Raw genomic sequence first — 72,089 nt, forward strand, 5'->3', positions numbered from 1 at the left:
AAATCTAAATCCTTTGCCTTTAAAGATATAATAAGGATTAATTAGCTTTCTAATAAAGGTTTTATAGGAATATAATATACTTTATTTCTAAGAAATCCTTTAATAAGGACCTTAGCCTTATTATCTAATAAAAGGACTTTATTTCCTCCTATTAAGGCATAGGTATTATTAAAATAAGATTAAGATAGTATATTTACCCTTAATTTAGGTATATAAAAGTAGTCTTAAAGGATATACCTTTTACTATTATATAGGAACTTAAATACTAAGTCCCCCTTTCCTTTTACTAATATAAAGGAAGCTTTTCCCTAGTAAACTTTAGACTTAATTTCTTTATAGTTAATAAGGAAATTTTATTCGATATTATATACTTAGTAGCTCTAGTATTATAAATAAAATTAAAGATCCTTTTATTCTTATAACTAATAAATCCTCCTTCTCTTACCTTTAAAACTAATTCCTTTATTCTAAGAATTAAGGCTTTTAAAGGTCCTAAAAGAGAGTCTTTATTAGCTTCTACTATAGGGGTATTTATAGAGATTAAAATTACCTCTAAATCCTTAGACGTTTATATAGGGGTCGGAGCCCTAGAAAGGTCTATAAGGTCGATATCTAGGTCTATATTTTCTTACGAAGCTATATTTAAGACCTTATTACTATCGTTAGAATCGGACTCTAGCTTTATAATTCGAGCCTTCCTTCTTTTATTAATAGTAGAAATACTACTAGAAGGGGATTTCTTCTTAAAAGAAGAAGATAAAGAAGATTTTCTCTTCTTAGAAATTTAAGTCCTATCGTCCTTTTTTCCTTTATTTAAAACCTAATAAGTAGGAGCCTTATTTAGGTATAAATTATAGTAATTTACTATAAAATGCCCTGGTTTTTTATATTCCTTATAATAAGGAGTATCCATAGAATTTCTATAGGATTTCTAAGGCTTCCTTTATATTAAGAAGGCTTTCTCTAAAGATTTATCTATATCCTTTATTCTTCTAGCTTCGTTTAAAAGACTAGCTATTAGGGATTCGAGGGTAAACGCCGTAGAATTATACCTAAGGCTCTATATAATATTTATAATATAGCTTCTAAATTCCTTATTAAGGCAATTAAGAATCCATGCTATAAGGATAACTTTTAGAGTCTCTATATTATAGGATTTTAAATCCTCGTAGATTTCCTTTACCTTATAAAGGTAATTCTTTAAATTAAAGCCCGAGGCACTAAGATTAAAGAGCTGCTTTATAAGCAAATAATTCGACGAGAAATTCAACGGATTATATAGCTTTATAAGCTTATCCTAAGCAGCTTTAGCATTTATTAAATACTCAATTTATATTAAAGGGCTATCTTTAACTCGAAGGAAAATCTAGGATAAAGCTTCTATAGTCTTTATATAATTTTCTTACTTAAAGGTAGCGATAAGCTTTTCCTTAGTAAGGATAGCTCTTATCCTTATAGTCTAAAGAGTATAATTTAAATTTCCCTTAAGTCTAGAGAATTTATATTCTTTTTATCTACCTATTTTATATAAATTCGATATTATTTCGTTTATAAAGATCGAGAAGTCTAAACGAGAGTTTAAGAGCGTAGGAAGGTAGAAGAAGTCGTTAGGGGGACTTTCGAAAGGAATTTTAATCGGGTATTTTAACAAGGAATTTTAAAAGTATAAGTTAATTTCCTAGCTTAAAAGGAGTAAGCTAGGCTTATAACCTCTTCTAGTATATAAGTAAAAGCGGAATTTTAGGATATTAAGGAATTATATAAGACTACGTAATAGAGGGGAAGAAGGAGTATAAGGTAGGATTTTCAATAGAATTTATTAGTAATATATTAGTATATAGAAGAGGTGTTAAAGTTAATAATTCTTTTATCTACTAGCGGACATACTATCTTATATAGATAATTATAGCTGAACGGAAGAACCTTTCGAGACTAGATTTAGGCTGCCGTATAGCCTTAAGACTAAGGGATTTAGTAATACCTTAAGTATATTAGGAAGTGTCTTAGTTCTACTAATATTCGTGTTTAAAGGAGGTTAGTCGTGCCGGTGTTCTTAATAGGTTTTAGCTAGTATTCTAAGCTAGCTCTATTTCTTCGATTCCTAATTATACGATAGCCGGCTACCCGTTTAATATATAATAACATATAAAATAACGAGCGATTCTTACTCTATAATATAGGATCTTATCTATAATTAATATACTACTTATTAGCTTATATAATCGGGAGAGTATATTATAGCTGCTTTATTTATATTAAGAACACCGTTCCTTATAGTAATAAAGGATATATTATAGTTATAGCGAAGCCCTATAGTAATCGCCTTATTCTACCGATTTACTATACTATATAACCTCTAAATCTATAGTACGCTATCTCTTATAAAGGCTATCTTATTAACTAGTCCCTATAGCGCCTTAAAATAATATAAATTACTCTTACGCCCTCCTTTACCTAGCGAGTACTTAATATAGGTCGGGCTATAGGTATAGATCTATATCGCGCTAGTATAAAAGTTTGCTTCCTTATTAAATAAGGCTAAAAATTACTATTTATCGCTTAGTAACTACGATATATTTAATATTACTAATTGCTCTACCTAGATTGTATAGAAACCTTCCTAGTCTAGATCCTATCTTATTTATTAGCTTTCTTAGGTTTAACTAAACGGAGGATATAGGCTAATACGCCGCCCCCTATACTATACCTTAGAAAAGACGCTATTAACGTATCTAATAATACGCTCTTAGTATACTACTTAATCCTTACTATAGATATCGATAAGTATTAAGCTTAGATACGCGTTTCCCTATAGCTAGAGCAGTCTATAAATATAAAGCGCCCCTTACTTATTAGTCTTTATAGCGCCGTAATAGTAGCTAATATACCCGAATACTAACTCCTCGCTTACTTTAATATAATTTTCGAAGAATAACGTTATATCTTAGTAAAAGAATTCGGCCGAGCTTAATAGGTCTAAGATAGCTAGCCGCGTACGTTTAAACGCTATATCGAGGCTTCTTAGAAATACCTCGGCCGCTTTAGGATTATATATATAGTACGCCGCTAGTCTTAGCTTTACTAGGTTTATAATATTATTTAGGTTAAGCGTAAACTAGATTATAAGCACGCTATAATATAAGATAAGTAACTAGATCTTATATTATATACTTAGACGGAGTTCCCTTAATATAAGCTACTAGTAGCTATATAGCGGATAGTATCTTAAAAGCTCCTTTATACTATTATTAGTAGTTATACCTAAGCTCTCTCACTCTACCTTAGCTGCCGCTAACCTATCTATAGTAAGCGACTATATAATACGCTCTACCTTAGGGAAATTCTTCCGCGTTACGCTAAGTATACTAATATAACGATTCCTTAACTATATATCTATATTAAAAACGAGAAACGAGAAGATAGTATACGTCGCGAATCGGCTACTATAGTATTATAGTACGATACTAGCCTACGTCCGAAGGCTTATATTCTAAGATAATAAGAGATCTCGCGTAGCCGTCTCTTCTTTAGTAGCTATACTACGCGGATTAACCGACCCCTCCGGCCCTAGGATAAATTCCTCCGCTAGCTATAGTCCTTTAAATCTAAACGGTAATAGGGTAGGAAAGGTCTTAGCAAAGAACGAGGCGTCTAGCGAGTCGGCGAATTCCTCTCTACGACTAACGTAAATATATAGCTTATAGATATCTATACTACCTCGACCCGCCCCCGCCGACCTTATCTATGCCCTTAGCCCTAGCTAGCTATCTTTAGCCCCGTCGCCGCTTATAGTATTATAAGTAAAGCGGAGCTTCTCTACGTCCGATACGTCTAGCGGTCCGTCTAATATAAATATACTAGAAGAGGTTATCTCGTTAATTATTTTAGCCCTATCTTTAGGCTCGGTATTATTAGTCCTATCCGCTCTATCTTTATTAGATTCTCGACTCGGCCTATTTAATACGTCTTATCCCTAGTAGAGCTAAGTAAGGACTTCCTTAATCTCCGCCGAACTATCGCTATTTATAGCCCGCTTTATAGGTAGCACGACCTATACTATTCGCGTCTTCTCCTACGTAAATAGCTCGTTCTACTTTATACGTCCGTATACTATCGATAGTATACTATATAATAGGGTTCCCTAACTATCTATTTCCGCCTTATTAATTTTAATATTAGCGTAATAAGGATTATTTTTCTTTAACTAAATAAGCGCTCTCTTAATAACTTAACGCTATACTAATAAGAGACCTAATAAGTCGTTTAGTACTAGCTTTTCTACGCCCTACTATAAGATATATATCTTATTTATTATTTATAAGAGTAGGTATAAGAGTACCTTTCTCGCTAGCTCCTATATATTATTTAGGAATACTATAATATAGCCTTTAACGTATCTTAGATACCTTATAGCCTTCCGCTACCCGCCTAGAATACTATACCTCGTTATAAAGCTATAATATAAGTTTAGCGAGATAAGCTTATCCTTAACTAGCGTTAGGCCCTTAAGCTCGTTAGGGAATATATACTTATAGCTAAGGCGACTATAAAGGTAGATAGCCGGTAATAGGTTCCTACGCCTTAAGTATTAAGTATACTTTATATAAATCGAGACGGACTTATCTTAGGGAAAGTAGCTCTAGTACGTAAATAGCGACTAGCTGCTTTTTAAAACGCTGCTTAACCTTTATTAGTCTTATATACTCTCCCTTAACTCCCTCCTTATATACTTACGATAGTATATTATATAGGTTATTATTAGTAAGGTACTTATATTATAAAACGCTTAATAGAACCTTTATACTATCTATACCTTCCTCTTATATAGTACTAGTATATACTAAGTTTACTTATTAGATAGTCTCTCTTTTATAGTAAATTCCTCCTTAAAGTAATATAAGATACTAGCTAATTCCTTTACTTATAACTCTTTCTTCCTTTACCTTAGATAGCCCCCTTAAATACGTTTTATTAAGGGCCGATTATAGTTAAGGTAGTACGTCCTCTTTCGCTGCTCTATAAGCCGCGAAGGTCTCGCTGCCTTATCTTATCTCGGTCGATCTTATTCTTTACCTATAGTCTACTAGGGTAGCCGCGCTATTAACTATCTAGGTAGCTACCTACCCCCTTTTATATCTCCCCTCTCTTTAGGTTAAATTAGCCGAACTAAGGGCTCCCTAACGTTCTTAGACGGACGCCCGCCGGTCGTTACTAGTCGGCCTTTTCTTCCTAGGTTACTTAGGTATACCTTAGGCCCCTTTAGCCTCGTCTACGTACTATTATTTTACTTTCTAGACGTGCCGTTCTATATACCCTCTTTAATCCTAATAAGTAATCCGGCCTTATCTAAGGGCGGTCCGGCCGCGGTCTCTATCTCTTTAGGTCGGATAGGCCTTAGTAAATACTAGCTCCTGTTTCCTAGCCGAAATCTTATTATCGTTATCTATCTTCCTTCTTAGCGTTTTCTCCTTATACTAACTATTTACTTAATAAGGCCTTTTAGCCTTATCTATATACTACTACTAGGTTACTTAGGCCTAACGGTCTTAGGGCTACTTATACCTATAACGGACCAGCTCTTACTATCTAAGCTATTATCTCGCTTAACTAAGGCTTTTAAGGGACTTAGTACTTATAAACTAATAGTAGCCGCTATACTCTTCTTATTACCTTTAATCCTCCTCTTCTTAAGTAAAATATACTAGTATAAGATTAAGTTATTACCCTCGTACTATAATATACTACTAATAAGTAGCTCTAGGCTCCTTTTATATAGCTTTATACTTAGCCCTAGTATTATAGCGTTTATATCTATACTTATAGGCTCGTTATATACGTTTATTAGTACTAAACGCCGTGCTAGCTTTACCTTTATAATACTATCCTATAGATTTAATATTCCCCCGTTACTACCGACTACCTCGCTAACTTCCTTTAAGCGACGCTCCTTTAAGTGCTTCTACTTATTCTCCCTAAGAGACCTCCTCGACTAGCGCCTACTTAGCCTCGATAAGCTAAAACCTAGATATAGCGTTTACCTATCTTTTATATTCTAGTACTTACTTTAGCCCTTTATATATTATACTTAATCTTACCTCTATAATACCGCTCGTTATAGTAACGGCCGCTACTGCTATTACTATCTCGCCTTCTCTTTTTATTAATCGAACCTTATAACTAGGATTCTCCCTTATAATAATACTATCTTAACGCTAAAGATCTTTAAATAAATAATAAATTACTAAGCCTTTACTAGGAAGATTCTCTTAGGTAGTCTTACTTCTTAGTAATAGTACGCTCTACTATATTTAGTATTCTTCTTACTAGCGATTTCCTAAAACCCTATAGTCTTTATTTTACTAAGGTAACGTAGTAATACTTATCTATAAGGGGCCCCTCCCCCCTTTCCCCCCCCTTTTTAGACGGCCTTAACTAGCTTATATATAGGAACTAATACTATAACCCTATCTTAAGTAACCTTTAACCGCTTTACCCCCGCTTCCTCTAAATCTATTATTATAGTTACGCGTTTAAATAAACGTTATATTAGACTTTCTTTTTCTTTACTACCTATACTATAGTAAGGAAAGGGGTAACCTTACTATTTAGCTTAGCTTACTTAAACGATAGCTTTTAATACCGTTTTTCCTAGCTTTCCCCTTAATCTTAATAGTAACGTTTCCTAGACCGCCTCTTTATATTACTTATTTATAGCGTTTAGTACTATATATACTATTCTTCTCCTTATACTTCTTATAGTAAGGTTACTCGCCCTTCCTATCGTTTTTATAATCCCTTTAAAATATAATAAGCTTATTTACTCTCCGCGTCTTACTTTCCTACTCTATAGTTATAATAGTCGTTTACGTATAAGATAAAATACTAATTAACCCTACGTAGATATAGTAATATACTATATCTTCCTCTTTACCTTTACCCCTACTATACCTTTAAAGGCCGCTCGATAGCTAAAGAGGCGCTAGCGGTAAAATGTCTATAATATTCTTTGTTTAGCCGGATTGCCCTTTTAGATTCGCCTACTAAGACGAGTATTATATTAAAGGCCTTAACGCCGAGACTATAGCCCGCGTCTTCCTACCTCCTCCGTCGTAGTTACTTACTATAGAATATACGCCTCTTCGATCGGATACTAACGACTCCGCGATATCTATCTTCTTTAGCCTTAAGCTCTTAATTTATAATTAGCTAGTTATCGCCTTTAAATAAACTAAAGAGTAGTTTTTTATAAATAGCTATATTTATCCCTACGCCCTTATATAAGAGGTCGATTAACGAGATAGTCTTAAGTTTAACGCTAAAGGCATCCTTCTCTATACTATACCCGCCCTTATTATCCGCGACTAAGGCTATTAGCTATAAGGACTACTTAATTCCTCTATATATACCTCGAGCACTAAATCTAGCTAAAATAGGCCTTAAGCGTTCTTCCTAGCCTCTTTACTTTTATAGATAGCTTCTATTATATCCCCCTTATCGTTTCCTTTACTAGCCTTATTATTAGCCCTAGCTACTCCTTACTATAATAGGACCTTTTACTAGGTCTAGATACTACCTAGCTAAGGTACTATAGCTTCCTTTAGCTTTTAACTTATATTATTCCTAGGATCTTAAATAAGATCCCTTTTAAAGGCTTTTACTTATTTTAAGTTTTCGTTATTCTTACGGGACACCCTATAGTCGATAATCTAAGTACCTAGAACGATATTTACTTCCCTTAAGGAAGTTACCCCTAACTCCCTAAGGCTCCCCGCGGAAGAAGGAACCTAGAAGCTACCGGGCAAACTCTAGGAAATCACCCGGAATTCTTAGAAATAATAACTAAGCGGATTATATAGACATTTTACGGAGATTTCCCTTAAGGATATATTGCACTAGGAATATACTATAATTTCCTAAGTAATAATAGTTCCTTAGGGACTATACTAATATTTCCCTAAGAAGTTACTATAAGAATATAGTAGGGAAATTATAGAGAAATACCTATGCCTACCTAGGGAAAATACTAGGAAATGCCGCTAATATACCGCACTACTATCGCACGATTATAAGTTTAAGATATTACTTAGTTAAAGCCCTAAGTAAGGTCTTACGCTCGCTATAGTATATATAGAGGATAGAGAACCCGCTAGATCTTAGGTAGGTAGAGAAGAATATAGATAGTTATTACTACTCTTACTTTAACTTATAAGACCGGTAGCTAGTCTATATTTAACGCGCGTAATAACGTATAGTAGCTAGTCTATATAATACGTTTAATTATATATAGTAGCTAGTCTATTTAATTACCTATTAGACCTATACCGGATCTAGGTAGACGGTAAGGTTAACGTACTAGCCCTATACTAAGGGACTAGTATATAATAAATAGTAGTAATTCTAATTCCCCTAAATATCTATTCCCCTAAAGTTTATATCTAGTAGAACGAAAGATAAAGAATAAGGAAAGGGATAAGTTAACCTTAACCTATAAACCCTAATATCTTCTTAGAAAGAAAGCTCCTACTTACGTACTTACGGATACTAGCTTCTTAATCTCTTTTTATAGAAGAACTACTTAGGGAACTCTAGATAAAGGTAGAACTTCGACGTATTAAAGCCTAAGTATTATAGAGCTTCTATTAGCGGTTAGAAAGATACCTATTCCTAGGATATTTCCCGTTAAGTGCCTATAGAAATAGAAGATAGCTAGATCGCCTACCCTAGCGGTAGGAACGACGCCTAAAGGAATTAAGAGCAGAACTTCTACGATACGACTTACTAGCTTACCTAGCCGATCGTTAAAGCCTATAGGAATAAATTAATAACCTAGAATACGTTCTAGCGATAAAGTAATATTAGCTATAAGTAATAGAGCCGCACGGAAATCGGTATAATATAGCTTCCCCTGCCCCGCTTTAACTACCTCTATTAAAAGGATAAAGCCCTAGAAGTTCGCTAAGAAGTTCGCTAAACTACGACGAATAAAATAGGGAAGAACCTCTAAATAATACTACCCCTAGCGGCACGTTCGCGATAATAACCCCGGCGAACTAGCTAGTAAGTTTAATTATAGAGGAAGCTCTTATAAGACTACTAGTAAAAGCTATAGTAAGAGAAACTAGGGATAACACTACTATAAACCCTCCTCGAGCACCTATAGTACGTATTAAACTAAAAGATATAGGGAAGTTTAACCTTGCTAGCCCCTTTAATATAACGTTCGACGTCCTTAAAGAAACTAAGAAAACGATTATATATAAAAGCGTCGATCGATTTATCGATTCCCTAAAATAGGTAGCTATCCGCGGACCGGAATATACTAATAAACTAGTAATACTAATCCCTAGCTTACTCCGCGAAACCGCTATTAAATAGTATTCCGGCGATCTTAGCGAGTCCGACTAAGCTATACTTTATACCCTAGACTAGGGATATACCGCCTAGTGCACTAAACTATAAAAACGCTTCGCTATCTAGCCGGAAGTAGCTTTAAGATCGTTATAAATAGAATAATTTACTACCTTAAATATTATAAATAGAGCCGACTTCCGTAGATAGATATTAAAGCTCCGCTAAAAAGTAAAAGTAGCACTATACTTAAAAGAGCACCTTACTATACTAGTTTATTAACGACTAAACGTATTACTATAAGAATTATTCCGCCGACCTATTAGTCTAGAACTATTTAATACCTAGATTAATAACTATAAGTAACTTATCCTATAGTTAGAAACTAAGCTAACGGTCGGGTTATAGGGGAAGATAAGCAACGTAGTAAAAGGACGCGTATAAGGCGGGTTACGCGAAACTAAGAACGAGACTATAGTAAACTCTACCCTATCTATAGCTAAACTAACCGGCTAAAAACCCTAGGAATAAGGATAATTCTAATAGAAAGGAAATATAACGACTATATCGGGATAGAATAATCTACGCCGGATAGATAAGGGCCTAGCACTAAACTAGTTAACTAGTCCTTAAACCGGACTATAGCCTTAGGATTCGAAACTAAAGGAGGGCTCTTAGGAAAACCTAATTGTTATTAACCTCGCCCGTTAGCTTTAAGCGGCACTAACCAACGACTAAGGCGGGATTTATCTTTCCTAGGAAATATAATACTAGATCCTATTTACCTAGGATAAAGGGCTAGAAGATAGTAATACTACCGCTAATATAAGAGAAGAAACTAAAGAAGTAAAAGATAAGATTCTATTTATTCCTAATATAATAGAACTAGAACCTATAAGACTAAGCTATTCGCCTAGAATACTAAGGAACTAGCTAACTATAAGAGCGGCGCTATAAACCGAAATATTAAATCTATCGAAGCTGTCCCGGTTTACGTATACCTAGATATCTATCTTTAGAACTAAAAGCCTAGACTAGCTATTAAACGTATATATAGACTCTAGTATAGCCCGCTCTATAATTAAGGAAGACTAGCTTAACTACTTTAACGACGTAACCCTTAATATAACCTAGTAGGTCCTACTATCTAGTATAAGGAAAAGCTAAACTAAGGGTTAAGCGACCTTAATAATAAATATCCTAGGGAAATAAGGAATAGGATTTAAGGTTAGATAGTTTACTATCGGCGCCTAAGTAGTCTAGACCCTATCTATAGGATTATTACTTAGATAAGATTTCTCGGTACTAAACGAAGTTAATATCCTAAATTCTAAGGGAATAATATCTATTAGCTTATACGGTAACCTAATAGTCGTAGCTCGGTTAACCTAATAGGGCTACGCGATCCGTTATTAGGTTATATACTAAGCTAACGTTAACGTCCTTATATATAGGATAGAACGCTTACTAGCATAGATTAAGGATATACTAAGGGATCGTAACCTAGTATTCTTTCTAAGAGACCTATTATTAGCCTATAACTTAATCTAAGGTATAACTTTAGTTACGGCGGTTAATACTACTACTTACCGCGTTAAATTTAAAAAAGGATAGCACTTAAGGACGCTAGTAGACCTTAGTAATAAAATATAGTTCTTATAGATCGACCTACCTAAGGAAACCCTAGCTAGGGTAACTCTAACTAAAGAGCTAGCTATATATAAAACCATAGAATATAGTAACCTATACTAGGTTACTAACCTATTAGTAGAAACCCTAGAGGAAGGGAGCCCTAAGTCCGCTAAAGGGGAACTCCCTCTATAGACGTATAGATAGACTCCGAACTATAAGATCGGGATTTTATAAGACTATAGCCTCCTAGAAATAACTACTCTAAAGGACGTTAAAATCTATAATTAGAACCCCTCGTTTATAGAAAAGATCTAATATACGGTCGCTTCCTTCCTAACCCTATAAAAGGACTAAGGTACTATTAAGGTCTACTTAGACTACTATATACGTATTCCGCTAATAGAAAATTAGCACCTATATAAACTAGCGTCTAGGGCTTACCCGCTTAGCTAGAAGGATAAGGCATTAATCGACTAGACCTACGAGGACTTATACTAAAAGGGGCGTATAAAATAGGCTATAAAGGTAACCCCGTTCGCTTACCCTATATTCGTAGTCTAGAGAACCGTATATAGTAACGAAAAGGGCCGAATAGTAATAGACCTACGCGCTCTTAATAGCGTAGCTATCCTAGACGCCTACCTAATACCGCTCTAAGGAGATATAATTTAGAAGCTATAAGGGAAACGCTTTATTTCCGCTATAGACGCTTAGTCTTTCTTTTATTAGTTCCTCGTCTATAAGGAGTATTAGGAAAGGTTTACGGTAATTAGCTATAGAGGATTAGAACGACTAACGGTGGCCCTAATAAGATATAAGAACTTACCTATATATATCTAAAGATTTATAGACTAAATCCTCTAAGAATATATAGAATATTCCTCTAAGTATATTAATAATATCGTAATATACTTAGATATAGAAGATAACTACGTTCGTTACCTCTAAGCTATCTTTTAACTCTTCGTAGACTATAACCTAGCCCTAGCTAAATCGAAATTATTCCTAGGTTACCTATTTATAGAACTATTAGGATTTTAAGTTAATAGTATTGGCCCAATAAATACTAAAGAATAAGTATAGGTATTATAGGATATAGAGTTTCTAAATACCCTATAAGTACTAGAAAAGTAGCTTAGCTTAGTTAACTAGCTATAGTACCTAGTAGCCTACTTCTCTTAAAGGGTAAAGGCGCTCTAGGTTTAGAAAACAGCAATACTTAAGGAAGTATAAGATAGTTAAGCGCTGCTTAAAGGACTAGTAAGGAATAGATATACCTCTAAGATAACGTACTAACCTTCCTTAGTAGAAGAATAAGCTTTCTAAGATATTACGAACGCTCTTATAGAACTAACGCGGCTATACTATTTTAACCTACGACGGCTATTATTCCTATAAATCGATGCTAGCCGCGAGCTAGGCTTTACGGTAGTAGCCTTCTACCTTATACTAAGGGTAGACTAGAACCTAAGAAGGACCCCGCCTTAGATAAGTATCTAGCTAATCCTTTACCTTAGTAAACGCCTAACTAGTAAAGAACCTAAATACTAGCCTACTAAACTTAAAGTCGCTTATCTTTCCTAGGTATATCGGAAGCTCTAGTTATATATTATCTCTACCTTACTATTAAAGGTCGTTATACTAACTAACTACGCCGCTATAAGTATAATCCTAAAGTAAATATCGCTATTTACTATTAGTATAAAGACTAATAATCGGCTTATACTTACTTTATAGTACCTTAGCTAGTTTCCCTTAAAGGTCTACTATATTCCCGGAACTATAAATATCCTTACTAATATACTATCTCGACTACTATCTATAATACCTAGGAAATATAAACCTAGGTAATTAGACCGCGTTTAAGAAGATAAAGCGCTAGTTAAATACGCGTATATAGTTACGGAATCCTTTATCTAACCTAACCTACGCCGGAAGATCTAGGGAGTATACGCGGAAGAGCCTAAGTAGGCCGGCATACTAAAGTAGCTTAGAAACAATAAGTCCTAGGTCGGTCTCTTATTCGTTTAGCGGGATAGGTTACTCTACTTAGTTAAGTCTAAAGGTCGTTATCGGCTTTATATCCCTACTATCTACGCTAAGGAAATTATCGCTAACGACTATATATATAAATTTTACCTTAAACGGCGAAGGATATAGGAGGAATTATCCTCTACGTTCGCTATTACTAGCCTTAAGAAACTTATCGATAGCTTTATTAATAAGTACGACGCCTATTATAAGAACTAAACCGACCGGTTAAAGGCCCTTAGCGAGTTAGTCCTAATTATATCCCTAGCCTTACCTTTCTATATAATTACTATAGATTTCGTTATAGGACTCTTAAACGTCCCCGCGGACTAAACTCTATAGATACTACCTATTAGGGTCTACTATAATATACTACTAATAGTAACCGATAAGTTCTTAAAAATAAGGCTCCTTATCCTAGGCTACGATTAGTTTACTATAAAAGACTAAGCTAAGGCACTATTTACTAAGTTAATACGCTATAACTAAGGGATTCTCGCTTAGATTATCTCCGACTAGGACCCTAAGTTCCTTTTAGCGTTCTAGAAAGGACTATAGATAGCGTATAGGTCTAAGTTACTAGTATCTACGGCTTAGTATCCCTAGACTAACGGCTTATCGGAACGACGTAACTAGGTAGTTAAAACCGCGCTCTAGTTCTTTATAACCGACTTCCTATCCTATTAATAGGTTAACGCGTTACTACTACTTTAATTTACCCTTAATAACTCTTACTCCTTAGTAATTAGTACCTCTCTAAGCGAGCTACTAACTAGGATATAGATAGATAATAATAGGCGATACCTTAGAGAAGGCCCCCTATAGATAGATAGGGAGATACTCTAGGACTAAGCTAGGATCTCGATCGCTCTAGCTTAGGTAGGAATAAAAAAGTAGTATAACGCGAAATACTAAGTACTAGAGTTTAAGCCTAGAGACTAAGTATAGCTCTAGCTAGGGAAAGGATATAGCGTAGCTAATAGATAGGTAGTAAAGTTAAAGGAATGCTATATAGGACCGTTTAAAGTCCTTAAGTAGATCGGCTATCTAGCCTACCGCCTCGACCTAGCTAGATCCCTAAATATCTATAATATTATTTCCGTCGCGTAGCTATAGCTAGCCGAACGACTAAACGCCTAACCCGGCCCGGAACCTAATACTAACTACTAGGAAGTCGAAAGAATCCTTAACGCTAGAACTTATAGATATAGCTAAGGGACCGCTCGCACGGAATACCTTATTAGCTAGAAAGGCTAGCTAAGTAGCTATAATTCCTAGGTAGCCGCTAAGGATATTATCGCTAAAGACCTTATCGAAGAATTTACTATATAGGAAGGAGCATTATAAGGTCGTATTACCTATACCTAGAAGCTCCGCGCGCGCGCCGTATAATAGTATAAGCTACTATAGCTAAGGGAGAAATAATAGTACGTAGTATACGCTATTACCGTTCGTTCGCTTAAAAGTCTAGGGATAGGTTAACTAGCTAATAAGTATTAATAAGCTGCCCGCGGCGAACGGTAACCTAATTCTATATTTTAGTACCTATATTTATTTTTATTTTAGAAACCTAATTTCTATATCCTTTTACGCTCCCTTTTCTATACTAAATAGCTCCTTTCTTATACCTACTTTTAAGGTTCCCGCTATCTAAGGCTATAAGTATTATAGTAAGGACTTAGTATTTCGCTAATATTTCTCTAACTAAATCTACCGCTAACCGCCGCGCTTAAGCCTCGAGGGATTCCGCTAAGTAGTCTAATTATATAGGAACGAGGCGGAGCTCCTCTATAACCTTAAGTCTAACACGGCTATATTTACCGAGTAGAAATAGGATAATTATAGCACGTATACTAACTACTACGACCTCCTTACTAAAGAAGGGTACGATCTTAACGTAGGCTTAGTAGAAAATAGTATATACTACGCCCCTCTATCTCTTCCCCCGGCTAAAGCCCGTAATCTACGCGAACGTAACTAGCTATACTTCTCTACGCCTCGTAGTATCGCCGCCTATTATATTACTACTACGACTCCTATAACTACCCGAACTAGTAGAAACGCGACGTTAACTATCCGACTATAGTAGGTCGGCGCTTCCCGTCGCCTTATTCCTAGCACTCTATTATACGTTCGCTTCGATAACTATGCCCTATCGCTATTAAGCTTTAGTAATTCGTCTAGTAACTCGCTGCCCTTAGTTTTAAGTATTATAGGAAAAACCCCTAGTACCCCCCGAAACGCCCGCGGGTAGTTTGCCCTATCGTTTAATAAGGATAAGCTTCTTCCCCTATCGCTACGCGACCTAGATAGAGCTATCTTCCCCGATAAAACTAAGATAATAACTAGCGCCCTCGGTACTACGTAGATCGCTACTATCTTAGCTAACGTTATTAATAAGCTCCTATTTAAATAGGTAGCCTTTATAGACGCCGAGATACTTAAGATCGTCGCTACCGTTACTAGTATAAAGTGCCTCCCTACCTATCTAAAGATATTCGAGACCGCCGCCGTAAAGGAGCGCGAGGCCTCTAGTATACTAAGAACTTATAAGTTCGGAGAGACCCTTAAGCGCACCCCGGCTAGGACCGGAGGATCTAGTATAGTAGACCTTATATTCGATAAGCTATTAAGGAACCCGTTCGCTAGGCGCCTATTCGCCGCCGCCGCGGCCCCGCCCTCTACTCCCTTTAAGCGGGCCAACCTATTCGCCGAGGACTAAGCCCTAATACCGGTCTAATAGAAGCTTAACCCCTTCTAAGTTCTAAGCCGTAGAAAGCCTAGACTATTCCCTATTATACCGTTTATAGTATACTATAATAACCTAGGCGATATAGACGGCTATATAAGTATTATCTACTCTAGGTTAGAAGCGCTAGTTTACAGAGCCCTAGATATAGCTATAATCTAGGTAAATCTATTTACCGCTATCCGTAAGGAGGCCGACGCTGACCTCTTACTCGGCTAATACGCTACCCTCACCGGAGTGCCCGCTAGCTTTATCTATCGGTTCGCTTTCGCCGCCTACCTCCTAGACGACTTACCCGAGCTCGCTATAGTATACTAAAGAGCCGCCTACGTTAGCCCCCTATATACGCTAGCCGCGGCCCGCCCCTATACGGCTAACGTAATAGCTTATTTTAACTCGTTAGACTAGAAGTTTACTAACGTATACCTAGGCGGATTCTAGAACCTAGGCCTAACTATATAGGCACTAGTAGTAGTAATCTATAACTAAATTCTAGCCTCTCGCGATAGACTAGCTATAATACTCCCGGTAGAACCGGCCCTAAATAACGCCTACGGCGTGCCTATCTATAGAGCCTCCGATATATAGGATGCCCCGGCCGATATACTAGTAGGCCCTAAGGAACTAATAAAAAAGGAAGCTAAGGAAGAGATCCCTTGCCTTACCCTTACCCCCGCGGCGTAAGATAGTCGGTTACTAGGTTAGCCTTATAGCGTCCCTAGTACTATTCGTTTTATTACCGGCTTAGCTATAGAGCGCCCCCGGTTATAATTAGTTTTCCCTAGCTTAGCTATACTATACCCCTAGCCCTACTCGTTTATTGCCCTAGTTTAGCTACCTAGTGCCCCCGGTCTTAGTAGTATTTTACTCCTAGCTTAGCCGCCTCGCGCCCTTAGTATTAGTCGCACTAAGTTACGTTCTAGATAAGAAATAAGTTATTCCCTATACTAACCTTAGAAATCTATATAACTTTACTATAATCCCCGCGACTCCCGCTTAAATACTATAGGAAACTAGCGGGGACATTAGTTAATTCTTTCGCCCTAGGTATTTATTACGGGACACCCTATAGTCGATAATCTAGGTACCTAGAACGATATCTACTTCCCCTAAGGAAGTTACCCTTAACTCCCTAAGGCTCCCCGCGGAAGAAGGAACCTAGAAGCTACTAGGTAAACTCTAGGAAATTACCTAGAATTCCTAGAAATAATAACTAAGCGGATTATATAGACATTTTATAGAGATTTACCTTAGGGATATATTATATAGGGAATATACTATAATTTCCTAAGTAATAATAGTTCCTTAGGGACTATACCGATATTTCCCTAAGAAGTTACTATAAGAATATAGTAGGGAAATTATAGAGAAACACCTATACCTACCTAAGGAAAATACTAGGAAATACCGCTAATATACCGTACTACTATCGCACGATTATAAGGTTAAGATATTACTTAGTTAAAGCCCTAAGTAAGGTCTTACGCTTACTATAGTATATATAGAGGATAGAGAACCCGCTAGATCTTAGGCGGGTAGAGAAGAATATAGATAGTTATTACTACTCTTACTTTAACTTATAAGACCGGTAGCTAGTTTATATTTAACGCGCGTAATAACGTATAGTAGCTAGTCCGTATAATACGTTTAATTATATATAGTAGCTAGTCCGTTTAATTACCTATTAAACCTATACTAGATCTAGGTAGGTAGTAAGGTTAACGTACTAGCCCTATACTAAGGGACTAGTATATAATAGTTATCTTCCTTATCTACGCTAACTTATAGGCTATCCTTTATAAGAAGATAGCTAAGAAGTAAGACTCTTAATTTTAGACTAATATCTCCTTTACTTATATAGGTAAGGCTACTAGCCTCCTCGATTACCGCGTTATAGTTTACTAGCCGAGCTTTAATAAAGACTATATCTTTATTATTATCTTAGATTCTTAGACTTTTCTCGATAAGGCCGCTACTACTATAGCCGCGTTAGCCTTAGCCCTTATATCGCTACTAAAGCGATAACCGTCCGCCGCTTTAGCGGCTTTCTAGGATGCCCGCGCTGCCTCTTTCTTTATCGCTATACCTAGCGCCCTCCCGCTAAGTCCTCCGCCTTTAGCTTTAACTTTAGCTTCGACCGATCCTATTATACTACTATAAAAGCATCCTTATCCCGAGCCCGCTAATATACTAACGAAGAAACCGCGCTTATTATAGTTAACCTTAAAACCTTCTTTATTAGCCGCTACTAAAAGCTCTACTACTTAATCGTTCTTAGTTTCCGCTGCCTCTTTTTCCTTTAAGCTAGAGATAATAAGATAGAGTCCTACCTTAGGAACTATCTTAAGACCCGCCGTTAATTTAATCGTTACTTATATATTAAACTTATTAGCCCGGCCGCTTAGAAACCGCTACCTAAGTAAAAGGATAATAGAAATAGAGTAACTACTTAATATAATAGTCTATTAATATAAGTTATAATATTTATAGAAAAGTAATTTAGTTCTATACTTTATCTTACTTCTTAGTAAATATCTATACTAAGCTATAATCTTATAATACTTTATTTATAACTTTAGATTTTATTATTATTCCCTTTTAGACCTTCCTTCTTTAGTAATCTTCTCTTAGTATATATACCTTTTTATAAACCTTTTAGTCTGCCTTTTAATATTCTTTCTTATAATATACTACTCTATAATATCTACTATAGCGACTTACGCCCGCGGTCGTCCTATATACTTTATATAACGTAACCTTTATATAACTAATATATCCTAAGAACTTATTATATATTTCGTGCTCTTACTATATTTCCCTTATTATTAGTTATATTTCCTATCTTATTTCTACCTTATATTACCCGGTTTTATATAAAGATATAACCTAAACTATAATATTAGCTTTATTTATATATAGTAAAGATATTAAACTTTATAAAATATCTATCGTAAACCGCTTATAGTATTTATAAAAAGCCCTTAACGCGCTACGATATACTAATTTATACTCTTTTATAAGAGGCATTATAGCTTATATAAGTTATTCCTTATATTTAGCATCCTCTCTAGCGCGGTTTACGCTAGTAATAAGGCTCTAGGTAATATTATAGCTATATATAAATTACTTAGCACCGATTTAATATATAGATTTAATTCGAACTATAAACGTTATTATAACTAACTTAGCTATAATTTAGATACTAAAGGTAATAATATATAAGTAAGTATATATAATAAGAAAGATAAGGAAAAGCGTATAGCTTTAAATCGGATTCTACTTATCCGATCTATTATATTAGCTCTTTTACCTATCCCTTCTTACCTTTACCTTACTTTTCTTAATACGTTATACTATATAATATATTAGCGCGCGCTTTTAAGGCCTTTATATTTCGCCCTTAACTAGCCGTCGCGTAATATAAGCTATTATAGGAAGGAATTACTAGTTACTTAGTACTATAACTACTATAAAACCCTTTAAATAAATAACTCCTTCTTTAATATTATCTTATCTATTATTATTTTTATATATTAACTTAATCCTTTAACTTTTATTTTAAAAGGCTCTTTATATAACCCCTATTAAGTTACCTCTCTTATTTATTTTTATTCGCTAGTATACTTAATTCGTTAGTTTTCCTACTTTTAATTCGTTAATTAATTATTAATAGTATATACTTCTATTAGTCGCCTCCCCCTCCTTATTCTTTTTAGCCCTCTTTACCCTCTCTTTTATACTACCCTTCTTTTTATTTCCCTTTCCGATCTATTTAGTTATTACTTAAAGGGCCCTCCTTATATAAATAATATAAATATAAGCGCGGACCGCCTATACTAGCTTAGTAGCCCTATCTATTATTAAGCTAGTAGCGTCGCTATAATAGCTACTTATATACGCTACCTTTTATAACTATATATATATATATATAGTGCTTATATAACTATATACGCCTAACTACTAATATTAAGATATAATACCGCGGTAATAGCTAGTTATCTTTATAGCCTATTCGATAGTACTTTAAGCGAGCCTTCTTATACTATAGGCGGCGTAGGCGTTACCCGCGGAGCTAGTCCGCCGCCTCCTACGCCGTCCGCCCGCTTAGCTCCTCTAGCTAGGCCTAGGCCGCCGTTATCTCCCTAAGGACCCGGTTCCTTACTAGGTCCTACTCTTATACCTTTAATATAAGTATAATACTATTAAGCGTCGGGCACTATAATAGCTATATATATAGGCTATATAGGTTATATAGTAATAGTACCGCCTACCCCTTAACTATTATTATCCTTGCCCTTTACAGCTCTAGCGTTATACGCTCTAGCGTCCCGCCCTATACCTTATAGTTAGTATAAGTAAAGGCTACCGCGTATAGTAGGCCCCTATAACTAATATTACTTTACTATTATAGCCGCTTTTACTATATATTAATCTTAACGCTAATAAGCGTTAATAGGATTATCTTAGTAAGTATCTTAATAAAGTAGAAGTCTATAATCGTCTTTAAGGCTAGTATAATACTTATTAGCGGCTTAAAGTATATTATTAGCTCTGCTAATACCTAGTAGCTAGGGAAGGCTTAGTTAAGGATAACTTCTACCGCTATATACCTAGCCTTATTTACTAGCTTTAGCCCTTAATATATATTTTAGTTTACGATAACTAGTATACTTAGTATAAAGATAAAGATAGTATATACTAGCGTCGCGCTATCGTTACTATAGCTTAGTATTAGCGCCGCCTCTTTTTTTTTTAGCACGCCCTCTTTTTACTTATACTTAGATAGAAAGACACGCGCTACTATCTATCGCTATACCTAGAACGCGAGCGCCGCCTCTAAGTTAAGGTTCTAGTAGTTTTAGTTAAGCAGCGTTACTACTATTAAGCCTATCTCCTATAAGATCCGCTTACCCGGCCGGTAGCACCTTAAGTTAAGTAGCTCTAGGTCTAACCGGTCTTACTTACCTTACTAGATCTACTTAAGTAGCTGCTAAAGCTCTAAGTCGCCGGCGGCCTATATTTACTTATTTAGTATAATAACTATTATAAACCGCCGCTATAGCGCGTATACCTTATTATACTACCGCCGCTACTTAGCTATAAACGCCCTATCCTTATCTTATACTACCGCCGCGCTTAGTAGTAAGATCGACCGCTCTTATACTAGCTAAAACTAATAAAAGTTACTATAAAAGATTACTATTAAGATACTACTAAAGTCTCGCGCTAACCCCTATAGCTAGTAGAGCTACTTATTAGCGGCGTATAATATCCTTACCTTAAGTATACTAACCTCGTCGAATACTAGTACCTCCTTTTCTTATTAGTCTATCCGCGACTAGCTATCGACGAAGCGCTTACCTTAGCTTAGTAGCTATACCCCGTCTACCTCCCTTATTGCCCTTCCTGCCTAGCCGCTCTAGCCTATCGCGAGGCTATAGGCTAAGTATAGTATAGTACCGTTAATCCGCGCCGCTACTATCCTTAACGTCGCTATAATTAGTAGCTAGCTTAATAGGTCCCTCTAAGCGAGTAGCTCGGCGAGCGCCTTAATAACGTATAACTTACCGGTGCCGCCCTTACTATTAATAAATAGGTAGAGCTAGCCGCTACTATCGCTACCTACCCTATTACTTAGCCGGATCTAGTTAAGCTACTAGTATATAATTAAGAGGGTAACTAATTACTTCTCGTTAAGCGTTAGCTACCCTACTAGCTCCTTACTAACGGTAATAAACGAGCTCGATAGGCCGAGCTATATATATATCCCCGCCGCTATACCTATATCTATATTACCGTCGGCCGCCGTTATATTTATATCGTCCTCGCTAAAGCCCCTTATTACCCTATAAAGGGCTACGCCGCGGTCGGCCCCTATACCCGCTACCGCCCTACTGCCTTAGATACCCTAGATAACTTACTCTTACTCCCGCGCCGCGCTCCTCTACTATAACTTAATGCCTTATACCTCCTCCTACTATAGTAATGCCGCCTTTAATAGCGCTAAGCTTAGTAGGTTTACCCTCCTACCTACCCTTTTATTTATTACTACTATCGCCGCGAGCTTAGCCGCTAACCTAAGCGCCGACTACTAGAACTAATAGAGCTACTACGTTATCGCGAGTAGCTCTATTAACTATACTATTACCTATCTTATACTAGCGGCGTTCTATATAACGTTAATAAGCTACGCTATATCGCCCGCCCCGCTAGTATAGTACGCCCCTTTACCGCCCTCGGCCTATATAGCCGCTATCTTACCTTCTTTTAATATAGCGGCCTACTATTTAGCGTCGCGCTTTATATCCTCTACTAACTACCGGAGGAGCTATACGTTATTTATAAGCCGCGTAACCCTTAGCGCTAGCAACCCCTACGCCCGCGCTTAGATATCGTTAATATCGCCTACCTCCTTACTAAGGAAAGATTCCTATAGCACGAATAAGGCTAGGTATTATACCGCCGCCTTAGGCGCTATTAGCTAATACCCTTAGCTATACTACCTTCCCTTTAAGCGCTTCCTATCTTATAGTATATACCTTTAGTAGTATAACTTATTATCTCCCTTACTAAACTCCTTACTAAGGTATCTATTAAGGTATATAGTCGCCCCGCTACCTAGCCGCTTAAGTACTTATACTTAGCCCTTTCTTAATACTTAGCTCTCCGCGAAAGGTACCTTACCCTAGCCTATCTTACTATCGGCGCTACTATTATTTCGCTTTAGCCTTATAAGTAATATATAGTTATAAAGGTAGAGGCCTTATAAGAGCTCGCCCTTATACTAGTAGGCCTTAATAAGAGGGATCCTTAAGCTAGCCTTCTTAATAACGATTATTTTATCTAGCGCGTCGCTTATTACCTTTACGCCGCTTACTTATAAGAGGTACTATTACTAGTAAAAGACGGCTTAGTAGAGCTAGTTTACGTTTATATACGCCTACGCTAAGCTACTACTAAGCTCCGCTAGGTACCTTAGGAGGTACGCGATTACCTCGACTTATAATAGCGGCCGCTTTATAAATACTTAGTTCGCTACCTTAAGTAAGAACGTTCTTATCTTATTCTTCTTTATAAGGTCTATTACTATTAATACCCCTTTAGCCCCGCCCCTTTAGCTAGCGTTATAGTTAGCGCTACTTTTATTACCTTCTTTTATTAACTTTAATATAAAAAGAAACTTAGCTATAGCGGCTACCTACTTTTATATAAGGTCCTCTACCTTTATTATATAGTTAGTAATATAGTAGATTAAGGCTATAGTCTTACGCTATATTATAATAAACGAGATATTATAATTATACTATAGCCTTACTACTATCGCCCTATTTTACTAGTTTACTATACTATATATCCGCCGGATCTTAAGCACCCCGTTTACTATTAGCGCCGTCCTCTTTACTAGCCTTTATAGCGCTTTAAACTAATAGAGGTCCCCCTTATACGCCCTTATACTAAGCGAGTATTTTATATAGGTCGCGCTATATATATAGATCTATATTACGCCGGCGTAGAAGTTAGCCTCCTCGTTAAAGGTATCTATAAAGCGCGCGACGTTATTAAGCTATAATAATATATCCGCTATAGCCGACCGCCCTACCTATATAGCGTAGTTACCTTCTATATATAGCTCCTATAGCCTTAAGTTAGTTTAGGACCCCTTTTACCTTTAATATATAAGGGCTTTATAAAGAGGGGGGGGGGTAGTTATCTTAAGGCGGCCGCCTTACCTTAAAGAAGACGCTATCTATATAGTAGATAATACGCTCTTAGTACGCTACCTACTTATTTATATTAGGGCTAGCTAGCGCCTCGCTAAGACCTATATTGCCCTTAAGCTAAAGGAGCCTATAAATATAAAGAGCGCCTCGCTTATTAGTCTCGACCGCCCTATAATATACGCCGACGTGCTTAAATACCGACTCCTCCTTAATATTAATATAGTACTTATAGAAGAGCGTTATCTCTTAGTAGAAAAAGACGGCCGAGCTTATTAAGTCTAATATAGCTAGCCGCGTCCGCTTATACGCGGTCCCTAGGTCTCTTAAAAAAGCCTTAGCCTTATTAAGGTCGCGGGTATAGTATACTACTAGCTATAACTTTACTAGGTTTATAATATCGTTTAGGTTTAGCATAAACTATATAGCTAGTACCTTATACTTTACGATAAAGTATAGTATCTTCTTTTATATATTACGGCGGCTCTTACTTAATATTAGCTATTAGTAGCTAAATATAGAGAGAGACTAAAAGAGCTCCTTTACCTTATTATTATTAGTCTTACTTATAGCCTTAAGCTTAACCCTTACCGCCTTAACCCTCGCCGCTATTAATAACTTAAGTAGGCCCTTAACCTTTATAAAGTTCTTCCTTATAACGCTAAGTATACTAGCCTAGCGGTTCCTAGACCGTACGCCTATATTAAAGATAAGGAAGGTAAAGATAAGATATATCTCGAACCGGCCGCTATAGCGCTATAGTATAACGTTAGCCTACGCTTAGAAGGTTAAGTTCCGCGTTAATATAAGGGCCTTTATTACCTACTTTACCTCGGCGCCTTAGTTCCTAACGCTAGGCGCTGCGTTCTTTACTATAGCGCCCTTATCGGCGAGCCTTAGCCCCTTTACGCTAAAAGGGAATAAGGTTAAGAAGGCCTTAGCGAAGAAGGAGGCGTCTACTAAGTTAGTAAAGTTATCGCCGCGCTATACCTCTATATATAGCTCGCTATTACTGCTATCCCTTTAGCTACTATCCTTACTTATATCCTTAGGCTAGCGCGCGCTCCCTTAGGCTTAATAGTACTATAAGTAAAGAGAATCTTCTTAGTATCGGCTACCTTTAGCGCCTTATTTAATAGGAATATATTAAAAGATATTACCTTATTAATTATATCCTTATTCTCTTTAAGCTTAGTAGCGTCCTTATTATTATCCTTATATATAAGCTTAATATCGCGGCCCCCCTTAATAGGGTCCTACCCTTACCTTAGTATTATAATAATCTCCTTAATCTTAGCCGCGCCTTTATTATTTATAGCCTACTTTAATAGCGGTACTACCTATACTATCTATATCCTCTCTTACGCTAACGGCTTATTTTACTTTAGCTACTTATATACTACCGGCGGTACCTTATATAGCGGCGTCCCTTAGCTAGCTATTTCTGCTACGTCGATCTTAACCTCGCTATAGAGCGGGTTATTCTCCTTAAGCTAGGATAGCGCCTTCTTAACCGCCGACCGCCTTACTAATAGTAAGCTTAATAGGTCCCGCGGCCTAGGCCTCTCGGCGCCTTACTATAAAACGTAGATCTTATCTATAACCCTAACTAATAAGTATAAGAGCACCTTAGCGGCTAGGCCCTATATATTATTTAGGAATACTATAATATAGCCCTTAATATACCTTAGGTACCTTACGCTTTATTAATAGCTACTAAGGATACTATACTTAGTTATAAGGCTATAGTATAAGTTAAGCGAGATAAGCTTCTCCTTAAGTAGCGTAAGGTCCTTTACCTTATTAAGGTATATAAACTTATAGCTAAGCCGCTTATAAAGGTATATAGCTAGCAACGCCCCCTCGCGCCTAGTATATTATATATACTCCGTGTAAACTAAAACCGGCCTACCTTTTAAAAAGTAGCTTTAGTACTTAAATAGGGACCGCCCGCCCTTTATAGCGTCGCTTTACGACTACCCCTCTTACGCTATCTCCCTTAGCTCCCCCTTATCCCGCTTTTAATAGTAGAGCGTATAGGTTATAATTAGTAGCGTATTAGCGTTATAAAACGCTTAATAGAACCTCCGTACTATCCTTACTTACCTCTTACGCGGTACTAGCGCGTACTACGTTTACTTATTAGCTAGCTTCTCGCTTACCTTAAACTCCTCGTAGAGGTACTATAGCGCGCTAGCTAGGTCCTTAGCCTATAGCTCTCTTTATCTCGGTATCCTTTCGCTAACCTAAGCGCGTTTTTACTTAGCCTACCTATTACTAAGATAGCGTTTTCTCTTTTACTCTTTTCTCGCTTACTATCTTATCGCTGCTCTACTTATAGCTAGTTAGCTATCGCGGGTATATACCTTTACCTTACTCTATAGCTATACTTACTAGTACGCTATCTCTACCGCTAATAAGCGGCCTAGCTATAGTAAGAGTTATAGTAGGAGCCTTTATTTTACTAGCTAGCTAGGACTAAATAGCTCTCGGTAAGTACTAGCTTTTAGCTAAGACTATAGCTAGGCTAGTCTTACTTAATAGTAGTAAAGGGCTAGCGGCCCTTTATATTAGTTAGGGCTAGATATCTTATAAAGCCCCTTAGCTTTTAATAAAAGCTAAAGCTAAACCTATCTTATTTAATAGTAGTAAAGGACTAGCGGCCCTTTTTATTAGCTATAGCTAAATATCCTATAAAACGTTTAAACTTCTTATCGCTAGTAGTAAAGGCCTAGTAGCCTTTTTTAGCGCTTAGGGCTAGATATCTTAGAAAGCCCCCTAGCTTCTAGCTAATACTAAAATAAGCGGCCTAGCTATAGCGGGAGTTATAGCTAGAGCCTTAGCCTTATTAGCTAGCTAGGACTAAATAGCTTATAGCGGTAATTAGCTAGCGGCCTTTTACTAGGGCCGGGTATCTTAAGCCCCCCGCTTTCTAGCTAAGGCTAAAGCTAAACCTATTACGTTTAATAGCGGCGAGGGCCTAGCGGCCCTTTATATCGGCTAAGGCTAAATATCCTATAAAGCGTCCGAACTCTATATTACTAGCGGCGGAGGCTTAGTAGTCTCTATTATTAATAGAGGCCGAATTTCTCTTAGTATATATCGGATTTTCCCTAAGGCCGAGACGGCACTTAGCCTACTTAGCGGTAGCTACTACCCCGCTATACTTAGTATCGGCTAAGGCTAGATATCCCGCGGCGTAACTCGGCCTACGCTAATCTTTTATTTCCTTAATCTTAGTAGTCTTACCCGCCCTTACCTTAAAGGCGCCTCCCTTAATACCTCTTCTTACTCTCTTTAAGAAGTACTATAACTAAATACTAGCGCTACTATAATTAGCTAGAACTCTAGTCTTATATATAGCGCTACTTAGGCTTTTAGCGCTAGGCTTACCTTATTACTTACTCTAGACTAGACCCTCTTATTAGCTAGCTTTATTATAATACCGGTCTACTAAAGCTCTTATAGACCTTTTATCTTTCTCGCTTATACTACCCTTTTTAGCCTTACTTACTTATAGTACTACTAAGCTCTTAGCGTAAATCCTTATAAGTATAATAATAGTATATAAGTCCTTACCTTAACTATTTATCTTATACTTATCTTACTAACTAATACCCTTCTTATAAGTATAAGATCCTTTAAGGAAGTCTATATATCTTATATCTTACTTATAGCTTATTAGTATATTTATAGGTATACCGCTACTCTTTATATTATACTAGCACCGCCTTACTATTAAGCTCGCTTACTATTACCTACTATTAAAAGCGGCGGGCTATATAGCCTTAGCCGGTCCTTATATATAGGTTACTAAGATAGCCTCTTCTTACTTATACTTTATATAGTATACTTTCCCTTCTTATTATCTAGGTCTTATTAGTTAAAGCCTTAGTATGCCCTTAAACGCTTACCTACTAAATCTTAAACTTATATCTTATATATATTATAAATAAGTCTACCTCCTTCTCTTTAAATATAGCTTTACGCGTCCTACTTATCTTAAAACCCTTTATATCTTACTAAACTACTTTTTAAAGTTTCTTCTTTTCCTCTTATTATATTTTTCTATATATATATCTTATAAACCTTTATATAAGCTCATTATCTTAGCCTACCGCTAACGCTATATTACGTTTTCGTTTAGTATCCTTTAACGTCTTTTATATACTATAGCTACTAGCCCTTCCTTACTATACTAAACTCTTAAGATAGTATATTAATAGGGAGCACTCCTACTTTTATTTCTTACTACTTTTAGCTTTACTTTAGTAATATTGCTTATTTACTATATAGCCTTACTATATCTTATCTCTATTAATAGATAGCTTTACCTTATACCTTTATAAGCCCCTTATTACTAGTAAGGGCGCGGGCGGCGATATATCTATAATATTATTCGCTTAGCTTAACTACCTTATAAGGTTTACCTACTAAGATAAGTACTATATTAAAGGCCTTAATACTAAAGCTATCGCTTAAGTCCTTTTACTAGTACCCTTATAGCTACTAAAGTTAAAGTATATAACCCTTTAAGCTAAGGGCGACGATCTAGGACCCTCTCTTTTTTTTAGCCTAAACCTCTTTATCTATAGCTAGTTAGTCGTCGATATAAACTAGTTTAAGTAGTAGTTCTTTATAAGCGGCCGCGTTTACCTTTATACCCTTTCTTAGGAGGTAGAGCGCCGCGATAAGCTTAAGGCCGGCCCGGATAATATTATTCTCTATACTATACTTACCCTTATTATCTACGACTAAGGTTACTAGCTATACGCCCCTCTCCCTTTTTTATTTTAATACGCCTCCTTACTTACTACCCTACTAACTTTACCCCTTAGTATCCTACCGCGCTCCTTAGCCTTTAGCGGCTAGTTCTTATTTACGCCTCTTATTATCTCCTTTTATAGCGTTATAGCTAGGCCTAGCCTCGACCTCTTATATTAAGACTTCCTACTTAGTCTTAGGCCGAACTAGCTCTACTACTATATCTTTATCTAGCTTATAACTTATATTACCCCTAGCCTACTAAATAGGATTCTATTTAAGGGCTACTACCTATTTAAGGTCTTTATTATCTTTCTTATTTACGTTAGCCCTTAGGCTATACTATATAAGAAAATCGTTAAAAAGTTTAACTCTTCCTTCCTATTTAGCGTCCCCTTTACTTATACTAAAAAGGTCGTTAGCTTTCCTAACTACTATATTATACTCTCCCCCTTAAGCTTAGAGCGCGATTATATCTTTATTATTATCTTAGATAGCTAGACCTTTATTAATAGGCCCTTAGCTACTACCGCCGCCTTAACTTCCCCCCTCGCTATACCCCTTAAGCGCTAGACCCTATCCGCCTCCTTTACTTTCGATTCTATCTACGCCGCCTTATACTCCGTTACCGCGCTAGCCTTAGCTATATCGGCCCCCCTTTCCTCGGCCTTAGCCCCGACCGCCCTTAACCCTATTACGCTACCGCTTAAGCGCTCTTACCTAGCCCTTACCGATATACTTATAAAGAGGGCGCGCTTACTATAGTAGTAGTATTCGCCGCCTTCTTTATCTTCGGATACTATTAGCCCCGCTGCCCCCTCCTCTTATCCCCCGCTAGCTGCTTTTTTATCTTAACTAAATAGTATCTTACCTACTCCTGCTCCGGCCCCCTTAGCTTCCCTTCTTAACTTTATTATCGCGAGTACCTTTAACCCGCCCGCTTACTCTCTCCGCTATTATATATAGAAATAAGCTACCTACTATAAACTAATCGCTCTCTTATACCTCCTACCTTTATTAAAATAGAATAAGATATTATTCTTAACGTAGCTTATCGCTATAAAATTACTATTACTTTATATATTACTATGTTTCTCCCTTTATTAAAGGATAGTTTTAGCTTACGAACCTATTTCTTATAATACTACCTACCTTTAGACGTTCTCTATAACCTCGTTAATATCTTATATATTACGCCTTATCCTTTCTCTTTCCCTTCCTTCTTATTCCCTTCTCTCTCCTTACTAGCTTACCGCTATACCTCTTAGTTATATTTAGCGGTAATAAGGGGCCTATAATTACGCTTTATAAAAAGGCGTCTTTATTATCTTATATTCCGTTCCTTAGTTATATAAGTTATAAAGATAAGGGTCGCCGAAGTTAGCGGTTAGTTTTATAAAGGCCGTTATAGTATATAAGGCTAGCCTTAAGGCCGCCCTAATAACGTTACTTACTTCCCCTTACTAGCTCCCTAGCTTACCTTTAGCTTATATCCCTTCTTATATACCTTTTAGTCCTCCTTTTAGTATTACCTACTATAATACGCGATTACTAAGTATTAGCTATACCTCCTCGCCCCCGCTATCTCTCTATAACCTTAGTAGACCTTCCTTTTTATACTATATATATCCTACCCTTATATTTACTTTATACTTATACTTCTATCTACTTACCCTACCTTTACTATTATATCTTATATTTCCTACCTTACCTTTATTTTATATCTTTCTTAGTATTAAGGGCTAATATATACTTAGTATAGTAGTATAGGGCCGAATAATTATTTATTTAAAGCTAAGAAGAAAGAAGGAAAACTCTATCTTAGTTATAACGGTTATCTATCTTCCTTAGTCCTTAGCTCGACCTATATTTAAGTACTATTCGGCCTAAGTTTAAGTCGAGCTCTACCTATATATAGGTCTACTTTAGCCTAACTTTAGTATAGTCGCTATAGTATAACCTTAGCCTTTTATAGGCATAGCCTATAATACTTAGCTATAAAATAACGATATAACTATAAGTATAAACAGCCTCTTTATATATAGGTATAATATCGGGCTCTATAAAATATCCTTTATAACTTCGCTATAACTCTTATAGCGCGCCCTTACTACCTTTTAATATACCGCTTTATACTCCTATAAGATCGGCCTTATCTACTATAGGAATAGTACGCTAGCTTCGTTATTTAGCCTCGCTTAGCCTACCTATGTTACGAGCGTCTTTAAGATACTATACTTATACTTAAGCTCTATAGCCCTAAATTTATACTAGAACTTTATAGAAACGTTATAAGTAGCTATACTATAGTTATTTTCCTAACTACTCGATTAGTAGCTAAGGTAGACGCTTCTACTCTCCTATTTATACCTTAGTGCCTTTCTTATACTCCCTTCCTCTCTCTTACCCTATAACCGTTATTATCGCTATAATTGCCTTCTTACTTTTTCTCCCTCTTCCCGCTATAAGATGGTACCTAAATAGCCGATTTATTTACCTACCTTCTTATATATATTAGTTCCTAGCGCTACCGCTTACTTACGTTCTTTACTCTCGCCCTCTATCTTCGTCTTATTTATCTTAACCTTAGTCTTCGTTCCTTAAGGCTTTTTACGTAACCTATAAGGGGTTGCCTTACCTATTCCTCGTTCCTTAAGGCACTAACGTTCCTTAAGGCATAGCGGGGTTTTTTTCTTTCCTTTTTCCCTCGGGGGGAACTAAAAGAACCCTTTTATTACTAACGTTCCTTAAGGCACTAAAAGAACCTTTTCATTACTAACGTTCCTTAAGGCACTAACGTTCCTTAAGGCATTTAAAGGTTTTTATAGTAGTTGCGGCACTAGGTAACCGGCAATTCCGTCCCGCAGTAGCTTACATTGCGTGACGGCCGGTTAGGGGCGAAACGTAGAGGCCTTAGGAGCGCGCGCTAACGTGTTATGCAGTATAACGTGTTAAGAAAAGCAAGGCGAAGGTAAGAAGGGATAGGTAGAAGAGCCGATATAATAGATCGGATAAGTAGAATCCGATCCCGAGCTATAGGCTTTTCCCTATCCTTCTTATTATACGTACCTACCTATATATTATTACCTATAACTATTGCGATTAAACTTACTTTTATTCTATTCTATCTAATAGCTCTTAATATATATATATATATAGCGGCACGTCCGTGCTACTATCTAGTAACTTACTACTTATAGGTGCTGCCTAAATATATCTTAGTCTATATCTTAATACTCCCTTAAAGCTATTAGACTTTAACTAATATAATAGCAACGCTATTTATAGCGTATAGGTCTAATTCTAATCCTCCTCCTATTCCTCTTAAAAGCCTCCCTAGGCAGAGGCTTAGTTATCCTATCTACTAGTATATTCTCCCTTAGAACCTAGTAGACTTAGATTCTCCCTTCCTTAACCTTATTAACGACGTAATAAAATACTATATTAATATACGTAATTTTCGACGTATTCGATACTCCTTAGGTTAGCTATATAGCTCCCTTATTATCTCTAAGTAGTAGTGGCACTATTTGCTCCCCCTTTCCTTCTAGTTCTGCAAGTAGTCGACGTCCCTAGAGGGCAGCTTTTATAGCCTCCCCCATCCCAACATACTCTGCTTCTGTCGAAAAGTCGGACGAGGCTCAAACCTGACCTTGTCCTAGTCGTCTATGCACTTGCAGATGATCCGCTCAACTGAAACACCCGCCGCGTTTCTGCAATTAGAAGATCGGACATGACTACCGCCCCCTCAATATTCATGTTTATCATCCCAACTCACCCGTTAACATGCAGACTAGCCATCCTAACTCAAATCCCGCCTTTATCTTGACCCACTGTCGGCCGTTCTAGATTCGCAAATCATGAACGCCGACTCGTGGCCGTGGTGAGTCAACCAGAACTCGCACTGTACGGACGGATCCTCGCCCGCCACTCTGTCATCCCCGATCGACCAGCCCATGCTAAACATGAGGCTCTGGCCCTGGAGCTGATCGAGCTCCTCCCCACGAGTCCCACTTGGGCAACACATCATGTCGACTCGCACCAGCTTCCCCGATTACCTGAGCCGGCAAAAGTACTCGACAGAGTAGTTAGCATTAAATGACTACTCGTGCCCGCCCCCACTTTAAAGTGGTAGTAAGTACTTGAAAAGCGGTGGATTGTTAAGCGGTCCCTATTACAGTACCAAGCCATCGGTTTACCGGTACTTCAAACATACCACCGTTTTAAGTGACGGTAATATTTCATCTCCTCAACCTCGCTGAGGCCTGACTAAGTGCAATGCATCTAGGCAGGACTAACTTCGGCCGCATTAGATTGAATGACGCTAGATTTTTTTTTCTGGGAGTTCTAGCAGGACCAGTTTGGTCAGATTTTATACAGGAACTTTCCCCGTCATTGTACCGGCTTTCGACCTATGAATTCCACGTCGTCCCCCGCAACATATCGCCTAGATCTTCAATGAACTCTGCGGCCGCTTGCTATTCGTATCGTCACATTTCCCTCAATCCATTTATGTTTCTCGGTATATTAAAGACTCAAAACCACGTATAACCGGAGTTCAGAGCCCGATCGACTCAACACCCGAATCTCGACAGTCGGGAATAAGCCCATGACTGTCCCCTGAACTCCCAAGACAACATCAAAGCGTCATCCTACCATGAAGGGCCTCTGGCTGCCGACATTATGGGCTCTCCTTGTGCTGGTCCTGGGCTTTGGCCAAAGCCTGCCCTCGGCTGAGGTCATTCACAGCATGGGCAAACGTGGCGTGGCAGTAAGCAAACCGGCACCTGATCCCGAACAACCAACGACCGTCTGGCGTGGTGAAAAGTTTCGGACTCCTCAGGAGGTTGAAGCCGCTGGCGGCATGTTCTCTCGAGGCCTTGAAAAACAGCGAAGAGGTGAAACCCTTACGAAAGAAGAAATTGGGAGTGGCAGCAGCTTGTATGAGCATGCCAAGGGCAACAGAATAGCAAACTCGCAATATGTGTCGACGGCTTCAGATCCGGCCCTGGGGCTGCGGTTCGGTCGCGGTGGGGATCAAAACGGCGAGTCAAACGGATACCTCTATCGCATACACGCCGATACAAAAGCCATCGACGTGGATGCGTCCCTTGGGCGGTACAGCCCCTACAAAGGCCAAACAGAGAATGCATTCATAGGGGGCATCCCATTCGACCAAATCGAAGGCTGGTACGAATTGAAGGGGATCAAAGACACAGACGTACTCGAAACGATTAAGCGAGGAGAGTCTCCGGGGCGTGTAGAATTCATTAAGAACCCCAAGTTTAACGAAGAAAAGTATCGCAATCAGAAAGGAAGCGGAGCACAGCCTCAGATCGCCGGGTTTCCTGAGACCTCTGACGCATGGAAGGAAAAGCCGTGGAACCAATACAAGGACCAGAAAGTGTTAGATAATCTGGGCAATTTCTATTGGAACAAGGTATGTGGAGGCACAAGCTGCAACAAAGACTTCCAGCCTCTCGTTTCTCAGCCGCTGCCCGAACCAGATGCAGGCAAAGATGGGTCGTCGGGTCCAAATGAGAATGGGGAGCCGCTGTGCAAGCGCAGCAATGGATGCAGAAATGGTGCAGAACCGGCCAACAATAACCAAGAGGCCAACAAGAACAACGGCGAAAAGACAACGGGACCCCCGGCCGACAACAAACCCCCAGCCAACAACAAACCGCAGCCGCAGCCCGATATAAACCAACAGGGGAATACCGGAAAGCCCGGTCCCGAGCCAGATTCCGAACTGGTCAAGAACCGTCCGCAAAAAGCTCTGAAGACTTTTGGTTTTATTCCTGGCTTTACGTTCGGCCTTCTTACGGCAATTGTTACTTGTGAAGCACATGAAAAAATGGCAAGTTTCTAACCGTGACTAATGACAAATTTAACATCGGCGGTATGCTAATCGGCTTTGAGCGGAACCAGCAAGAGCAGGTGCATCCAGTGGCGCCGCCGCAGGACCTTACCCTTTGGGAGAGAATCAAAAAAATCCCTGAAACTCTACTCTCAATCGGGCCGACTTTCATGAAGCTATTTAGCGAGGAAAACTGGGTGGCTTTTAAGAAGTCTGGTGCCGACTTGCTAAAAGAGCTAGGGGGAATTCCAGAGGCGGTGAAAAGCGCTATACACGACCTCACAAATGCGGAAAATCTCGAGGCTTTGAGAAGTCTGTTCGAGACCTCGGAAAGGGTTAAGCGTTCCGGGGCGGTGGTAAGCGGTGTACATGACGTCGCAAACCCGGAAGATGACGCTTTGCGAGGTCTCTTGGCGACCTCGCAAAAGCGGTAGGTGAAATTCCGGCTTCTTTGGAAGGGGGTTTTGACGACCTCAAAAAAGCCCCAACCGACATCGCAGCAGCATTTCAGAAGCTGCCTGGACAGCTGGCGAAAGCTGCTGCAGATTTCATGACTGAGTACAATAAGTTTGTAAGTTACCCATGACCGACGAGTCTGACTGCCAGTGACACTGCTGATAAACCTGTCAAATCTAGTTACCAGTAAGTTCTCACCATTACTAAACGAGTCTAATTGCCGACGGCATGCTGATACGGCTGGCAACTCTAGCCTGGTTCCAACCAGAGAAAAATTGCCGACTCTATTTTCCTAAGTTTGCCGCCAGCCATTCCACTGACTCAGTTCGCGAAGCTTTCAGTAGCTGGGGAAGAGTTGGGTCCAGTGTTATACGGCGAATTCGCCAAAAGTTACGGCAAGTGTGGATCCACGCTCGGAAATATGAACAGTTCATCCATATGATTCGGCGGGCCCACAAGCATGGACCTGTTACTCGTGCCCGGCCTCGACGTCGATTTGGCCCGAACCCGACGGGCTTCCACGCACTAGATAACGTCGTGTCGCATCGAGCGGACCTTGTTTGGAAGGAGGATACTTGGTTCCTGTGTATGCAGATATCGGGGTCCCTCCTGACAGCTATTTAAGCTGGGATAGATAGGCCTGCGAGGCGGATCGGTCGTCGGCGTGTCTCCTGGTGACGAAGCTGAAATGGCCCATACCGGTAGCTGAACAGCCGGGCGGCCCATGCCACGGGGGAGGCGGTGTGATCAATGGTCATGAATGGGGTTGTCTGATGAGGCGAGGGGGCACCAGGGTGAAGCAAGTAAGATGGACGAGAGGCAAGCGAGCAAGCAAGCAGGTCAAGGTATGCGTCAGTCGTCGCTTACTAGGAAACGGAATGCTTCATGCCTCGATATGCCGCGGACATCAGCGCGGGGGCGGGTGTCACGAAAAATCGAGCCACCTGTTGTTCAGGTGACATGTTCAATTGAACATGAAGTCCGCTTCGCGACAGCGGGAGGGGGGAAAGAAGTTCAGTGACGAGAGGGTAAGAGGGAGGGCCGGTAGAAGAAGGGCAACGAGCGGGTGGACTGTGCGACGGCCGAAGATGAGCGTCTGCCCGGCAGCGGGAGAGGAGGGCAGAGGGCTGGGATGTCCTCAGCTCGGACGGGCCTCGAGAGCCCACTGACCTCGGCACGGGCAGCAGCGCGCTCGCGCCAGCGGGCGAGGGCGGCCTGTCCATCATTCAGACGGGAATCAAGTTGAATGCCTTGAGGAACGTTAGTGCCTTGAGGAACGAGGAACGAGTGACGAAAGGATTTGCCTTGCCTTGAGGAACGTTAGTGACGAAAAGGTTCTTCTGGTTCCTCCCCGGGGAGAAAGGAAAGAAAAAAAACCCGCCATGCCTTGAGGAACGTTAGTGCCTTGAGGAACGTTAGTGACGAAAAGGTTCTTCTGGTTCCTCCCCGGGGAGAAAGAAAAAAAAACGCCGCTATTAATTTCCCTCCCCCTAAATGCCGCCCTCTAATTCGTCGGCTGCCGTCTTTTAATTCGTCGGCTTGCTCTCTGTAGATTGGTTTTAAAATATAACCTTATCGCCCTCGTCGCCGCCCCTTTTTGCCCTCTTTCCTTAAAGCCCGTCTTCTTTCCTAGCCCTTTCTTTTAAGCTCGCCCTAGAATACGCCCTTTTCCTCTTTGCCCCCCTCCTAGCCCTTAACCTATGCTCTTTTTACGTCGGTAGCTACGGCAAGCCCGCTAGCCTAGAGCCGGCTAGCCTATAAAGTCTAAATCTCTGCCTTTACGGTCCGTTAATATTAGACACGCACCCGTTAATATCTATTAACTACCTTAAGATTATTACTCTTATTTCTATCTATCTATATTATACCTTCCTATACTTTTACTTTCTCCGCCCCTTAATTATATACTAGGGTAGTCGTCCTAAGGGCAGGATCTCCTCCGCTATAAGCGAGACGCCTACGCCGCCCGCGTTACCCGCGGAGCTAGTCGGCCGCCTCCTACGTCGTCTGCCTACTAAGCTCCTCTAGCTAGGCCTATGCTACCGTTATCTCTATAGGTACCCGGTTCCCGACTAGATCCCGTTCCCGTACCTCCGATACGAGTATAATACTATTAAGCGGCGGGCACCACGATAGCTATACGTATAGGCTATATAGGTCGCATAGCGATAGTACCGCCCTTCCCTCGACCGTCGTTATCCTCGCCCCCTATAGCTCTAGCGCTACGCGCTCTAGCGTCCCGCCCTATACCTTATAGTCGGTATAAGCGAAAGCCGCCGCGTATAGTAGGCCCCTCTAGCTAATATTATTACGCTACTACGGCCGCTTCCGCTATACCGTAATCTTAACGCTAATACGCGTTAGTAGGATCGTCTTAGCTAGTATCCCGATAAAGTAAAAGTCCCTCGTTATCTCTAAAGCTAGTATAATACCCGCCGTCGGCCTAAAGTATATCGTTAGCTCGGCCGAGACCTAGTAGCTAGGGAAGGCCTAGTTAAGGATAACGTTTACTACTATATAGCTAGCCCCGTTTACTAGCTTTAGCCCTTAGTATATATTTTAGTTTATAAAGACTAGTATACTTAATATAAAAATAAAGACGGCTAATACTAGTATCGCGCTATTATCGCCCTAGTATAGTATTAATACCGCCTCTTTCTTTATCGGTAGGCCCTCCCTTTACTTATACTTAGATAGGAATATATATACCGCCGTCTACCGCCGCGCTTAGAACGCGAGCGCTGCTTTTAGGTTAAGGTTCTAGTAGTTATAGTTAAGAGGTATAACTACTATTAGGCCTATCTCTTATAGGATCCGCCTACTTAGCTAGTAGTACCTTAAGTTAAGTAGCTTTAGGTCTAACCGGTCCTACTCCCCTTAGCGGATATACCTAAGTAGCCGCTATAGCTCTAGGTCGCCGGCGGCCTATATCTACTCGTTTAATATAATAACTATCGTAAACCGCCGCTATAGCGTATACGGTTTATTATACTACCGCCGCTACTTAGCAGCGAACGCCTTATCCTTATCCTACGCTACCGCCGCGCTTAGTAGTAAGATCGACCGCTCTTATACTAGCTAAAACTAATAAAAGTCGCTATAAAAGATTACTACTAAGATACTACTAAAGTCTTATACCGACCTTTATAGCCTATATAGCTACTTATTAGCGGTATATAGCGTCCGCGCCCTAAGTATACTAACCTTATTAATTATTAATACCTCTTTTTCTTATTAGTTTATCTATAACTAGCTATTAATAAAGCGCTTACCTTAGCTTAGTAGCTATACGCTATCTATATCTCTTATTACCCCTTCTACCTAGCCGCCTTAGCCGACTATAAGGCTATAAGCCGAGTATAGTATAATACTATTAATCTATACTACTGCTATACCTAACGTCGCTATTACTAGTAGCTAGCTTAATAGGTCCCTCTAGGCGAGTAGCTTAACGAGCGCCTCGATAACGCGCGACTTACTAGTACCGCCCTCGCCGCCGATAAATAAGTAGAGCTAGCCGCCGCTATCGCCGCCTACGTTATTACCTTACTAGATTTAGTCGAGCTACTAGATTCGGTCGAGCTACTAGTATATAATTAAGAGAGTGATAGCTTACTTCTCGTTAAGCGTTAGCTGCCCTACTAGCTCCTTATTAGCAGCGATAAACGAGCTCGATAGGCCGAGCTATACGCGTATCCCTGCCGCCGTACTAGCGTCTACGTCGCCGTCGGCCGCCGTTACGTCTATATCGTCCTCGCCGAAGCCCCTTATTACCCTATAAAGAGCCGCGCCGCGGTCGGCCCTAACGCCCGCCGCCGCCCCGCTACCCTAGATACCTTAGATAGCTCGCTCCTACTCCCGCGCCGCGCTCTTCTACTATAACTTAATAGCTTATACCTCTTCTTACCTTAGTAGCGCCGCCTTTAAGAGCTCTAAGCCCGGTAGGTTTACCCGCTTACCTACCCTCTCCTCTATTACTACCGTCGCCGCGAGCTCGGCCGCTAACCTTAGCGCTAACTACTAAACCTAGTAGAGCTACTATATTATTATAAGAAGGTATAAGTAATAAGCGTAGAATTAAGGAATTAATAATATAAGTAGAAAGATCGGTCGAAGGAGTATAGGGTAGGATTTCGTCCGGAATTTATAACGAGTATATAAGGGGCTAAATAATATATTAAAAGAATAGCGTTATAAAGGATACTTATAAACTTTCTTATTTTATCTACTACTCCTAGGGAAATCCTTTATCTTTTATAGACTATTGCTCGCTTACTAGTAGACTAATTAGTTAGCTTTCTAGTATATTCTATAGTACTTAAAAAGCTCTATCTATAGTATGTCTTCCTAACTTAGTAGGTAGTCTAATTATAACGTAATAGTTAATATAAGACTATAGGTTCTAGTATAAGTAGTAGATTTAACTAGAATATTCTATGCCCTACCTATTCTCGTATCGCGGATATCTTTAGAACCGCTAAGCTAAAATAGGCAATATAGTATCCGTTCTGCTCGTAATTAACTTATATATTTTATATATATTTTATTTTATTAGCATAGGCTTATCTTAACCCGCCTTTCCTAAAAGAAGGTATAGATATCTAGTAAAGGTCTTTATCTTTAAGGGTTATTCCCTTAGACTATATTATAGGGCCTCTTTTTACTAGCTTATTTTATAGAGCCTCCCTATACCTATTATTTTTTTATAATAGTAAAATAGGAATATAAGGGTATATTCTTATAATTATCGCTAGTAGCTCTATTAACTACGCTATAACTTATCCTACGCTAGCGGTATTTTAGACGATATCGATAAGCCGGGCCGCGTTACCTACCCCGCTAGCACGGTATACCTCCTCGCCCCCCTTAGCCGCCCTCCTACCTTTATCGCTAGCCTATAGCGCCGTTATACCGCCCTTCTTAGCTATAGTAGCCTACTACTTAGCGTCGCGCTTTATATCCTCCGCTAACCGCTAAAAAAGCTATATATTATTTATAAGCTACGCGACCCTTAGCGCTAGCGACTCCTATACCCGCGCTTAGATATTATTAATATCGCTTACCTCCGTACTAAGGAAGGACTCTTATAGTATAAATAGGGCTAGGTACTATACCGCTGCCCTAAGCGCTATTAGCCGATACCCTTAGCCGCGCTACCTTCCCTTTAGGCGCTTCCTATCTTATAATATATACCTTTAGTAGTATAACTTATTATCTTCCTTACTAAACTCCTTACTAAGGTATCTATCGAGGTATATAGTCGCCCTACTACCCGGCCGCTTAAGCGCTTATACTTAGCCCTTCCTTAATACTTAGCTCTCTATAAAGGGTACCTTGCCTTAGCCCGTCTTACTATCGGCGCTATAGCTATTTTACTTTAGCCTTATAAGCGATATATAGTTATAAAGGTAGAAGCCCTATAAGAGCTCGCCCTTATATTAGTAGGCTGTAATAATAGGGATCCTTAGGCCGGCCTCCTTAATAACGACCGTCTTATTTAGTATATTGCCTATTACCTCCGCGCTACTTACCTATTAAAGGTACCGCTACTAGCGGAAAATAGCTTAGTAAAGCTAGTTCGCGTTTACGTATACTTATACTAAGCCGCTGCTAAATTCTACTAGGTACCTTAGGAGGTACGTAATTACCTCGACCTATAATAGCGGCCGCTCTATAAATACTTAGTTCGCTACCTTAAGTAGGAACGTTCTTATTTTATTCCCTCTTATAGGGTCCGCCGCTATTGCTACCCCTTTAGCCCTACTCTCTTAGCCGGCGTCGCGGTCGGCGTTATAGTTAGCGCTACTTCCGTTACCTTCTCTCGTTAGCTCTAGTATAAGAAGGAACTTAGCCGTAGCGGCTATACGCTTCTATATAAAGTCTTTTACCTTTATTATATAGTTAGTAATATAGTAGATTAAGGCTATAGTCTTACGCTATATCGTAATAAACGAGATATTATATTTATACTATAGCCCTATTACTATCGCTTAGTTCTATTAGTTTATTATACTATACGTCTACTAGATCTCGAGTACCTTATCCGCTATTAGCGCTATCTTCTTTACTAGCCTCTATAGCGCCTTAAACTAGTAAAGGTCTACCTTCCGCGCCCTTACGCTAAGTAAGTATTTTATATAGGTCGCGCTATATATATAGATCTACGTCGCGCCGGCGTAGAAGTTAGCCTCCTTATTAAAGGTATCTATAAAGCGCGCGACGTCGTTAAGCCGCGACGATATATCCGCTATAGCCGACCGCTCCGCTTATATAGCGTAGTAACCTTTTATATTTAGCTCCTACTACCTTAGTTTAGCTCGGGCCCTTTAGCTTGCCTCGGATAAGGGCTTAGGGGTTTAGGGGAGGGGTAGGGGCGTTTGGGCGCGGCCGCCTTACCTTAGAGAAGACGCTATCTATATAGCGGATAATATAATCCTAGTACGCCGCCTACTCCTATATATTAAGGCTAGCGAGCGCCTTACTAAGGCTACTATTACCCCTTAGCTAGAGGTGCTTATAAATATAAAGAGCGCCTTACTCGTTTATCTTAACCGCGCTATTATACGCGCCGATATAGCTAAATACTAACTCCTCCTTAACGTTAATATAGTACTTAAAGAAGAGCGTTATCTCTTAGTAAAAGAAAACGGCCGAGCTTATTAGGTCTAATATAGCTAGCCGCGTCCGCTTATATATAGTCCCTAGGTCTTATAAGAAGGCCTCGGCCTTATTTAGGTCGCGGCCGCGGTATACTACTAGCTATAACTTTACTAGGTTTATAATATCGTTTAGGTTTAATATAAACTAAATAGCTAGCACCTTATACTTTATAATAAGGGATAGTATCTTCTTTTATATAGTAAAGTAGCTTTCCCTTAATATTAGCTACTAGTAACTAAATATAAAGAGGGATTAAAGGAGCTCTTTTACCTTATTATCGCTAGTCTTACTTATAGCCTTAAGCTTAACCCTTACTACCTTAAGCCTTTATACTATTAACGACTTTAATAGGCCCTTAACCCTTATAAAGTTCTTTCTTATAACGCTTAGTATACTAGCTTAGTAGTTCTTAGACTATATACCTATATTAAAGATAAGTATAAGGGCTTTTACCCTATATAGGCCTAGACTAAGGTCTAGGCTAAGTTTATATATAAGCGGCCTCCGCGCCTATATAGACTAGGCCTATACTTCCCTTCCTTTTCCCCCTTATAGATTATTAACCTTCTTTTAACGGACTATACCTAAGCCTATGCCTCTACCTACTCTATAATAGTATAATCTACCCTTTATTTTACCCTCTCTATATCCTTATATATAGAATAGCTATTTTTAGCTACCTTTAAAGCCGACGTTTAATTACCTAGTCTAGTTAAACCGCCCGCGCCGGTATATATATACGCGAAATATCTATACTCTTATAGTCGTAAAATTAAAGCGAATATAATACTTAGTTCGCTTAGGCGATTAAGAGCCTCTTATAATAGTAGGGCTCTATACGACTAAGAGCGGTACTACTATACCTTAGTAAGTTCGACGGCTCCTCTATAGAGCTCGAGCTATAGCTACTTTATATAAAAGCAAAGCTCCGTACTAATAGCGCTATAATAAGGGATATCTACGCCTAGTTCGACTTTCTTTACGCGAGCCTATCCCTATACCTATAAAGGTATCTCTTATTATTTACGCGTATTAATATAAACGGACTAGCCGACCTCCTCGTAAAGCTCCGTACTAATTACGGCGAACCTAACGTAGCTAAGTTAGTAGGCTAGGAGCTTATAACGCTCTATTAAAAGCGGAGTAAAGCTATTCCGGCCTACCTCGTATAGTTTAAAGAGGTGCTTTATCGAGTAAATATATATAGCTAGCCTAACGCGGTAAAGTATAATTACCTCGTTACGAGCTTAAATATATATTAGCGTACCTATTTAAGCGAAAGGTCTATACTATTAGATATATATACCGATCTCGTCTACCTTCTTCGCGAGCTTAGTAGTAATAAGTTTCTTTTTTCGTCTTCTTCTATAGTATAAAAAGAAGATAATACTAATAATACTATAGATATCTCTATCTCTACTTTAAGAACTAAGGATAGAAAGAGGTAGCGATAAGAGGGTTACTATATAAGCTATAATAGTAAATCCTATTAGTTTTTAAAGTGCCTACGTTAGGAGGCGCGGGTAAACGTACTCTAGGTAGTAGAGGGGCGTATACGCTAGGATAGAAAGGAGGTTAGGTTCGATAATAGCGACTCTAGCGATAAGTAATCTTAGTAACGCCTTTATAGGCTTCGTCGGCGTCCCCTCGCGTATAGTAGTAGCTACTATATAGACGGGACGTATACTTATAGCGACCGAAAGGGCGGCTAAGATATAAGAAGGCCGCTAATATAATATAACTATAGTAAAAGGGAGTGCCTATATAGCCCTATATAAGAGGGAGCGAAGCCTTATATACTAGAGTACTATCCCTTATATTATAGTACTAAGAGCTGCTACCGTACGCCGATATAAGGGGGGCGGGATACTATAAGCTTATTAAAGCTAGCTACGCGCTATTCTACGTGCCTTTACTCCTTAGCTAGAAGTACTAAAGCCTAACTCCTAAGGCGCGGCCCCTACTAATAATATAGTCTATCCGAGAAGCTTACTTAGGAGGGTATTATATATTATTTACTAATGTTTTTTCCGCGACTAAGCGTATATAGTCCGCGAGAGGGTTCTATCCCCTTAGGCATAGTATTAGGTATTATTTAAAAGCGCGCCTCTTTAAAAGCTAGGTAGGGGTATAATATAAGGGCTTTTGCCTTATATAGGCCTAAACTAGGGTCTAGGATAAGTCTATATATAAGCGGCCTCCGCGCCTATATAGGCTAGGCCTATACTTCTCTTCCTTTTCCCCCTTATAAATTATTAACCTTCTTTTAATAGACCGTACCTAAGCCTATACCTCTACTTACTCTATAATAGTAAGAAAGGTAAAGATAAGGTATATTATAAACCGGCCGCTATAGCGCCGTAGTATAATATTAGCTTATACTTAGAGCTTTATATTCCGCGTTAATATAAGGCCCTCCGCGACCCGCTACGCTTATATACCTTAGTTCCTAACGCTAGGGCCCGCGCTCTACTTAGTAGCGTCCTCGTCGGCGAGCTATAGCCCGCCTAAGCTAAAGGGGAATATAAGGAACGGTGTTCCTACTATAAATAAAGTAGCTATAATATACTCTCCCGATTATATAAGCTAATAAGTAGTATATTAATTATAGATAAAATCTTATATTATAGAGTAAGAAACGCCCGTTATTTTATAGGTTATTATATATTAAACGGGCTGCCGGTTATTATATAATCGGGAATCGAAGAAATAGAGCTAGCTTAGAATACTAGCTAAGACCTCTTAAGAATACTAGTATAACTAACCTCCTTTAAATATAAATATTAGTAGAACTAAGATACTTCTTAATATACTTAAGGTATTACTAAATTTCTTAGTCTTAAGGCTATATAGTAGCTTAAATCTAGTCTTAAAAGGTTCTTCCGTTTAGCTATAATTATCTATATAAGATAGTATATCTACTAGTAGATAGAGAAAAGATCTTTAAATTTAATACTTCTTTTATATACTAATATATTACTAATAAATTCTATCAAAAATCCTACCTTATACTCCTTCTTCCCCTTTATTACGTAGTCTTACGAAATTCTTTAATATCCTAAAATTCCGCTTTTACTTATATACCTTAAGAGGGAATAAGGTTAAAAAGGGCTTTATAAAAAAGGAGGCGTCTACTAAGTTAGCGAAATCCTCGCCGCGCTATACCTATATATATAGCTCGACGTCGCTACTATTACCCTCTACCTCTTAGGCTATAGTCCTTACCTATATCCTTAGGCTAGCGCGCGCTCCCTTAGGCTTAATAGTACCGCGGGCAAAGTAAATCTTCTTAGTATTAGCTACTTTTAGCGCCCCGTTTAATAGGAATATACTAGAAAACATTACCTTATTAATTATATCCCTATCCTCTTTAGGCTTAGCGCTGTCCCTATTATTATCCTTATATATAAGCCCGACGTTATAGCTCCCCTTAATAAGGTCCCGCCCTTACCTTAGTATTATAAGGACCTCCTTAATCTTAACTATACCCTTATTATCTATAGCCCGCTTTAATAGTAGTACTACTTACGCTATTTATATTCTCTCTTACGCTAATAGCTTACTTTACTTTAGCCGCTTATATACTACTAGCGGCACCTTATATAGCGGCGCCCCTTAGCTAGCTATCTCCGCTATATTAATCTTAACCTCGCTATAAAGTAGATTATTCTTCTTAAGCTAAGCTAGCGCCCTTTTTACCGCTAACCGCCTTACCGATAATAAGCTTAATAGGTCGCGCGGCCTAGGCCTCTTAGTACCTTACTATAAGATATAAATCTCGTTTATAACCTAGAGTAATAAGTATAGTAGTACCTTAGCGGCTAGGCCCTATATATTATTTAGGAATATAATAATATAGCCCTTAATATACCTTAGGAACCTTATACTCTACCTTTAACCGCTTAGGATACTATACTTTATTATAAAGGTATATATAGCTACTTACTTTTACTTTTTTAAATAAATAGCTCTCTAGCTTTTAATATAGATCTTTATTATAATTCTATCTTTAATTCTAATTACTTAGTTATAGTCTATAGTTTATAACCTCTAACTTATTACTAATATAATATATATATTATTACTTAGACCACGCCTTAATATATCTACTAATATAAACCCCTCGATAGGTTTATCCCTTAAGAATAATACTAGTCGTTTTATATTAAAAGCTCTTATTTAGTATAATACCGCGTTACTCTAAGTAATATTATAACTATTAATATACTTATATAGTAAACTAAATTAACTAACTTTAAAGCTACTATATTACCTTAAGATATAATACGCGAGATTATTACCCTTAATATAAGGTATAGTTACTTAGGAATAAAGGAGGTAATAAATAAGTTAGGTACCTTAGAGAAGTAGTTAAACTAAAATAGCTAGGACTATTTAATAGTACTTATAGTATACTTTAAGACTTTCTTACTTAACTTAAGGCCTACTATTATAAAGTAGGTAGAAGTATATATATAGGTACTATCTATAAGATAATATTAATAAGCTATATAGAGCTTTCCTATACGCGGCTAGCCTATATATATATATATAGGATCTAGCCTTCTATATAAAACTATATAGCTTAGGCTATAGCTTAAGCTTATAACTTATAATAGTTAAAGACTCTTATATAATACCCTCCCTTAAGTATAGCGCGGCGTTACTTAATTAATAGCTTTTATACTGTTAGGCCTATACTACTAGCTTTACCTTACCTTTTCCTATTAATTATACTAGCCCTACTAGCCTTATTATCCCTACGCCTATTAGCCTAGGTAGCTAAAACTAAGCTGTATACTTATTAGCCGGCTAGCTATTTAAATAAGGGCGCAACCTATTATATATACCCTTAAATAGCTAGCGGCCGGCCTAGACCTATATAAGCCTTAGGTTGCCTATCCCTTAAGCCTTAGGCAGCCTCCTCTACCTAAGAGTATATAAGGTAGTATCCCCCCCTTCCTTCTTCTTTTCCTTCTCTTCTTTCTTTAACTATAATAGTAGTAGTAATAAGTAAGTTCCGCTCTACCTAGGGTATTAGTTTATTCTTAGCTATATAGGCCGCTTTATTAATATATACTTATAGTAATAGCTATAGCTATAATAATAGCCTTAATAATAATAACTTTAACTAATAAGTTCTTTACCTTATAAAGTAAGAGGCTATAATCTATAATACTAACTTCTATAATAAATATATCTACCTCCCCCTCCCTTACTTCCTCTTTCTTAGAGTATATAAAGTCGTTCGTTAACGCTATACTAGGCACGGCCGATAATAGCTCCGCCGCTACCGCTACTCCTACCCGCGCCCCTATAACCGCGCCTACCGCCGCCGCTTCTACCTTTACTATACTAGCCGCCCTTATATCGCCCTTTTAAGTAACGACGCTATCCCTACCGCCGGCCGTAACGCCTAGCCCCTCTACCCCTACCTCCGCTTCTACTACCCCTATAAGTCCGCTACTTAGCGAGTGTAGTAGCTATTTTCCGCTAACTTTTTAAAGTATAAACGCTAAGTATAGGCTAGAGCCGCCCGCGCGGCCCCTTATATATAATACGCATTATAAGAGCTCCCTTATACCGACTAAGTTAGGCGCCGCTATAGCGGTAGTTATTATTAATACGCGCGTGCTAGCTATGCCTATAAGGCGGCGCATCCTATCCTACTCGCTATAGCGTTAGCTTAGAAGGCTAGCGCGTATAGGTAAGTATAGGGGGCTACTAAGAAGCGCCTTACCGCCGCCGCCGCCTACTATAATCTCCGCGCTCTTAAGCTCTAGGGCCTTATCCTTAAGTAAGTTCCTCTCCTCTAGCTCTTTTACTTCCGCTACTAACTCTCTTAGTACTAAGGATACTACCTCCGTCGCCCTATTAGCGGTCCCCTTAGCTATGCCCGCCGCCGCCCCCGCCGCTATTACTAGCCGGGCCCCCCCTGCCCTTAGAGCCCTTAAAGCCGCCGCTACCGCCGACTAGCTCGCGAGCTTAAAGGGCCGCCTAAGCGCCTTAGAGAGCGCCGCCGCCGCTAATAAGGTAGAGGAGGATAATAAGGATAAGGATAAGGATAATAATAAGGATAAAAAGTAAGTTTAAGTAGTTTAAGAGCTCTACTTTAAAATAAACGCTATTTTTATCTCTACTTATATTATTACGCTTACGTTATTATAAGTACTTACTTTACTTTACTTACTTTATAGTCCTAGCCTAAGCTATTATCGGTAGTCTATTAGTTTATTATTCTTATTTATTATTCTAAATAAGGCTTTAAACTTATTAAGAGCTATAGTTTCTATAAACTTATATATAGGTTCCTATATAGGGTTAAGATACCTATACTACTTAACGAGGACCTCTTAGCGTTTCCTCCTACTAACCTTTTTTTAGCGTATAACTTATATCTCTTTAACCTTAAACTTATCCTCTCCCTCTACTTTAATTATAGGCGGTTAAGCGTCTACTACTTCTTATCTAGGTAATAGGTTAAAGGAGGCTTTATAAAGGAGGTCTATATTAATCTTATTATAAACCCTAATTAAGAGACTATCGAGCTCTATAACTTATAGGCTAATAACCCTTTATACTATAAACTTTATATATAGCTAGTTAAGCTTTTTCTTTAGCCGTACTAACTTATAGTTATAAAGGTCTAGCTATACCTTATCTCTTACCATAAACCTATTTACTAAGGCCTTAGTTTTATTAGCGTACTACTCTTAATCTTATACTATAGCGGCTATCGCGGATTAGTAATAATCTATAGTCTCTTATAGCTTTCGTATAAATATAAAAGCGCGGCCCTTTAATAATAAATTACTATACTACTTTACTACTATATCTATAGTAAAGGGAACTAGTAAGGGTAGTTTAAAGCTATATATTATAAAGAAAAGGGCTATCTTAATAAAGGTACATAGTTTACTATTTAACGTAAGTTAAGCTATAGGGAGCTACCGGTCTTAGTCTACTTAGTTAAAGGCTATAATAGCTTATAGGTAAGCCTATACCTCTTAGTTAACCCTCTTAGGCCTTCTATTAGTCTATAAGTAATATACTATACTAAGTAGCTATATAATCTAAAGTAGCTAGTATAGGTATTATTAAAAGTAGCTTATTTAATTCGATCCCTTATTACTTATAATAAAGGCTAGCTAGCTATATAAGCGGGTCTAGTACTATAGGAAGCGCTCTACGTAGGACTCTATATTTATAAACGGTATTAGCTTTAATACTATAGACTTACTAAGTTAGTCCTTAATTACCTATATATAGCGGCTGCTGCCCTCTATAAGTAGGAGGTCTATTATAAAGTCTATCTATATATATATATAGAACTAGTTAGGTACTAGAAGCTACTTAAGTAGCCCCTTAAGCTATACCCTTTAAATCTTAGTATAGTTATAGATATTATAGTTATAAAGGAAGCAGCGAATATAGTACTATAAGAGGGGCTAGTAGAAATCCCTTATAAGGCTTACTACTATACCTTACCGACCTAGGTAGCTTATAATACTAAAGTTATAGATAAGCTAGACTAGCTTCCCTTAAAGCTTATTTTATTTATCTAGCTCTAGTAGTCTATCCTTCTCCTTAGCTTTTATAATATATAGCGCGCTTAGTACCTATAGTCTTCCCTACTAATATAGATACCCTTATAGGTCGATATAATAATTAGCTACTTATACCTTTAGCTTTAGCTTTAGATTAAAGTATTAAGCGCTAGACTTAATAGCGCGGCGTATACTCTTATAGGTATAGTCTAGAGATAATATCCTATCCTATAAGCGTTAAAGGACCTTATCTTAGAATACCTATGCTATATGCGCCCTTAGGCCGGTCTATCCCTCCTCGCTAAGCTAAGGTAAAGGTATAGGGGAAGGCTTATTTATTAGCGCCGCGCTTTTCTTTACTAAGGAAGCTCCTATATAAATTTATAGCGCTTCTTATAAGATAAGCTATAGATCTTAAGCATCGATATCCGCTCTTATCGGCCGGTCTTAATCCCTCTAAGAAAGTATATCTAGGACTATAGAGTCCTTAGCTAGTACTTAATTAAGAAGTTAAAGTATAAGAGATACTTTACTTAGCGGGCTTACTACTCTAAGAGGTACTAGTAGGTTATAAAGTACTTAAGGTTCTTATTATCTATAAGAACCTTAAAGCTATTATAGCTCTAGAGCTTTACTTATTATTACTTAAGGTAGCTAATAATCGCTAGTATCTCCTTATCGTAAATAGTATAATTCCGCTCTACTAAGGTTAGCTTATAAAAGTAAAACGCTATTAATTGCTTCCGCTTATCTACTTTTTAAAAGAGCGTTCCTTTAAGTACCTAGCCGCTATAGTCTACTTTAACTAATATAGACTAGTTAAAGTCCTACTAAAGTAGTACTAGGGCTTATAAAAATAGGTCCTTAAGCGTATAGAACGCTCCTTCTTATATAGGCCCTTAATAAAAAGCGATCTATTTCCTAGTAATCTTATTTAAAGGTATTATAATATAAGAAAAGCCCTTAATAAATATCCTATAATAGTTCGCGAACCTAAGGAAGCTTTATACGCCTATCTATATAGTTAGGGCCGCTTAGTCTTAGATCGCTTAGATCTTTATAAGATCCGCCTATATACCTATGCTTATATAAATAATAAAGCTTAGGTACTTAACCCTCTTAACCTTAAATTCGTACTTATCTAAGTTAAAGTAGAGCCTATAAAGTTAGAGGCGCTCTAAGACCCTTTATACTTTTTATATATAGTCTTTATAAGAGCCGCTTATATAAATAAGGATATTATCTATATATATAAAAGTAAACTTATTAAGGAAGTCTTAAAGTATATTATTAATATAACGCTAAAAGGTAGCGGGTGCTCTTAAGAGGCTAAAAGGCGTTATAAGCTACTTAAATAAGCTATAGTATATATAGAACGCTGTCTTTTACTTATTACCCTCTAAGATCTATACCTTATAAAACGCCTATTTTATATCTAGCTTTATAAACTACTTTACCTTTAAGAGGTTATAGAGTATATCTAAGATTAAGGGTAAAGGGTAGCGGTCTAGCCTTATAATTACGTTTAAAGCCCTATAGTTATAATAGAACTATATCCCGCCCCTTAGTTTATATATAAATAAGACTAGCGCTCTTACTTTAGAGCTACTTACTTAAATAAAACCCTTATTTAAGAGGTCCCTTAGCGTCTTCTTTAGTACTAGTAGCTCCGCGTATAATATACTATATAGTAGTTTAAATAGTATAGGTAGTTCCTACCCCTTCTTATTAGTATAGAGTACGATCTTATAGTTTACCCTTCGCTTATATAAGTTAAGCTTATTTACTTCCTAGGACTTAAATAGTAGTAAGAGGTTATAAAAGCGCTTTAGTATTTACTACTATAGCTTAAAGGGCGACTTTAGCTTCTTTATTTAAAGGGCCTTATTAATATCTATTAAGCTAACTACGTAGACCGCTATATTAACCGCTACCTAGCCTTACCCCTACTCTACTTATTATATAGTTCTTATAAAGATAGAGGTAAGGACTTCTTATACTAAGTATAAAGCTTATATACTTAGTCCGATACTTATAAAACCGTCGTTATAGTAGACCTATTATTATATAGGCCTAAACTATAGCTTCCTTTAATATAAAACTAAGTATAACTCTATATATAATAACTAGGGTTTCCTAAGGATTAAGGGAAACTCTAGTTAAGGGATTATATAGGCTATAATAAGCTTATAATAACCGTCGACCTTTATAGCTAGCTATATAATACCCTTAATTACTATACCCTTTATTATACTTAAAGCGCCCTTTACTTACCTTAAGGCGATCTTTTTTACTAGTACTTATATCTCTTATATAAGCGCCTTATTAACTATAGTATAGTATTAATAGCCCTTATTTATAAAGGTAGTAATAAGTAAGGAGTTATTAATTATAACTTATATTAAAGTAGGCTCCTCTTTTATATAGGTAGATAATTCCTCCTTTTCCTTTACTAGTACTAGTAATTAGGGCTCTAAAGCCGGTCTTTATTCTAAAGCTACTCTTTTTCCTTTAAGCCTAAGAGGGCGGGGTCTTCCTTATCGTCTAAGGTAAGGAGCGGTTCTATCTTCGCTACTTAAACCGCTATAGGCCGCTTAGCTAAAAGGAAGGGGCATTTTAATATAAAGTATATAGATACGCCGTAATATAAGTAGCGGCTATTAGCCTTCCTCTTTCTAATTTCCTTACTTATTACTTACTTCGCCCGCTACTTAAAGTATAGGGTAGTATAAGGGGTAGTTAATAGCGTTATCTTACCGTATCTAGCCCGGTCTATATAAGTAGCCGATATTAAGGTATCTCTATTTATATCGATAGCTAGTTATTTATCTTATAAAGGGGCGGTAATCCTATTACCGCTATATAGTATACGCTTATAGAGCTTTTAAAAACGCGGCGTCTACTTATAGCCCTATACTACCTTTATTAACCGGCTTATATACTCGCTATAGTTAGTAGGTATAATTATAGGGATAAGTAGCTCTTATAAGGCTAGTATAATTAAATTCTATAGCTATATAAGCTTCGCGCTATCTTCCTATACTATAGTCCCTACTACCTATAAGAGCGTCTCTTTAAAATTAGAATTTACTAAAGGTTTATCTATTTCTCTACTTAAGGGTCTATAGCTTATCTTACGCTTTCTCCTTCTTCTATATATTACTAAATATATATATAAGGTATTAAAAGAAGTCTTATAGGTTGCGTTTGCCCTTAGGGCCGCCCTTATCTTAGAATCTAAAGATCCGCTATATCTAGGGCTTTAGTAGCGTATAAAGGAGTAAATACTATACTATATCGCGATAGCTATTTAGGCCTTATTTCTTATTAGTTATAAACTTTATTTATAGCTAGCTAAGGAAGAAGTAAAAGGACTTTAGCTTACTATCTTAAGTTAGCTAACGGAGCGGCTTCTATATTAATAGTATCGCCGCCGTAACTAGCGTTATAGAGGTCGTAGGGGTTAAAGCTAGTCTCGTAGATAGCTCCCTTAATATAGCGAGAACCTCGTCCTTCTTACTAGCCGTTACGCTTTTAATCGCTTCTAAGATAGCTATAATACTTCCTATCCGTTTAAGGAGGGGCGAGGTACTTCCTTAAAAAGGAGGCGCCCTCTTTAAAGAGATATCTATTAGATCTATTAATTAATAACTTATACTATTATAAAGTAAGTAAAGGTATATATATAAGTACTATTTATAGGATAATATTAATAAGCTATATAAAGCTCTCTTATACGCGGCTAGCCTATATATATATATATAAGATCCGGCCCTCTATATATAACTATATAGCTTAGGCTATAGCCTAAGCTTATAACCTATAATAGTTAAAGACTCTTATACTTACTATTAGTTTTACCCTATAAAACTCTTAGACTTAGTTAAAAAGGTACTTTATATAGGAAATTATTTATCTAGAATAGTACTTACTTAGTTTAGACTTATTATAAGGGATTTTCTCGATAACTAATAAGCGCGATAAGATAATAAGATAGATAAAGTCTTTACTAGTTTCTAAGGATTTAAAGAAGCTATTATAAAGGTATTTAGAATAACTAATAAGGAACGAAAAGCTAAATAAAAACTTTAAGAACTTTAATAAAGGATCTTAGTATTAGATTATACTACGAAGTTCTATTAAGTTACCTTAAAGCTTAATTAAGACAACGAACCCCTTATATTACGATTCTATAATAGGCTTAAAAAAGAAGTTAAGGACGAGCTTTATAAAGAAAATTAACCTAATAGCTCCTTAGACTATATTATAATAGTAGTATAAATCGATAATAGATAGTATATATAACGCTAAGAAAAGAAATAAGGAAGAGGAAACTAAAACCCTTCTTATAGAAATAACTTTAGTTTATACGCTAACTATAAGAAAAAGCGCGAAATATAAATAGCCTAGGTATATATAATAAATCCTAGACTAATAGATTTAAGTATAGTATAAAAAGGTAAAGGAAAGTATTTTAACTATAAGAAACTTAGATATTACTTTAAAGAATATAAATAACCTTATAAGGAGAAGAAAACCTACTAAGTACTAGCCCTAGAAGGTAAGAAATACCTAAACGCTACTAATAGATAAAAACTAAAGTATAAACTCCTTAGTTAGACTATATACTATAACGATAAAGATATAGTATATCTAAGTAATAGGAATAGTATTAGATAGTTCCTAAAGCTATTAAAGAAGACCCTTATAATAATATAATAAAGGGATCCTGAAATATAGAAATAAGTTAAATTTATAGAACTAAAATACCCCTATCTTAAAGGAGTCTCTTAAGACTAAATTAAGAAGAATAGTAAACGATTCTAGGAAGATATATAAAATAAAAATCGATAATAATAATAGGTAGTGTATAAATAATATAATAAAGAAGATATAGATATAGCCCTTATACTTATAAAACTTAGATAATAATTTAAGGAGGAATAATAAAGTATTAATAATATAAGCTTTAAAGAATAAGAAATACCGAGAGAAATAGAAGATAAGAACGAACTTATACTACTACCTTTACTACTAAGGGAAAATACTATAATTAAAGAATACGCTCTATACTTTAAAGAATTTAAAGAAATACTTAAAATTAAAACTTAATAAATACCTTAAATTCTTATAGAAAACTAATAAGCTATATTAATTTAGTATTAACTAGTACTATATAAAGGAGACTATACTATAGCTATTACTATAGTTAATACCTTTATAGCTTTATAACGAGAATAGTTACTATAAGGAGAATTTAAAGATAATCTATAAATACTACTTACTTATAAGTATTATAAGTATATTTTATAGATATTATACGTTTACTTAGATTATATAATATACTTTTAGATAAAGGTATAATATAATACTTTCTTAGTTAGGTTTAAAGGATAAGTACTTTTAAAACCCTACTTAAGTATAAAACTAAACTACTAGAAAATCGATTAACGCTACCTAAATAACCAAGTTATATTATTAGAACCTAATTATAGTACGCTACTTAAATACCGTAATAATTATAGTTTATTAATAAGATATCTTTTAAAGATATATAAAATCTATAAATACGCTAAAATAAAAGAATAGTATAACGCTACTTACTTTAAGGTATTTAAACTATTTATCTTTTAAAGACTTATATAATAAGTTAAATATAATAAAGAAGATTATAATAAATATATATACCTAAACTATAGAGTTTATAAATATAAAAAAGTATAAGTATAGTATAAGTAATATAACGTTATACTAAAAGATTATTAGTAATATATATAAAGGCTATAAGCTATATTTAACTATGGAAGAATTAATATAAAAATACTATATAAAAATAGAAAGACGTTTAATAAAAACTTAGCCTTTAATATAAAAATAAATAGAATTATAAATTATAGTATATAATTAACTATAAAGTAGTATAATATAAACGATATAGTATTAAGAAATAAAAAATCTTTAATTAGCTATAATAAATTAGTTTCTTAAGCCCTAATATAATACTATATAATAAAAATATAAAGAAATAATATTAATAATAAATTAAAAAAGAATACCTAAATAAAATAAAAAAGGACTAGGTAAAAAACAAGGTATACTATCTATAAAAGGGCTATAGACTAGTATAATATAATAAGATCTAAGGACCCTATATATAGTAATAGTAAGCTATAGTAACTAAATAGTATTAGATATTTAAATCGCGGGATATTACGCGCGTATACTTTTAAACTATAGCGTAATAGGTAATTATATTTTACTTAAAGTCGTTAATCGTTATTAACTTATATAAAGATATAAGAAAGATCTATATAAACTTATAAATATTAAAGGCGAGGCCGTTAACTATAATAATAGAATTATTAATATAAAGATTAATTACCTTAATATTAATATCTAAGGCTATAATAAATAAGTTAACTTTAATATTATAGATATTAAAGAATATAACCTTATATTAAGACTTTTATAGCTATAGGAGAGCAACCTATTAATTAACTAGAGATCTAGCTAGCTATATTAAAACGAAGATATAAGTTTCTAGGACTAATAGATTTAAAAGAAAGTATAATTTTACGATAATTTAGCTATTAAATAAGATAAAAAGGATAACCGTTTAAGTAAATTATTATAGGCGTTAGTAATATAAATAAAAACGGTAACTAAACTAGTAAATATAATATAATTAACTAATAAGACCGATATACTAACTAATATAGCTATATAACTTAGTATCTAATATAAATAGAATAAAGGATATAATATAAAGATCTAAAAGGTTATTACTACTTTAAGGAAAGACCTTAAATAAATTAATAAAGAGCTTAAGTTAAGAGAAACTAGCTCTTAAAAGAAAGAATAAAGCTTATAAGATAACATAAAGAATATCCCCTAAGAATACCGGAAATATAATAAACTCTTTAAGGAAGAACTTAAGATAGGGTTACCTAAATATAGCTAATAAGACTATAAAATTTATCTTAAGGATAGAATAACGCTAACGTTCTATAAGATCTATAACTTAAGCGAAAGGTAACTATAAACGCTATATAACTACCTTAACGAGAATTTATAAAAGGGATATATATAAACGTTAATATCTTAAGTAAGCTATTTAGTTATATTTATTTTAAAGAAAAATAGTAAGCTATAACTAATTATTAACTATAAATACTTAAATAATATTATAATAAAGGACTAAATACTATTACTGCTTATATCGGAACTATAAGATTAACTATATAGTAAAAAATAGTTTATAGCCCTTAACCTTAAAGGCGCTTATAACTTAATACGTATAAAAAAGGGATATAAATAGATAATAGCCTTTAAAACGAAATTTAGACTATTTAAATATCTAGTAATACTATTTAGACTTATAAATATACTAGCTACCTTTTAACGGATAATTAATAATATCCTATATAAATACTTAGATATCTTTATAGTAGTATACCTAGATAATATCTTAATCTTCTTAAATACCCTAGAAGAATATAAGGAGTATATTTATAAGGTACTCTATATACTTTAAAATATAAAGTTACTAGTTAAACTAAAGAAAAGTAAGTCCTATATATAGAAAGTAGACTTAATTAGATATATAATCTTCTTAAGAGAGATATAAATATAATAAGATAAGATTAACTTAGTTAAAGAATAGCTAATAATAAAGAACGTTAAGAATATATAAAGTTTCCTAGGATTTATAAATTACTACTAACGATTTATTAAAGATTTTAAAAAGATTATAGTACTACTATATAACTTAATAAAGAAGGAAAAAGAATTTATATAGGACGATAAAGCTAACGAAGCTTTCGATTATATTAAGACTATAATTATATAAGAACTAGTCTTAACTACCTTTAATCTAAAATAATAAATCGAACTTAAAACTAATATATTAAACTTTACTTTAAGAGTATAAATTAAATAAAAAGATAATAAAGGAAGACTATAACTAATTATATTTTACTCGAAAAAAACTATATAGTATAGAACTTAATTACCTTATTTACTATAAAGAGTTCCTTATAATTATTTAAGCTTTTAAGGAATTTCGATACTACCTTCTTAAAAATAAATATAAAGTTAAGGTTTATATAGATTATAAGAATATCTTATAGTTTATAATAATATAATAGTTAAACGGAAGATAGATTTAATAGACCGAATACTTATTAGAATTCGACTATAAAATAATCTATAGAAAAGGAATAGAAAAGGGTTAAGCTAACACCCTTAGTTAATAAAGTAACTATAATATAAGAGTACTTACTATAAAAAGATAGCTCTTAGAAATTAACAAAAATAGGAACTATTAGTAATAATAGCTAAATATAATATTTAAAGTATAACCTAATAACTTAATATACTAAAAGATCCTAAACTAAATAAAAGAATATAAAGTATTAAAGGGATATAATATAAAATATTTAGAAGTTTTAATATATAAAAATAAAATCTAGATACTACTAAAATTATAAGATAAAGTTATATAAGAAATATATAAATATCTAATATATAAATACTAAGGAATCTAAAGAATAATAAAATAGATTAAACGATAATATAACTTCTTATAGCTTAAGAAAGTAGTATAATTATCGCGTATACTATATACGTTAATTAACGCTATCGCTTATATCTAATAGGCGGCTATATCTTTTTCGTGATAGTTATAAGCCTAGGCGGAGGGGTTACCCCTCTAGGAACTTCCCGGTAACTACGCACGCACTTCTTCTAGCTAGCCTAGCGCGCACTACCTAAAAGGCCCGTAGTTCGAGTCCCGCTAGCGTAATTAAGCGCGGTTTTAGTATAGGGCCTGCCTATATAAAAATTCCTATTATAGTCTAGGATATCTAAGTATCCTAGGACGAATTAACCCGATATCCCTAAAGGGGTATATCGCGTATACTATATATATTAATTAACGCTATCGCTTATATCTAATAGGCGGCTATATCTTTTTTCGTAATAATAAGAAGTTATTAAAGAATATAAACTTTACGTATAAAGTAAAGCTAAATAATATAAACTATATAGAGAATTATAACTACTACTAGAACTAAAGAAACTATAGGATTTAATAGCTTTTAATTATATTATAAAGCTATTACTATTAAAAGAACTTATAAATAACGTTAAGTATAATAGTATATTTATTATTACTAATAAACTAACTTTATATAGGTACTTCTTACTATATAAAAAAGTAAGTAATATAAAAGAGCTAGTATATATATTCCTATAAACTATTATTAGTAATTACTAACTACTAAATAAGATTATCTTTAATTAAGGAAGTACGTTTATAGCTAAGTTTTAGTAAGCTTTTATAGTATAATTAAGAACGAAATATAAGCTTAGTATAGCTTATTACTTATAATTAGATAGATAAATAAAACGAATTAACTAAACGCTTAAATAATACTTATAATACTATATTAGTTATAAATAAAACGATTAAGTTAAATAGCTACTAATAGTATAACTAGCTTATAATAGCTTAGTTATAGAAATAGCTAAGCTCTTATTAGTATACGCTAATTATAAATATAACCTAAAAGTATTTAAAGTTACTTAATAAGGACTATAAGTAAAACGAGTAATACTATAAGTAGATTAGCTATAAAAATTATATAAAGAAATATAATAAGAACTTTAATTCATTAGAGAACGAATATCTACTTACTATAATTAGAAAAGATTATAGGGACTAATCTTTTAAGAGGGATATATAGTCTACCTTATATAATAAAATATTAAAATAAAATAACTAAGTAATAAATTAGATTTTAAGAAACTTAGACCGTTTAAGGTTAAGAAAACTATTTTAAAAGTTAACTATAAACTCTCGCTACTAATAATAATACGGATATACCTAATATTTTATATCTTATTATTAAAACTAATACTATAAAACGCTAAATATATAGGAAAAAATTAAAGTTAATAATAATTAAGAATATAAAGTAAAATAAATACTAGATATAAGAAAATAAGGTTAGTAATAAAAATACTTTAGTAAGTAAAAGGGATATAAATTAAAAGAAAATACCTAGGAACTATTTAAGTACTTAACTTACTATAGTTCTTTACTTTAATAGTTCTACTAATAAAATCTACCCTAGGTATTATAAAATCGCGTAATAAACTAATAGCATTTTAATTAATTATATTAAATCTACCTATAAACTAAATATCGACTACCGCTTTAGATTCTTAGCGCTTAGCCTTATTAAGGTTATTTAAGGAATAAAGGCCTTAATAAACTATCTTAGTACCCTTTATCTTTAGCTAGCGCTTTTAATAGTAAAGCTATACTAAATAAGCTAAGGCTTTATTTAGGTTAGCTTAAGCTTTTAATATTCGCTCCTTAGTAATTTCTTCTTTTTTATTTAATCGATTAGACTCTAGATTTATTTAGGATACTAAGAAATATATTAGCTATAAATAATAAGTAGGAAAATAAAGTTACCTATAAAATCTAATCGCTACGCCTAACGTATTATAGGAACGACCCTACTATATATATTTAGTATACTTAGAAGATTTCTCTAGTATTTTATAGTAGAAGCCGCGCAATAAATAAAAAGAATATAGTATAACGTCGAAACTAAGATAATTAATAGACTTAGCTAAATAAATATACTTAAGGGTCTTATAAGAACGATCCTTTAATACGCGACTAAATATACTATTAATAGTATATCTTAAGGGATAGAAAGGATAAAATAAAGAATATATATACGCGCGATAAAGGTATATTTATATATAGCGGCTAAGGTAGTAGTAGGTCTTATAGATAAAACTAAAAGGAAGGGAGATATTATATTATAACTATAGTTAGTAGGCTATAAGAGAGCTAGCTACGTTTATATAATAAGGCGGCTTAGAATAATAATTAAGATAAGAAGTTACTTAAGCTTAGCTTACCTAAAGTATATATAAGCTAAGTAAGCCTTATATAGATATATTACTACTTAGGGGTATAGCTTATAAGTAAGCTATAGTAAGCTATAAAAGGGATTATAGCTAGGACTATAATCTAAGGATAGTCTCTCTAGGTATATATAGCTACCTACGTTTACTCCTTTAAATAGATAGCTTTCTAGCTCTTAATATAAATCTTTATTACGATTTTATCTTTAATTTTAATTACCTAGTTATAGTCTATAGTCTATAACCTTTAACTTATTACTAACGTAATATATATATTATTACTTAGACTACGCCCTATTATATCTACTAATATAAACCCCTTAATAGGTTTATCCCTTAAGAATAATACTAGTCGTTATAAGTATAAGTTAAGTAAGATAAGCTTCTCTTTAAGCGGTATAAGGTCCTTTAGCTTATTAAGGTATATATACTTATAGCCGAGCCGCCTATAGAGGTATATAGCTAGTAACGCCCTCTTATACTTAGCCTATTATATATACTTTATATAAATTAATACCGGTCTACCTTTTAAGAAGTAGCTTTAATATTTAAACTAAAACTACTTACCCTTTATAACGCTACTTTATAACTACCCCTATTACGCTATCTCTCTTAGCTCCCCCTTAGCTTGCTTCCGGTAGTATAGCGTATAGGTCGCGATTAGTAGCATGCTTATATTATAGAACGCTTAGTAGAACCTCCGTACTATCCTTACCTACCTTTTATATAGTACTAGTATTCTTAAGGTATATAAGTAAAAGCGGAATTTTAGTAAATTAAGGAATTACATAAGACTACGTAATAGAGGGGAAGAAGGAGTATAAGGTAGGATTTTCAACGGAATTTATTAGTAGTATATTAGTATATAGAAGAGGTGTTAAAGTTAATAATTCTCTATCTATCTACTAGCGGACATACTGTCTTATATAGATAATTATAGCTAAACGGAAGAACCTTTCGGGACTAGATTTAGGCTGCCGTATAGCCCTAAGACTAGGAAATTCCGTGATACCTCGAGTAAATCTAGAAGTGTCTTAGTTCTACTAATATTCGTGTTTAAAGGAGGTTGGTCGTGCCGGTATTCTTAAGAGGTCTTAGCTAGTATTCTAAGCTAGCTCTATTCTTTCGATTCCCGATTATACGATAACCGGCAACCCGTTTAATGCATAATAACATGCAAAATAACGAGCGATTCTTACTCTATAGGATAGGAGTTTATCTATAATTAATATAATACTTATTAGCTTATATAATCGGGAGAGTATATTATAGCTGCTTTATTTATAGTAGGAACACCGTTCCTTATAAGTATATACTACGTCTACTTATTAGCTAGCTTCTCGCCTATCTTAAACTCCTTATTAAGGTACTATAGCGCGCTAGCTAGGTCCTTAGCCTATAGCTCCCTTTATCTTAGTATCTTTTTACCTACCTTAGCGCGTTTCCGCTTAGCTTACTTACTACTAAGATAGCGTTTCCTCTTTTACTTATCTCTTACCTAGCGTCTTATCGCCGCTCTACCTATATCTAATTAACTATTACTATTATATACCTTTACCTTACTCTATAACTATACCTATTAGTATACTATCTCTACCGCTAATAAGCGGCCTAGCTATAAAGGGAGTTATAGTAAGGGCCTTACCCTTACTAGCTAGCTAGGACTAGATAGCTCGCGGTATATACTAGCTTTTAGCTAAGACTATAGCTAGGCTAGTCCCGCTTAATAGTAGTAAGGCCTAGCGGCCTTCTATATTAGCTAGGGCTAGGTATCTTATAGAGCCCCCTTACTTTTAGCTAAGGCTATAGCTAAACTTATCTTATTTAATAGTAGTAAAAGACTAGCGGCCCTTTATATTAGCTAAGGCTAAATATCTTATAGAGCGTTCGAACTTCTTATCTATAGTAGCGAGGGCCTAGCGGTCTCTACTATTAATAAAGACCGGATTTCTCTTAGTATACGCTAGCCTTTCTATAAAGCTAAGATAGCGCTAGGCCCGCTTAATAGTAGCTAGTACCCCGCCGCCCTTAGTATAGGTAGTAGCTAAGTTACTACTATACTTAGTATCGGCTAAGGCTAGATATCCCGCGGCGCGACTTACCTACGCTAATCTTTTATTTCCCTAGTCTTAGTAGTCTTCCCTACCCTTACCTTAGAGGCGCCTCCCTTAATGCCTCTTCTTACTCTCTTTAAGAGGCGCCGCGACTAAGTACCGGCGCTACTATAATTAGCCGGATCTCTAGTCCTATATATAGCGCTACTTAAGCTTTTAGCGCCGGGCTTACCTTATTACTCGCTTTAGACTAAACCCTCTTATTAGCTAGCTTTATCGCGATACTAGTCTACTAAGGCCTTTATAAACCTCTTATCTTCCTCGCTTACGCTACCCTTTTTAGCCCTGCTTACTTATAGTACTACTAGGCTCCTAGCGTAAATCCTTATAAGTATAATAATAATATATAAGTGCTTACCTTAGCTATTTATCTTATACTTATCTTACTAACTAGTACCCCTCCTATATATATAGGATCCTTTAAGAAAGTCTATATATCTTACTTATAGCTCTTTAATATATTTATAAGCGTGCCGCTACTTTTTATATTATACTAGCGCTGCCTTTTTATTAAGCCCGCTTACTATTACCCGCCGCTTTTAGCGGCGGGCTATATAGCCTTAGCTAGTCCTTATATATAAGTCGCTAAGATAGCTTCCTCTTACTAGTACTTTATATAGTATACTTTCTATCTTATTATTTAGGTCTTATTAGTTAAAGCCTTAGTACGCCCTTAGATACTTACTTACTAAATATTAAACCTATGTCTTATACGTATAATAAATAAGCCTACCTTATTTTCCTTAAATATAGCTTCGCGCGTCCTACTTATCTTAAAACCCTTTATATCTTACTAGACTACCTTTTAAAGTTTCCTCTTTTCCTCTTATTATATTATTTTATATATATATCTTATAGACCTTTATTTAAGCTCCTTATCTTAGCCTACCGCTAACGCTATATTACTTCTTTATTTAGGATCCTTTAACTTCTCTTATATACTATAGCTATTAGCCCTTCCTTACTATACTAAACTCTTAAGACGGTATATTAATAAGGAGCACTCCTACCTTTATTCCTCGCCGCTTCTAGCTTTACTTCGTTAACGTTACTCTTTTACTATATAGCCTCGCTATATCTTTATCTCTATCGGCGGATAGCTCTACTATATACCTTTATAAGCCCCTTATTATTAGTAAGGGCGCGGGCGGCGATATATCTATAATATTTTTCGCCTAGCTTAACTGCCCCGCGAGGTTCGCCTATTAAGACGAGTACTATATTAAGGGCCTTAACGCTAAGTCTATCGCCCGCGTTTTCTTACTAGTGCCCTTATAGCTATAAGAGTTAGTATATATACCCCTCTAAGATAAGGGCGACGCTCTAGGGCCCTCTCTCTTCTTTAGCCTAAACCTTTTTATTTATAGCTAGCTGGTCGTTAATACCGACTAGTCTAAGTAGTAGTTCTTTATAAGCGGCCGCGTTTACCCCTATACCCTTTCCTAGGAGGTAGAGCGCCGTAACGGGCTCGAGGCCGTATTACGACCACGGTCTAGCGAACCGTAGGGACTAGTATATATTATAAGGACACGTAATATAAGGAGCAAGGAATATTAGACGGACCGATAGGCTAATTAAGTTTAGAGCGATAGGTTACTCTAGCGCTCTAACGCTCTATAGCTAGGATCGTAGGATCGCTCTAGCGCTCTAGCGCTCTTAAGCGACGGGATTACTTAGTGCTCTTATCGATCTAAGGAAGCTCTCGAGATATATAAGGAAGGAATAGAACACTCCTTTAAATAGATAGCTCGATAGCTTTTAATATATTATAGATCTTTATTACGATTCTATCTTTAATTTTAATTACTTAGTTATAGTCTATAGTCTATAACCTCTAACTTATTACTAACGTAATATATATATTATTGCTTAGACTACGCCCTATTATATCTATTAATATAAACCCCTTAATAGGTTTATCTCTTAAGAATAATACTAGTCGTTATAGGCCGGCCCCCTTCCTTATTATTAAATACTATTAGCTCCGCCGCCCCCTCCTCCTCTCCTTTATTAGCTGCTTTTTTATCTTAACTAGACGGCGCCCCGCCCGCTCCCGCTCTAATAGCTAGCCTAGGTTACCCTCTTAACTCTATTATAGCGAGCACCTCCGAGCCGCCCGCTCGCCCTCTTTAATATTATATATAAAAATAAGTTACTTACTATAAACCTATCGCTTACTTACGCCTCCTACTTATACTAAAATAAACCGTTTCCCTTTTAAGATACTATTCCTAACGTAACTTATCGCTATAAAATTACTATTAATCTATATATTATAATATTTTTCCCTTTATTAAAGGGATAGCTTTAGCTAATAAACCTGTTTCTTATAAAGTACCTACTTTTAGACGTTCTCCGTTATCTTATTTATACCCTAAGCGTTACGCCTCGTTCTTTCTCTTTCCCTTCCCTTCCTTTCCCTTCTCTCTCCTTACTAGCTTACCGCTATACCTCTTAGCTACGTTTAGTAGTAATAAGGGGGCTATAGTTACGCCTTAGTAAATAGCGTCTTTATTATAAAAGCCGACTTTACTTCTCGCTTATTAGTTATTACTCTATATAGAAGATACGGTTTTCTACTATAAAATCTTATATACCGTTCCTTAGTTATATAAGCTATAGGGATAAGGGTCGCGGCGATACTACTACTATTAGACTCTCTATTTAGATAGGTAGAGAGGCGGTCTTATAGGCCCGTCGTTAACCTTAGTTAGCGTTCTATCTCTTAAAGTTAGCGGTAGTTTCTATAAAGGCCGTTATAGCGGTTAGCGGCTATATAAGGCTAGCTATAAGCCCGCCTTTATAGCGTTACTTACTTCCTCTCCCTAGCTCCCTAGCTTACCTTTAGCTTATATCCCTTCTTATATACCTTTTAGTCCTTTATTTAATATTACTTACTATAGTACGCGACCGCTAGGTATTAGCTATACCTCCTCGCTCCCGCTATCTCTCTATATACTTAGTAGACCTTCCTCTTTATACTTTACTAATCTTACCCTTATATTTACTATACGCTTATATTTCCGCCCGCTTACCCTATCTTTACTATTATATCTTATATTTCCTACCTTACCTTAATTTTATATCCTTCTTTATTATAAAATAATAATATAATAATAAGTATAAATAGCCTCTTTATATATAAGTATAATATTAAGCTCTATAAAATATCCTTTATAAGTCCGCTATAGCTCTTATAGCGCGCCCTTAATACCTTTTAACACGCTACCTTATACTCCTATAGGATCGGCCTTATCTATTATAGGAACTATATACTAGCTTTATTATTTAGCATCGCCTAGCCTACCTATATTATAAGCGTTTTTAGGATACTATACTTATACTTAAGCTCTATAGCCTTAAATTTATACTAGAACTCTATAGAAATATTATAAGTAGCTATACTATAGTTATTTTCCTAACTACTTAATTAGTTACTAAGGTAGACCCTTATACTCTTATCTCTTATTTATACCTTAGCGCCTCTCTTATACTCCCTTCCTCTCTCTTACCCTATAACTATTATTATTATATTACTTACCTTCTTACTTTTTCTACCTCTTTCTTACTATAAGATAGTACCTAAATAGCTAATTTCTTTACTTACCTTCTTATATACTTTAGTTCCTAGCGCTACCGCCTACTTATATTCTTTTCTCTTACCCTTTATCTTTATCTTATTTATCTCTTTAATTTTTAATCTTTATTCCTTAAGGCTCTTTATATAACCTATAAAGGGTTACCTTACTTATAAAGGGTTAACTTAACCTATAAGCCTCTTACTATAGTTACTACCTACTTTAATAGGTTACTAACTACTTATATTAGTTACCGCTTACTATATTAGTTACTCTCTACTATATTAGTTACTACTTACTATATTCGTTACCGCCTACTATATTAGTTACTGCTTATTATAAGCTTATAAGTATAGGTAAAGTAACCCCTTATAGATTACGCGAAGAGCCTTAAGGAATAAAGACTAAAGATTTAAGAGATAAATAAGATAAAGATAGAGAGGTAAGAGAAAAGGATATAAGTAGGCGGTAGCGCTAGGAACTAAAGTATATATAAAGGTAAGTAAAGAAATCGGCTATTTAGGTGCTATCCTATAGCTAGGAAAAAGTAGAAAAAGTAAGAAGGTAAGTAAAGTAATAATAATAGTTACGAGGTAAGTAAGAGGTATATAATTACGACGAAATAAAGAGTAAAGAACGGGGGCTAGTAATATAATTATTAATCTTTAAAGAGCCTATTTAACGCTTAAGAGGTAGGATCCTTTTAATATAATAGTATCCTTTTATTTCTAACGCTTACCTTTAAAATATCTTAGAGGTCTACTTTAGCTAGCACGTAATATAAAACTAGATTTATAGTTAATATTAAGATATATAATTATATAATAAAGCGATCTACTTAGATTATTAATAATAAATAAGATATAAATCTTATTCTCTTAATATTATACTAAGTAATAATAGCTTAGATAAACCTTAGTATACTAGTTAAAGTTAGTATAGGCTATAGCTAACCTTACTAACTATAGGGCAGCTAAAGTAAGTACTAGGTAATACTTTAGCTATAGGTAGTAGAGGCGAAAATTTTAGTATAGAATATATAGCTATATTATTCTATCTTAAGTAATCGATAGTTATAAAGAGCGTTTTATTATTATAACTAAAGGAGGATTTAAGATTAAATAGGCTAGGTATAAAGAAATAAGGTTATTAAATAGCGTTAGACTATAATACTATCGAATATAGGGTCTAGCTATAAGCTAATGCTTATATATAGTACCTTTAACCCTAAAAGTAAAAAAATAGTTATATATAGCCGCTACTAGCGCCTATAAAATAGTTTCCTAATTACCTATATAGCTTACTACTTAGTACCTATACTTATACTCTTTTCCTTCCTCCTTTCCCTTTAAAAAGACACTTAAAGGGGTATCTATAATAGCCTATAACCTTAAGGCTATTATATAATACCTACTTAGAGCTTTATCGCTACTTATTATATATATATTAAGTAGGTATTAGGCGTATAAGATAAGTACTTATATTAGGCTTATTCCTTTATTTTATAAGCTAGCTACCTTCTTATACTCTTAAGCTTATTCTAAAAAGGTATTAATAGGCCTTATAAGGGACCGGTCTCTTATAAAGCTTTATTATATAAAAGATAAAAGTAGTAATATTATATAATAGCGCGCGTAATACCCTTAAAGGATTTCCTAGTAATCTACTAAATCTAGCGATTTATTAGATTATAGCGACTTTATATAAAAGGGATTATAGCGACTTTACTTAAAGAGATTAACGCTTAAATTCCTATTATTTTCCGAATTAAAAAGGTTATATTATAATTTAATCGGTAGTATAAGCTTACTAGTGAGTATAGGGTTAGGGGTAGGGCCGTATAGACTCTTATTATCCTTAATAAGAGGTAGAATTATAAAGCGTAAGTTACTTAATAAGACGGGAAAAGAGCTAAATAAAAGCAGCCGATATATAACGAGGGTAATAAGGAAAGAGATAGGTAAAATTAAATATATAAGGGTATTAAGAAATAAAAATATTAATAGTAGCTATAAGGAAATAGAAACGCTTAAGAAGGTCTAGGACCTATTAAACGAGTATTATATAAAACTCTAAGGATTAAGGGAAATACTTAAGGAGTAGAATAAGATTATTTATAATTAGTAGGAGATAATCCGAAAATAAAAAGGAGAAGCTAAGAAGTAAGAAATAAATAATTAAGAGCTAAGCCTTTATTTAAAAGATATTAAGTAGTAGATAAGCGACTAACTTAAGTAAGCCTAAAAGTAGCTCGAAGTTATTATTATAAGCGTAGTAGCTACCCCGCTAAGTACTTTTACTAAGGTCGCGCGTTTATCGCTATCGCTATAATAAAGTACTATCTAATCGCGCTTATTTAATAGTACCGTAGAATCTAATATAAATAAGCTTTTCTATATAATCGATATATTATAAGTAAAGAAATAAGATAGAGGCCGAATATAGATAGGCTTAATTTAGTAAGCAATTAAAGGTAAGGTTAAAGAAAAGAAAGGCTAGGCGACCTAGAGATATATAGTAGTAGTAAGGAACTCTTAAAATATAAAGTAAGTAAAGATTATTTATAAGGATAAACCTAAGCTATAATAAGTTAAGGAAGCGGTATAAAAGATAGTAGTAACTAAAGCCTAAGTAATAAGGGATTAGCTTTACTTAGTTAAAGTTAATAATATTAATCGTACTATAGTTCTTAATAGAGAAGGCAACGTCCTATAAGGTATAGCTAAGGCCCTTAGTACTAAGAATAATATTACTATTAGTAAGATTACTTAGTTAAGTAATAAAGAGGTAGGTAAAGTATATAGGTTTATAGTTATTTATATAATAAAAAAGAATAATATAAAGAAGCTTTTAAATAGTAAGTACTTTAATCTAGCTAAGGAGTCGGCGTATACTAATCCGTTCGAACCTTATAAGGGCCTAATATAATACCTTAATTACTAAGAAATAGGCTATAAAGCCTTTAAGTATAAGAAGCCTTAAGTATATAAAAGGTATACTAGTATAGATTATTACTATAGGGAGTACTATATAATAAAGCTAAGATACGTCTTATATAATAGACTAAATAAGTCGTTTAACTAGAACTACTATATATAAAACACTTACTTTAATATATAAGATATTAAGTATTTTATAGCTTAATATATAAAACTAAGAACTAGTATAATAAAGTCTAATAAATAATAAGGACCTTAAAAGCTATAGAGTACTAGTAGTCTTTAAACTATATATAAAGATAATCGATAGTAAGGTAGTAATAAGCCTTATAATATATAGTAACTAAATAAGAATATTACTAACGTATATAAGTAATAGCTCTTAGCCGATCTATAGTATACTTTAGGTATAATATAACGTAGAAGTAATATAGATACTAATACCGTTAATAGATCTTATAGTAGCGGTACTTTAACTACTAAAAAGGAGCGTTCTAGTAGTTTTAGTCTATATAAAAAGAAAAGGTATAAAAGCGCTAAAAAGCGTAACTAATTTAATAGGGATAAGGGTATATACTTAAAGTATATATAGTATATAGCTAAGGATTATTAAAGTAATTAACTATATAATTATTTAATCGTTAGTCTTATATATAGCTCTAAGGGCCTTAGGTTATAAATATAAGTCTTAGAGATTTCTTTACTTTATACCTCTTTATCTTTATTAGAGTCGCGTAACTAGTAGCTTTTACTTTAAAGGGGAAAAATAAAAATTTAAATTAACTATAATTAAGGAAGATACCTTATTAGATAATTAAGGTCTTTATAACGCATTTAAGTATACTTAGAAGTAAGTAGGAAGGGGAGTACTATAGGTCTTATCCCTTTAATAGGCTAATATCTATAAGGGTACGATCTTACCTATTAACTTTCCGACCTAAGATACTAATAGAAAGGGCGCGATAATAATAAGTAAGGCTTTCTTCCTAAGTATATAAGTAAGTAAATAAAACTTTTCTCCTTTACTATAATCCCTTCCCTTTATATTATTTATTCTTCCCTTTACTTATAAGCTACTTATTTAGCTCTTTCTTATCTTTACTTATATACTTCCTTCTTTAAATAATTATCTACTACCCCTTATATATACTCTTAAGTATTAGCGCTTATTATTCTTAAGGGCGTTAAGAAAATAAAGTAGTTAGTGTCTTTACTAGTTTATAGCTTTAGGTATAGCTAGATTAAATAAGCTATAAAGTCTTATAAACTAGCTATTATTATACTACTAGTAGTCTTATATAAAATATAGAATTATAGTTATTAATATCCTAGTAATAGTTTTAATATATTCCTAGGTTTTTAACTCCTTTAACTTAGGAGGGTTTAAAGCTTAGTATAAATATTATAAGAACTATAGCTAAAAAGGCTATTACTATACTTTATTTCTATAAAGTAATAGGGCGCGCTATAAGTATTACTAGAGTCTTTAGCCTTAGGGTAATTAACCGAGCGCCTAGTAATTTTAAAGTCCTAAGGTAAGTTAATAGCCGCGCTATCTACCTTTCTTCCTTACTAGCTTCTTATTAAGCTATTAGTAAGGGTATAGTTATAAGTCTTTTACTCCTTTATATATTTAAAGGGGTCGTTAGTAGCGGGTAAGAAGTAAGCTTAATTAGCTATATATTTAAAGGGGAAAATAAAAGCGTTATTTCTATATAGATAAAGGGACTAGTAAGGGCGCTTAGCTCTCTCCTTTATAGATTCTAAGGTAGGGATCCTATCTTAAGGTTACTTAAGGAAAGGCTACTTAGTTTAAATAAAGAGCTTAATTTAGTTAACGCGTAAGGTAATAAAGGTCTAAGCTTATTCTTAATTCCTATTAGCGTAATTAGATAGTTAGGGGTCTTTTTAAGGAGGAGTTTTATAAAGAAACTACGTATAGCTTAAGCGATTAAGTTAGGTTACTTTATAAAGGTAGCTAGTATAATTAGCTCTTTTCTCGCTCTCCTTACTATATAAGCTAATTCTATATCTCTTTAAAGTAGTAGTTTCTATCCGCTAGGCTTATCTTAAAGGTTAACTACTTCTAGGACTTCTTAGAGATCTTATTCTTCTTAATCTCCTAGAATAATATAGTTATATTAGTAAATCTATTTATACTTAGGAATCCTTATAAGAAAGACTCCGCCGAAAGTTATTAAACCTTAATTAAATAGTATCTTTTATAGTTATTTAACCCTACTATTAAACTACTAAGAAACTCTACTACCTTATAATATCGCTTATATATAATTAAGTTTATTTACCGCGATAGCTTAGATTCTATATATTAGCTTATTAATATAGCCTTTTATATTTATCTTCTTATCTAGCTTAAAGAAATACTAGTCTTAGTATAAGATTTTATTTATTTTTAAGGCTTCTTATATTACCCTATACCTTTACTTTAGAATTACTTTAACCTTTAAGTATCGCTACTTAATTATCTTAAGGCGTAGCTTAACTATACCTTTAACTTAGTATTAGATTATTATTAAGGCTAAGTAGCTATATTCCTACCCTTCTTACTAAGAGGTATAAGGGACTAGCGTATAAGTAAAGTTATAAGGAACTTAGAGGATATAAAGAAACTATCGCTATACTTATAAGAACGTATAGAGTCTAGCGTACTATCCCTTTTTTTAAGTATTAAAAATAACTAAGTTTCCTTCCTTATAGTCTTAAAGGAACGCTCCTTAGTAAAGTCCCTTTTTATTTAGTCCTATTAAAAAGTTAATAACTTTAGTTATATACTTTTATTTATATATAAAGTAACTAAGGTTAAAGGTAGGAGCGGTAAACTTAATTAAATACTCCTTATTATTTAAGTATTTATAGTACTTTATATATCTATCTTCTATATCTTTAATAGGTTCCCTTTAGTAGTTAGTATAAACTAATAGTAGGTAAGGTAAGGGGTATACTATATTTTTAATACCTCTTATTAAGATCTTAATTATTATATTAAGGCTAAAGCTTATAGCTTATTATTTATCGATAGCTCTATAAAGAAAGTTATATATATCGACGATATACTCTTCTTAGCGGGTCTTATTCCTAGTAAATCCGTTTATCTTTTTAACGCCCTTATATATTATCCGAGCGTCTTTAAGGGTAATATCCCCTTATTTAATAAGGCCTATTAGTATTAAGTACTAACGATCTCTATAAATATACTAAGGAAGTTACTTCTACCTATAAACGTTTTATTAGTCTTAGTTTATAAACTTTTCTTTATCTTTAGTATAGAAGCGCCCTTCGCTACCTTTTACTTTAACTTTACTATAGTAAGTAAGTAAAATAAAGCTCTTACTCTTAAATAGTAATACGCTAAAAAAGATAGCGGTATTCTTAAGAAGGTCTATAGCTAGGCCTAGGATACTATTTAGGTTCGCCGCTATATCTTAGAAAAGGGTAAAGTAAGTAAAAGAAAGGGAAAAGATAAAATTAAATAGTTAAGGTAAGTAGTTTTAAGTTATAACGCTAAGAGGCTAAGAGGGTATTATATATATATATAAGAGTTATATTAGTAAAGGAGATTATTATAAGTAAGAAAGTATATAAAGTATATATATATATATATATATAGAAGGAAAAAGAAAGAAGGAAGAAGGAAGGTATAGTAAGAAGAATAAATAGTTATTAAAGCGCGCGGTTATTAGTTACTTTAACCGGCCTTTATAATAGTAAGGTCTTAAGCGTATTTA

At 35.4% G+C, this 72,089-nt stretch overlaps 1 protein-coding gene across 1 annotated transcript; it reads left to right on the forward strand.

Annotated features, from left to right (window-relative positions):
• Positions 1-32,899: 32,899 nt before the first annotated feature.
• On the forward strand, positions 32,900-35,872 carry HRG_02324 (heat-labile enterotoxin alpha chain domain-containing protein; the record flags this gene model as incomplete). The annotated part of the gene is made up of 2 exons (XM_044860795.1): positions 32,900-34,007; positions 35,652-35,872. The coding sequence occupies 2 exons, from the start codon at positions 32,900-32,902 to the stop codon at positions 35,870-35,872; spliced, it is 1,329 nt and encodes a 442-aa protein (XP_044724428.1).
• Positions 35,873-72,089: the final 36,217 nt, after the last annotated feature.

This window comes from Hirsutella rhossiliensis (assembly GCF_020360975.1).
Source record: "Hirsutella rhossiliensis strain HR02 chromosome Unknown scaffold00002, whole genome shotgun sequence".
Taxonomy (NCBI): domain Eukaryota; kingdom Fungi; phylum Ascomycota; class Sordariomycetes; order Hypocreales; family Ophiocordycipitaceae; genus Hirsutella; species Hirsutella rhossiliensis.